Here is a 72,089-nt window from a genome sequence, read left to right as displayed (position 1 = left end):
CTAAACATAATTGAGGTGGGAGACAAAAATACCTACAAGCCGGACATAAGCAGAATTCTTTCATAGAAAGAATTCATAGAAAGAATTACTTGGAGCACTTGTAATAATAATAGGCACATGGATTTTATTGATGTTGTGTTTTTTTTCAAACCAATCAAAAAGTTTGTTCCCACTGCACTAATACGCATGCATCATACCCTTTTGTCGGAAAAGAACCCAGTTATTCCATCCAATAGCTACTAATAATGGTGACAATATCAGTATGTTCTAATATCAGAAAGGACAATTAACCTTTCTCCATTGTACTGTTATGACAATCAGACTTGATAGCTTTGAAAATCAACAAAACACAATTTTTAAAAAACCTATCCAGCTTGATTTATTCAGAAATGTGGTGTTAACGCTGAGGTTCATTTGCACAAAATAGCCCTCATCGAGCAATCCAATCTCCATCCCCAATCCACCATATCAGAGGTGCTTTGAATATGGTGGGGTCTCTGCCACTCTATTCAGCCCTGCCACTCCCAGACTGGAGTTAGGATTGCTCCCGTATTTATTCACCGGTTGTCAAGCCTACCACATATCTGCCTCGTCCTTTGAAGAGGCAATTCAGAATGTAAATGCACCTGCAATTCCCTGTGCCAGCTTTGTTGCATCTGCACTTGACAAGAGATGTAAAGCTGCAGACAGGGAAGTGGAAGCAGATTTGTGGTTGTTTATGTAAGCAGTTTGACCCATTCATATTATATTATATGTAATATGAAAAGCCTCAATAAATGTTTTGACAGATATGATATAGTGGCAGAGAGCAATGATTGTAGGGTTTTAAGCCAGCCATTCTCTCAGTTCACACTGGCAGGCAATCAACTCTTGTCCACCCCCTTCCTGTCTGGCACAGCTTATTAAACAAGATGGCTTGGTGGAACAGATCCCAAACAATAAGAATCCTGGGCACATTTCAGAGAAATCTAGATAGGATGCATCCTTTTTGTACAAAATTCAGTGCTTCTGATACCTGGTTACGTTCCCAGTAATTTTTGCACAGTAGTTCCCTTTTAAGTGCTGTTCTCTAACTTTTGAGTTGAAATAAATAGCTGTAAAATAGTATTAATCTTCATGTTCCCTTTTCAAGTACTGTTAAAAACTGGACACATGCTGACGGGCTGTTGGAAGTTGTAGTCCAAAACATCTGGATTTATGGAAGGCTGAAGCATTTGATACATTGTTGATGTTTGTACTGTGGAATTGCTTCAATGTATTTTATGGGAAGCAATTCATAACTGGAATCAAATAAATGAATACAGATTCTATTTTTTGCCGGATTTCATTTTGCACATCCTCCATGCTTTACTTTATGTTTCCCATTCATTTGAGTTCAGAGAGAGAGAGAGAGAGAGAGAGAGAGAGTTCACTGGAAGCTTTTAGGAACTGGCTTGGACTGACTAATTCTGCATCTGCCTAAATATTCGGCTGTGAAATGCCCAAGACTGATTTCTTTCTAGCCCTTCTGCAACTTGATTTCACAAGCTGTGTGGTGTAGCAAATCACTTTAAGAGCCGGACAAACAATATGAAGCCAGTAAATGTCAGAAAAACCAGTTTGCAACAGAGGGGCTGGATCAAGTTGGAAATTGCCTAGGAAGAAGATTTTACTATTTTGTCAAATTAAAACTGAAGGAGAATTCAAAACTCTCACACACACACACAACCAAAAGCAAACCAGTTTAAAGCACCGCCTCTCCCCCTCAATTAAACAGTTCTTTGGAAGGCATACTGTATATGTTTTTGCAGATTTAGTACAGCTGTAGAATCAAAATGATGATACTGTAATTGGAGAACCATAGCACTGGAAATGATCATTCCCCAAAAAGATCAACTGAAAATCAAAGCACAAAAACACCAGCTTATTTTTTTTAACAGCTGTTTACCTTTTTAATTGATGTCCTTTTGATTTCAGCTCCTAGCTACCCACTTACTGAAACCTTTTTCAATTATGGATCATCTGTCACACACTGGCTCACCAAAAGGCTGGACAAAAGAACTTGCCAGATTTGTCGCAGAAACATGCATAGGAGAACACAGAAGACAGTGGAAAGGATCTGAAGAAATGGCATGCACAGGCTTGGGTTGGAGAAAACTTCATGCAGAGCTGAAGCTTTGCTTCCTATCTCCCTCAGAGCTGCTTCCACTGGCAAGGAAACTGCCCCATGTGTGCATCTCTTTCTTTGGAACCCTGCCAACAACAATAAGCCCAACAGAGAACAATGGTGGGGATGATGACATCTTTATACCAAGGATAGGGAACCTGTGGCCCTCCAAATACCAATGGACTACAACCCCTATCATCCCTGACCATTGACCATGCTTGCCAGAGCTGATGGAAGCTGGAATCCAACAACATACGGAGGACAACACGTTCCTCATCCTTGCCAGGGAATAAGCTCCACTGGACTCAACTGGACTTTCTTCTGAGTAGTCATGCATAAAAAGGTAAAGGGACCCTGACCATTAGGTCCAGTCATGGCCGACTCTGGGGTTGTGGTGCTCATCTCGCTTTATTGACCAAGGGAGCCAGCATACAGCATGACTAAGCCACTTCTGGCGAACCAGAGCAGGGCACGGAAACGCCATTTACCTTCCCACCAGAGCGGTACCTATTTATCTACTTGCACTTTGAAGTGCTTTCAAACTGCTAGGTTGGCAGGAGCAGGGACTGAGCAATGGGAGCTTACCCCATTGCGGGGATTTGAACCGCCGACCTTCCGATCGGCAAGTCCTAGGCTCTGTGGTTTAACCCACAGAGCCACCTGCGTCCCTAGTCATGCATAGAACTGTGCTATTTGAGTTTATGGGGGGAAAGATGTGGCGTAACTAACAATTCAAAGCATCAAGTTAGCCTGGAGAGTATCTATGCTGAGTGAGTGTCATTAAGTACCCTATGCAACTCAAATAATATCTTGGAGGCCTTGTTAACCCTTCATTTTCAGCAGGTGATAATGAAAGCTGATTTGAACTGGGCACAGAGAGGAAGTACTCACAAACCAACTTCACACACATGCCAGTCTCATCACTCAATTCACATGCTCTACATACTGATCTGGCACTGTGAGTTTTTCACCTCAACGAAGGACAATATGTCACTGAGTGTCAGGGACTGGGCAGAGACCACCTCCACATCCTGACCCTTCCAGGGAGGAGGGGGAGGAAGACAGTATAGATTTACAACAAGGTTTGAAGGAGGTTGTAGTTCAGAGGCAGATGAAGGGAAAAGTTGGAAAATCATGGGAGAGCCAAAATACACCCAGCTGACATGTTGCCATTAGAAAGCATTCCAGACCCTCCATCTCCCAGAACCTGGCAAGCCTTAAAAGTAGGAGAGCAGAGAGCTCAAAGACAGAAGGCACATAGCAGCACCCGTAGAGGAGATGATGATGATGACGAATGAGGAAGAGGGAAAGAAGGGAGAGGGGTGGAGATTCACTCAGGACAACACCATTATTCAAGGGTGGGTTCTATAGCCTCTCTCTGTAAAGATTGGGGGGGGGGAGGACTGTAAGAAACTTTCCCTTGTCTTTATATTTTCCTGGGCAACCAGCCGCTGACAGCATCCTGACAGCATCCTGAGGTTGTAGTCCTGCTCATACCAGACTAGGAGAAAGCATGTGTGCTGCAGGGACTGCTGCAACTTCAAGGTTCATAGATCTCCTCTCTGTACTTTTTCCTGCATGGAAATTAAAGGTGATATCCAATGTCCGTCATCCTATGAGAGTTACTTTGTTGGCTATCACTCCAATTTCTGTGTAGGAAATGTAATGTATGAAGTGACTCTTGGGAACATTTTGGATTCTAGCACCTGATGCTTTCTCTCAAGAAAGATACGTGAGTATGAATAAGTTCAGAGTAACTAAATTGTGGGGGAAGGAAGGGTAACTATGCAGCTTTGTATGTGTATATGTGACTGCAGATTTATGCTAGCTGTCATTCCCGGAATGTTAAAGAATGACAACCAACATTATTGTGTGCTACAAGGCTATGTAGCTTCCATAGTAAACAACAATAATAATTAGTGTAAAATGTTCAGTCAAAAGAGCTGTGTAGCTTCCATAGTAAACAACAATAATAGCTTATTGATTAGTGTAAAATGTTCAGTCAAAAGAGCATTTTTTCACAGTAAAATCAGCCAGTGGCACACTTACAAGCAAAGCTAGCAATGCTACAACAAACAACGTCCACTATTTTAAAAAGAGATTTAGGAAAACAATGTATTCATGAGCCAAATTAGATCTGTCTATATGCTGGTCAGTCATTGAGTGTTCCCTTTTTAAAAGTTTTAGCTCGAGAATGAGTTTTGTGTGTAAAGCCAAAATTCACACAGCTGGAATGACATACTGATAACTAACCAAGACAAGATTCTTGATTTGATGGCCTTTGGCCTGTGACAGCATGGTGGCTCTTTTTATCTTCCACTTTCCCTGGGGTGCAGTAAAAGAAAGAGAAGGACTCGTAGAGAGGACCTCTCTACACAATCAGTCAAAGTATGCCTGGCCACATTTTAACCTTTGCGCAAGATGCCCATAAATTCCTTTTCAGTGACAATGGCATGAGATCCCAGACATAAATAACCAGCAAGAGGAATAGCCTTACTGGGGAAGATAAAACCTCACAATATAGACAAGCTGCCCTTCCTCCATTCTAAAAGGAAAAACAAGTATCTAGCAAAACTAGTACCTGAGCTTGTTATTTTCTTTCTCCCTCCACTTTCCTTTTTCTTTTCATGCTTTTTAGCTTGCAAGTCTTTGGGCAGAGGCCATCTTGTTGAACACAGGAAGCCTCTGAAGAAGCCTTTTTTATGGAAGGATAGAGTAAAGACACTTTAAGAAAAATATAAGTGAATGTGTATTTAGCAGCATCATTTGCCACAGCACCGCCAGACTCCTGACATCCGCTTGCAGAGAGATGCAAGGGGACAAACCACATATTGGCAGCACAGGTAGAGCAGCCAAAATCACGTATTATGGGTGATGATGGGTAAGGTTCTTTTTGTATGACTTTTAAAACTATTCTTACTTGTTTTTATGATAGGTTTGCAAATCACCATGACAAACAGGGAAAAGGCAATTCATAAATCCCAAAATCACCACCATCCTTGCCATCATATGCTGTTCCTCCTTGTCACCACCACTGTTGTCGAGGGCAGAGCAAGAAGCAAGTGAGCCAGCCAAGCAGGAGGTGATGGTGAAGAGGAGGACTGGTTCTCCTTGATGACTCCCCTGTGGTGGTGGGGCCCCTGAGAAGAGGACCAACCGTGCTGGCCCAGGATGCTAACCCACTGCCAGTCGATTGTTTGAAAAAGGGACAGTACTTCAGAGGGCTGAGCATTCCCTAGCTGGACTTAGCCAGAAACTAGGGTGCAACTGTTGGGAGAACTGTCCCGCTCACATCCATTTTAAACACATGGTTTCCCCCAAAGAATCCTGGGAGCTGCAGTTCACCCCTCACACAACTACAGTTCCCAACACCTTTAACAAACTACCATTCCTAGGATTCTTTTGGGGAAGCCATGCGTGTTAAATGTGCTTTAAATATGTAGTGCAAATGTGAGGTTCTGGGGATCTGCCACCTGCTCAAGGATTGAATTCTTGTAAACACATCAAATATTGCAAGGATGCTCTATGTCCACAATATTCACTCATCCAAAGGAAACTAATCTTGCTGGTGCTGCCCCTGGATTTTCAAGAGGGTTGTCCCAGCTCTTCACAGCTCTTCTCTGTACCATCTGTCTGCATTTTGCAAACATTCTAAACGTTATTATTGCAACCCCTCTTCTCCTGGGCTCAGTCTTATCCGTGTTATCCCTGATTATATTCCTGATGTTCCATCGCCTGCCCACCGTCTGCTGAGCAATCTGATTGCCAGTATTACTGTCTCAGTGAACACTGAGAAAATTGGCCCTGGAAAGTCTAATTAAAGGATCCTAAGAGTTTCTGGTGACAATCTGTCAAGTGACATAAATCTGGCCAAAAGTTCTCAAGTCACTGATGAAGGTCTGACTTTCTGAACTACTGTGGAGCAACCCGCAAAAGCTAAAATACAAAACCAATTAAAGGTTGCATTCTATAATAAACTGTTATCCTTCTATTTTTAAAGGAACTGGATCCCCATTCATTTTTCATAACGATTGCACCACTGATCTTATCTGTGAGGATAATCCCTCTCTCACCCAGACACATGCTAACCAAACAATGAATTAAAACAGGTGTCACCAACTCAGCCCCAAGAAGCACCTTTTCCAAATGATTTTTGCTGGTTTAATATGTGTTCATATATCAACCTTTGATGTGTGTCGATAGTGATATATCGTGCTTCCAATGTTTATTTTTGTAAGGCGCCTGGGGGATGGTTGTTATGGCTGGGGACGATGGAAGTTGTAGTCTAAAACACCAGGTTGGTGAAGGCTGCTTTAGGATAACAGTTGCAGCTTAATGCATGTACCTTTAGATGATTTATTGGGCTGGATCCAGATTAAGGGCTCTTCCACACTTCTACTTGTGCTGTGCCTAAGAAAGCATGGGTCAGGGGGGAGTTCCATTTTACCTGTACTTTCTTCAAGCAGTTTTCTCCTGAGCCTGCTCCTTCCCAAGGGACAGTCTGCTCTTTAGCCAGTGGTGGACTTTGGGCTTTCACATTTCAGCGGCGCCCTAAGTGGTGCCAAAATTTGGTGCCTCCTACCTCTCACCCTCCATGTTATATCTTTGTTGTGGTGCCCCCTGCAGCACCCTCTAGGTTTGGCACCCAGTGTGGGTGAACTGGTCACACTCTCCTAAATCCGCCTCTGCTTTAGCAACAGATCAGAACAAATGACAATCCAGGGAAAACCCAAATTGCCGGTTGCTCCAGTTGAGCGCTAAAGAGTGGCATTTCCTGGGGGAAAGCAGCAGGACAAGAGGCAGTGTGGATAAGCCCTTAGGCATGCATCAATTTGTTCAACCACTATGTATTACATTTATATGCCATCCTTCTTCCTTTGCATTTCCACTGAAACAAATGGCTGAGTGCTATGAAAACTAATGCTGTGAAAAATCTGTGCCTATGATCCTAGATCGCTGCTGCCAGTCAGAGTAGACAATATTGAAACAAGTGGGTAGATAGTTTGAGTTCATCTAAGGCAGCTTCTGATATGTGTCCACTCTGGCTCTTCAATGAATGCACAGAGCGGAACATGGGACCTTCATGGGACCGGTCAAGGCAAACTTCACAAAACCACCATAAATGATCCAGTGAGCCAGATGCTTCCTAATAAACAAGCTCACAAATTTTTGAAAACTGACCATGTCCAAGCGTTTGATAGGCTTGTCCACTGCGGTGTCATGGAGGGTTGTCTATTTTTGGGAAATGGAGCAACTCAGATGAAAAGCCATGAAATGAATTGTGGGCTTTCTGTAATTCTACAGCCACATAAAAAGGTACATCTATGGCTGTGAAGCATGGAATCTGAGCAATCTAAATTTAGTTTATTTGGGCCTCCCAAAAAAACAATTGGGGAATTGATAGGGGTGTTTGTCCATTAAAACTAGATTGGCACAATACAGCATCACAGCACAAAGAATCCCAATATAGAGCTGTCCTGAGATGCTTTTGCATTCCTCTAACAAAAATATTATATATGGCAGGCCGGCACAATTATGCATAACTTCAGAGTGACATCAAAGAAGGATGCACTATTAAGTTTTTATAAGTGATGATCTATAAAAATGTCCTGCTGACCAAGGATGACATTGAATAAGTGTGCTTATCAAACTTTGTATGACTTCAACATTTAAATAAACACACCAGCAGGACAGTATGCATACTTACCAGATGTGATAAATACTTGAACTAATATAAACGATGCACATCGGTGCATATAATCTTTTTTTCTGAACTCAGTCTGTCCGTGTGTGAAAAAGCAAGGGTGTTAAGTGGCAGCAAGGGCAGAGGGCATTGGAAAGGGCAAGATTTCATTTTGACAACTAGAAGAGCCCCTGTGACTTTTGTGAAAAATGGAGGGTGGTCAAACCGAGCCCCATTCATTCACGAATTCATCCTGAAATTCTTTGCTTCTGGGAAATTTGTGGACACTTCCTACAGACTGGGATAGCTGAGGTGGAAGTCAGCACTTAAGTCATGCTTAGGTTGCTTCAAGGAAAGGTTGGGTTTGTTTTAGGAGAACCTTGCAGGTTGCTGTGCAGTTCCCCTGAAGTTGCAAACCCTTCACCCCCGTTGCTTTGGGTCTTCTGTCTCTGTCCACTCTCATCTAGCTGTGTGTGCAATCACATTGACATTGTGCATCAATGGAGGGTGGAAGACCTTGAATCACCCTGACTTGCCTCATGGTGATCATCATAAAGCTGATGCACATTCCTAGAATTTACCGCAAGGGCTGCTACAGGAACAGAGGAAGCTGTGTTATACTAAGCCAGGCTATTTGCCCATCTAGCCTAGAGATGCCGACTCTGACTGGCAACAGCTCTCCTTGGTTTCCGGCAGAGGTCTGTCTTTCAAGTGACGTCGTCCCTTGTGCATCAAGAGAATGAAGGTTTTCTAAATATTTAATCTCATGATGGGGTCTGAATCATCAGATATCCTTCTGATTTCTATTGGTGAAATAACTGGAAATATAGATGTGCTATTCTTGAAAGAATGAATAGAAATGTCCCTATTGGGGGGAGGGGAACAAAATTGCATGAGCCATGATCCTCTGAGGCCTTGGTGCCTACCTGTAGAGGGATTCCTAAACCCAGAGCTTTCCCTCCAGTTAGAATGCACATATGGATGCAAGCAGCACGATGGGCTATTAGAACACACATTCACACACAATACAGTATATACCGAACATTTAAAACTCTTTAATGTGACAAAAAATGATATGCTAACAAAAAGAAAAGTATTTTACCAAATCACATCTCTCAATTGCTTACATTTGCAGCTCTAAACTGAGTGTATCCAAGAAGCACAACAACTAGTTGCAAAGCTTATTAAATGCCCCAAAATGAATAAGTGTCTAGATCCTAGGTCTCTTTTTAGCTCAACCAAAGCCAAATGGCCCTTCCTGACCCACCAGGTTTGCTCTGCTCCTAAGTTCCTATCCTGGTCCCTCTGGTCAAGTAAGTTATAAGCTTCAAAGTTTGTTGAGCCTGAAGGGAAAGCTTAGATGTGGAAGGGAATTTCACATAAGCCTTGCACTTTCTGTGTGAGTGCCCCAAGAGCTGGGGAGGAGACAAACAGGGATTTGCAATGATCTTCAGAGGCCACTGTATTCGTAGGTGCTGAACCCAAAAGGCGAAGCTTGAGATCCCTTGTTATTGAGCTGACATCTCATTTCAGTCTTTTATTCCTCCCTCTCAGTGGTGAAGCCGTCAGGAGTTGCAGGGGGTTGAAGACTGACTACTATTTCTGCAGCAGGGTCCTTGTATCTAGTGTCCTAGAGCTGCCCAATCAGCATTAAATGAGATCTTTCAGCCAGTGTATGCAACAAAGCTAAGCATTTAGGAACACTGGAAACACGGGGCGCTTTGGTTTCAAGAGAATGATGAGCAAGTTCTGTTACCTACAATGGCACTTCAAGGAAAACACAACTTCAGTCACTCCAAAAGAAGCTCTTGGGGCCCTGCAAATCATTTACCGGTGTATGTGCACAAAATATGGTAGATCTAGCTGATCGCTACATTATTACAATGCATTCCTAATCATTATTATTGTATAATGATAAGATTATTGTATAACCATAGAAAGTTGTATCATCTCAAAATGGGTGTGGCTGTGAGGGTGTATCATGAAGGATCCTGCCTTTCTGAATCTTCCACTTTCCCCCTCAGGAAAGCACTAGGTATCTCCACATGAGACAAATAATTACCAACGAATTCAATACCCGATAACTTAATATGAGATAAATATTTAGTTTGAAAAATCCAATCTGACTGGCTTCAACCATTCAGTTTCTTCCTAGCATTCTTCGACAAGACATTTATTTTATCACAGTCCTCCAGTCTTAAATCCTGAGCTGATTGTACTTTTTTTGGTGGGGGATATATACTCAGTACCAATCAGCTGTAGTTTCCATGGTTTCCCTCTATTGTACAAATTGCTGTATGAGTTCCTGACCCATTGTGTTGACCTTGATCCAAGGGTAAACACAGCTGGCAAAAAAGTAACATTTATTCATTTGATTTAAAACAGAAACAGCTTGAAACAGGTACTTCTTAGGTGAAGAGAAATAGAATATGTTAAACTAATATTTGCACACTTGTAGGAAGTAGGAGATCAACGCAATAACCACTTGTTCCTGTTACTATTTATAATGTAAATAGTCAATGACTTGTCCTCTCTGACTCCTGGGCTTTTGTTTTTTTTACAGAGAGAGTATTTTGACTGAAATATTCAAGGATCCTTAAGGCAGGGCAATGAAGTCCACATTCCCAAAAAGTAGAAATGCATTACCTAAAAAAAAAAGGAAGGACACATGAGAGCACACGTTTGCCTAGAAAATTAGTATGCTAATTTATAAAGCAAGATGCACATGAGGAATAATTAGTCTAAATAGAAATGCAATACATCTCATATTCCCCATAGTAGGGAACACTGATCAGGTGTGGCGGGTGCCTGCTCATTCTGCTGCTCAGGTGGTAATTGTTGATGGGCAACATCATGGCCTTTCTTCTCCTTTCTTGTGGTTCCTTATTGTTGAACCAGACTTGGACCAAACAGTTTTTCAAAGAGAGGACTCCTTGAAATAGTGAATCATCCTTTGTAAAGTAATACATAGCCAAAGTGTTACTATGTGGCTGGTCACCATTACCTGCAAAGTCTCCTGGTGCCACCTGGTGGTACACAGATTATCTCACTGACTATTTTAGCCTCTTCTAAGTTATCTTACACAATCTGTTGACCAGACCTGTCCCAGTACCCACCCCTCCTGCTGCATGAGACAAATAAGTCTGAGAATCACTGCTTTAGAGAAAAACTCAATTTTTTTATGTTGCTAGGTAAACCTTTCTGATAGGGTCTGTGTCATTCTACTCAGGTGTTCTCAAAGACTCATAAGAGGCTCGGGCAAGTGTTAGCTCTTGGATCCACTTCAGTGAGTGGTATTCCATATGTCGTGGAGCACTTTGGATCACTTCACATTTGAGAGTGTTCAAAGAAGCATAGAATCTTAGAGTTGAGAGGGTACCTTTCTTATTATTTTTAACCTCTCTTGCAAGCCTGAGTTCATTCTGAGCTTTAGCTAGCCCAATTTTCCCCCTACAACTGTTGGCTACTTGTGTATACTCCTCCTTTGTGATTTCCCCTTTCTTCCATTTCTTATACATGTCCTTCTTAACTCTCAGCTCATCTGTAAGCTTCTTATGCAGCCACGGCAGTTTCCTTAGATGCCTCCCACTTTTCATTCTTGTTGGTATTGTCTACATTTGGTTCTTCAATATTTCTCCTTCTAGAAACTCCCATGCTTCTTGGACTCCCTTCTCATCGGGTATTTCTGACCATGAGATCACACCCAGTAGCTTTTTCAGCTTTTCAAAATTGGCCTTCTTAAAGTCCAGAGTTCGTGTCTGACTTCACTCAGTTTTCCCTCGCCTTTGTATCCTGAAACCTAGAAGAACACGATCAATTCCTCCCAAGTTTCCAAGCACTTAAATCAGTTCTTCCCTATTGATGAGGACCAGGTCGAAGATAGATGATCCCTTTGTTGGTTCTTCCACCTTCTGGGAAATTAAGTCATCAGCAAGGCAATGGAGGAATTTGTCAGACCTTGTACTCTTGGCAGAGTGTGAGTCCCAACAGATATCGGGGAAGTTGAAGTCCCCCATGATTACTACTGTAATTTCTCTCCTTTTTAAATGTTTGGTAATCTGCCCATAGCAATTGTCACAACTTTGGCAGTTTTAGGTCTTGGGTGGAATCCTTTAGTCTATCAAAAGAAGGGTGAGGTGGTGACGATACCAGGGTTCCCCGTTAAAGGGTGGGAAAGTAAAAGGTGTTTCCATGGGCTCTGGTTTCCATTAAAAATTTACATGGTTTTTATTGTACTGTACATTGATACTTTTCTTGTAAACTTGCTTGATAGTTTTGGGGCTATAGTGGTATATAAATGTTTTTTTTAATATAAATAAATAGAAAATATAAACTGTTCAAAGATCTTTATATATTATTATTATTAAATTTGTTATTCACTTTATCTTGCCCAAGGCAACCCAAAGTGACTTCCAGTCAACCATATATACAATATATATATTTCAGCTAGATGTATACAAATACTAAGTGTATAACACTGTGGAAATATAATGATGCTGTTTATTCAGAATAAATCACATGGCTTTCAAAGTTAGACCCATATTTATATTTGTGTTCCTATACATCAGGGATCCATTTCGTTTGCTTCCATCTCTGAGGGCTCTGCATCTTTCGCACAGGCGGCCTTTGTACCAAATTATGGTACAAAAATAATCTAAAATGTATTTTAGTGCAATGTAATGATTCATTGCTACTTCTGTTTATTTTGCAATCATGTCACAATTAATATATTAGCAGAAGCGGAAACACATGTGTAGTTTAATAGAAATAATATGACATGCAAAGTTTTAAGAATAAAGTCAGTTTAAGTGCAAGATCCAGTTAAAGATGCGGTTAATAATCCTTAGTTCTCACTTCAGGTATGACTACGTGTCAATTCTCCTTCTCTCTCTCTCTCTCTCTCTCTCTCTCCCTCTCTCTCTCTCTCACACACACACACACACTTTCTCTCTCTACTTGAGTTTGGCATTACGTGAGACCCTGCAATCCTAGATCTAAAAGCCTATTCAGATATTGCAATTGTGTATGTTAATTGGAAGAATGAGGATGTGAAATGCCACCACAGCTCACCAAAAAATCATGTATACTTTTGAGATCACTAAGAGAAGTTTGATACAGAAACCGGGTTCTCAGAGTGATTTTAGGAGAGCAATTCAACTTCACTTCTACAGCTCATAGAATTTCTGGGTCCAGGTATAAAACTTTTTGAGGAAGTATTGCTGGACAGTCATGCCATCAGCTTTGGGACTACATTGAGATGTAAAGGTATTGGATTGTTAGCTGACCTATTTGTAAGCCTTGCTCACTTTTTGGTGTATTTTAAATGAACTGGTAATTGTTGGATTCTTATTGTCTCAGTTTACAGTGATAACCTTTATTATGATTATTTAATATTATAATAGGGCCATTTTATATTATAATATAAATTATAATAGGGCCATCGTTCTGCCCGGACACTGCGGTCCAGCACCAAGGGCCTTCTGGCGGTTCTTTCGCTACGAGAAGCTAAATTACAGGGAACCAGGCCCGCCCTGTGGAACACCCTCCCACCAGATGTCAAAGAGAAAAATAATGACCAAACTTTTATAAGACATCTGAAAGCAGCCCTGTTTAGGCAAGCTTTTAATGTTCAATAGGTTATTGTATTTTAGTGTTTTGTTGGAAGCCGCCCAGAGTGGCTGGAGAAACCCAGCCAGATGGGTGGGGTATAAATAAATTATTATTATTATTATTATTATTATTATTATTATTATTAGTGTGCCATTTTCAGCACAAACACGGTTGTGAATAGTTTGGTATATAAATAAATTGACTATGCCTAAAATTAACAAGCATGTCTACAGAATTAGCACTGCCTGTGCAAATATGCACAGTTGACTTCAGTTTCACACAATATACCCTTGTTTTTATACTTAATTTTAGAAGTAAAGCACTTAATCAAGAACAGAGGAGGCTGCTTTGTAGATTTGCTTGAAGAATTGACTTTCTACAGTTTGCATCTGACACCCTGTCATCTGCACACTACAGATACTTTTCTTGTAGTCTTATCCTCATTTGCCTGTAGACCAAAGACACAGATAGAATAAGACGGAACTTAGACGTGTGGCTTTAACAGAGCAAATCAAATGGGGTGCAGGAAATGCCTTTCCTAATGCCCAGCTGAGCTTGCATAGGGGATAACTTTTTTCTATTCCGAGAGCTTCCTTTTTTAAAAAGGGGGGAGAAAAGCTTACCTCCTATTGATTTCAGTAGGAAGGAGATAAACTGTACCAGCTGCAAGACTGGCATAGTCTATTCGCTGTTCTGTGGGGAGGGGGAATCAGAAGAATAAGAGGGCTTTGGATCCTGCACATCCATGAATAACCTGGTATGTTCCTTTTTTTGTCCTATCTAACATTAGAGGAGTCATGGCAGAGGACTTTTCCACAGCCTCACAGGGAAGGCTTGAAAGGTCGGGTCTCCTCTCAAAGGGTGAACATCTGTTTCTCGCTTTTTTTCCAGAAAGTAAAAGCTAAAATGCCCTATGGCTCCTGGGATGCCCTCCTAGAGATCATAGGACTGCAGCATTAGAAAGTATGTAGAAAGCATATACCTTCAAGTATGGAATAATTACTTTAATAGTATCCAGCTGCAATATAGAATATATTTAACAGGTGTTAGATATAGTAATTAAAAGTCCCAAAATCACCCAAAGGGTCAAGAAAAAACATGAAAATACGAGATCTATATTCTTTATTCCACCCAAACTGCATTGCAGTCTTCCAGTCTTTATATTTACATTATTTGCGACTCTTTCTATAAGTGCCAGTACAAACGTAACTGATGATAATCCAAAACAGCTTTACAAATGTTTCCCAAAGCAGTGTGCATTTTTTGAGCAGTTTGTTCTGATGTGCAATAATATATATACTATGTAGGCATATATATATTTTACCAAAAGCTTCATAATATGAAATATTTTCCACAGAAAGTAAAACATCCCACTTGCAGCTTATTCAGATTTCAGTTACAGAGACTTCTGCTTTTCAAGTTAGTGCAAATAATGAAAGTAAGAGCCTGAGCAAAATGATGTACAAACAATGAAACAAGAAAACAGCAAACACACCAGCCAACTCCCTGCATATAACATTTAATTAGTATATTATTAGTAGTCTTTATATACAACATATTTAAATAAATTGGCTTATTTGAGCTATAGGCAACATATTTACAAATACAAATAAAATACGTTCCTTTCACACGAATATGGAATGTCCAACATATATGAAAATAAAATGCATCTAGTAACAAAACAATGCTGTAAATAAAAAAAAAGAGCAAGATGTCTTCTCTTTGTCTTGGGACAGATTTCAAGGCACTTTCTCGGCAAACCAGAGTTCAGGCTTAGCAGAAAAGTCTGAAACAAAAAACAGTTCACTTAGATTCCCAGCTATTGAATAATAATAGTTTCAGTAGAAACCAACGCATTTATAGGTTCTTGCTTACTAAAAAATGAAGAAAAAACAAACTTTAATGACTACAGGCTTTCCCAGTGCAAACATGAAATGCTCAGTGGGCAACATAACTGCTGGTACCACCCCACCATTGGCACATTCAACTGAAGATACATTTTGAGAGCCCTGACAAATCGGGGTTTCAGTTGTACAGAAAGTCTTTTGCACACAGAGTGGATATGCACACAGATTCTGTTCCAAATAAATGCAGATTAGCAGCCAAGTGGTGATCCTGTTCCATTTTTGAAACAAGAAATGCTGCATTTTTAATGTTGGCTTATTAGTATACCTCAGAAATTAACAAATATTTCCTGCCATCTACAAAAAAAAAAGAAAGTTGCAACTATCTCCACCGTGGAGTCATGGTCTGATATTGTTGATAACCTGTAGCGCAGCTTAAAAAGCTAGTTGTTTAGAAAACTGAAGCCATGCTTTACCTATTATATCAGTAGACTTCTCCATGGTCCTGAAATGGTGCAGAAGTAGCCCACCAGGGCCACATCAACAAGCATTTGACAAAACTGGAAAACGGCAGGTAAGTCATCTCTTTAAGTTACATAAATCTTTTTATAAATTCAAGTAGCCACAGGAGAGACTGATCAGGCTTAAAATGGTGGGAGTAGAAAGGGAGCTAGACTTTTTCTACTCTTGTCATGGCACTGATGAAAACCACATTTCCAAAGCAGGGAGTTCCAGTTCTAGTGCCAACAGAGGCTTCCTCTTGATGAAAAAAGTTGTATGTCTGATTTTCTGTGATTTTCATTGAAACCACAGTGGGGAGAAGGCAAAACTCTTGTTACTATTTGGCTTTTGAGAAAAGAAACTAATAGGAACAAACTGGTCATTAGATTATAAAGGTGTTTTAATTAAAAAAAAATACTTACATAACAGGCCTCCTATGGCTGTGTACACAGTGGACTCATTGCTAATCTTGTCAGCAATCTTGCACACCTTTTATAATCTATTTAAAACCACAAAAATGAAGTTAACATTAATCATCATGTGTTTAATTTCCTAGAGTGTAAGTCCAGTTTCATTTGCCATCAGCTGCAAAATGTAGGTGTTTTAGGGAGTTTTTTATATGTCTCCCTAGAAGGGTTGCAATAAAACAATCATTTAACAAGTAACATTCCTTGTAGGGCAGCCCAATACAAGTGGAAACAAAGGATTCATATATGTCCCCTAATGAACAGAACGTTGATGTGAACTATTGGTACTATTGTAAAGTTGAAAAGGAAGGAAGTAGTTTTCAACATACATTACATTCAGCGTGGCACTACATTCAGCTCTGGCACCAGGTGAAATATGCCACTCAAAGTTGACAGCGCTCAAGGTTGATTTAGCATAGCTCTGAACACCAGTTCCTGGGAATCTCAAGTGGAAGAGTGCCACCACACTCACTACCCTACTTGTGGTCTTCCCAAAGGACTCAAGTTTGCCAATGGAGAACAGAATGCTGGACTAGTCTAATCTAGCAAGGCTCTTCTTATGTTCTTAGTGGCAGTGGACACATGTGTATTCCATTCTCAAGAAAGACTGGGGGAAATGACTTGGTGTTAAGAACCTGCTCAACCCTGGCCTAAGACCAGACAGACAGGACAATGAAACATGGAAGTAGTTTTTAGCTGGAACTTACAGGCTGGTGTTGAACAATCCCGTGTGTTGTGATAGAGCCGGTGGAAATGCTTACTACATTCAGCTGAAAATGTAACTGGACCTGTTTGAGGATTAATCAAACACAACATTTTGATTGCATTTCTAATTCTATGGCAAACTAAATTGCACAAATAATTAATAAATAGTTAGTTCATATTTGCTTCGTCTAATATGTTTCAAACCTTTCACCAGGTACTCTCCTTGTCAAATAAGGCAAGGTAGTGGTTAATAGAAAAGGGACCTTTTCAGTGATAGAACTAGGGGTGTAGAATGTCCTGCTCAGAGAAGCTAACTTGGCACCTACACTGTGGTCCTTTTGGCATCAAGTGAAGGTATTTCTCTTCCCCACTCCTGCCCCAGCCTTTCAATCTTTAAAAATGTTTAGTGTTTTTTAGATATTTTGGGCTCCAGTTTTTCCTTAGCTTATTTTGTCTTTATTCTCCTACTATATTCAGCACTGTGGGTTAAACCACAGAGCCTAGGACTTGCCAATCAGAAGGTCGGTGGTTCAAATCCCTGCGACAGGGTGAGCTCTCGTTGCTCGGTTCCTGCTCCTGCCAACCTAGCAGTTTGAAAGCACGTCAAAGTGCAAGCAGATAAATAGGTACCACTCCAGTAGGAAGGTAAAGGGCGTTTCCATGTGCTGCTCTGGTTCACCAGAAGCGGCTTAGTCATGCTGGCCACATGACCCGGAAGCTGTACGCTGGCTCCCTCGGCCAATAAAGCGAGATGAGCACCGCAACCCCAGATTTGGCCACAACTGGACCTAATGGTCAGGGGTCCCTTTACCTTTACCTTTATATTCAGCTTTTAGGTTTATTCATATGGTTTTAATTTCTATACTATAAACCACCCAGAGAACTTCATTTCATGGGTGTGGGGTGTGTGATAAAGAGATATTGTGATAGATAAATAAATGTTCACAGTACAATTTTACTGGAGTTTCTGACAAAAATTACATATAACCATATTAATGTAATTAAAGCTGCTGGAATAATGAAAAAGAAGGCCAGTGATGGGTGATGGGTTACAACTATAAAGGCTACAAAATTTTATCACCAAGACTTTTCACACTGGCTCCTCAACTCTATTGAGCCTTTTCCAATCTATTGGGGAAAAGGCATCTGAAGATATTTAGGGAAGTTCAAAAGTTGAGAGTCACTTGCCAATGGAACAGCTAGCCTTTTAATGGGCCTTAAGATTCCATGCCCTAACCTGTGGGTCCCACTACAACCAGTTGGGAAGCAAATAGAAAAACAGCAGCCCTAAAGGTTGGACCTAGTAATTTACAATATAGGCTTCCTTCATTGGGAGAGGAGATAAGACACTCCTTTATGTAGGCAACACCTGGCAAGAGATTAAACACAGAATTGCCATCACACAAAAAGTGTTCTTACCTGTGAAATGTTTGATGAACTTGTCCTTTAAGTTGGAATCTCTTGGAAATACTTCTGGGGAGGAAAAGATATTTCATTATCAATAATGTGTTAAAGAAAAGTCTACATCAAAATATGTGCATGCACACACACACACACACACAGAGAGAGAGAGAGAGAGAGAGAGAGAGAGAGAGAGAGAGAGAGAGAGATACAGTAACTGTTTTTCAAAAGCTGTGTTGTTTTCCACCCTGAACTCCTCCTTTAGGAGGTTGGATGAGATTAAAAAACAACAACTAATCATCATCTGAGTATGACTTAGATATCACCATATGGGTTTATTAAATATAAACTGTATTTGTCCATAAGCTGTTTCAAAACTAAAACTGATACAAAATAAAACCAAACAGCAGTATTTACATAGGCATGCCATACAGAGAATATATATATATTAGTTACCATTTAAATACCAGTCTCAATACAAAAACCTTTCTGCAGATGCAGGAGCGCTTCTGTATATACAGAGATCCACATATGTAAGGCATATTCTTTATGCCAGTGGAAGCATATATTTATTTGTGGGCATAAAGCTGAGCCCTCCAATGAGTTTTTGCTGTAAACTGTCCATGAATCAGAAGACCTAAAGAGTCTGAAACAATGTGAGATGTGGGAAGTCCCCCTTTACTGTGAAGGTCTGTGAATGTTACAATACACTCACAGCAATGGTACCCCCACATGGGGAGAAAACTGGCGAGGAGCAGGCATTACCTATGTGCTATGCAGCACCCCAACACTGCAGGGGGAGCAGTATACAGCAAGAGTGGGGAGGCACCTGGTTGGGGGGGGGAGAGCACTCTTCCTTCAAGATTACTTCATTGCCTCGCTCCCTTCCAAGAAGCTGCCAGCTGCCCAATACACAATTATTTTAGCATTACATTTCTGATAAATGATAAAAATAAAAAGTACCACTAAAAAAGAGAAGTAGATATGAAATGTGTTCTCATCAGTTCTGGTAAGTTATGTTCAATCAAACAATTAAGACATAATTTGGTATTTATGGCGAATTTTTTTTTTGGGGGGGGGGGGCACAATATCCACACAGTGTGCCGTCAAAGTTGTTAGCATGGATCTTTGCTGTGCATAAATACCAACAAACTGAAACAACATTTAAGGAAACATTTTGAAGAGTGACTAACCATTATATTTTTATTATCAGCCCTACCCTCTCATACAGAAGAAAAGCAGCATGTCATTTTTATACAAAACAGAGTAGTTCTAAAACTTGGTGTTCCGCAAATAAAAGCATCTACTCTTATTTGCGCAGGCTTTATGGACTTGCATCCTCACAGTTATAGGCAAAGTTGCATTATATAAGCAAGAGTTTCATCCCTTGCATAATCCCAGTTAATAATAATAAGTAATCTTCTTTATCGGGGATTTCTTTTTTATTTCCAATGGGATCTTTCAACTTGTATGCCTAGTCTTCTTTAGATAATTAAGCATTATAGAATAAATCCTGCCCCTTAGTCCACGGCAGCAGTAGCTATGAAAAGCTGGAGGAGTGGCCATACCACTGATCTAATTCTCTGACGCTTTGGATATTGTTTTTCTTGTAGGCACCAGATGGGGCCCCAAGATTAGCTAGGTTCAGCGGCACAATGCCACACAAGACCTCCGAGTGACCTTGCAGAAATGCAATTTGTTTTTCTGCTTTAATCCCAAAGCCACTGCCTTTGGAGTAAAACTTCCTGAGGAGAGATTATTTCATGGGAAATAGCTTGAGGATGGTCCCCTTTATAGTTTAATTTGTATCTTCAAAGGAAAGCTTCTTCTTTCTCTTAGTGCATGGTGAATACTTCTCTGAGAAGCAGTGGATCATCAAAGCAGACACATATCAGGTGATAAAGCCTAACTAGCTCTTTAAAATCTGCCCCCGTGGCCTGTTCACAAAGCGATGCTTACCACATAACTGAAGCTAATAAATCTAAGCATAATTATGACAAGATGCTACCACAATTAAATAATCATGGATTTAGCGGAAGCAGACTTATGAAATGGTCACACTTGTCACCACAGTTCTCATGATCAACTGAGAATCTTGCCAAGGTGAAACCAATAAATATGTTCATAAGATAAGACCTTAGGGAAACGAAACCCATTTTAAATCACGATCTCTGATATACATGTTAAAGACTGATCTAATAGTGTTGAGTAAAGAAAACATTGCTATGGCACCTTAGAGAGACTAAGGATGCAATCCTCTACAGTCTTACTTTTGAGTAAACTGGAAGCTAACTGACTTACTGTTGAATTACATTGCAAAGGTTTTAGGGTATAACTGATTTATTGAGCCATGAGCTCTTATGAGCAAATTCAAATCTCTCTCTCTCTCTCTCTCTCTCTCTCTCTCTGTGTGTGTGTGTGTGTGTGTGTAACAAAGTGTAACAAGGTTGAGGTGATTTAATGGATATGGACAATATAAGAAAAAATATCAAGAAAACAGGATTGCAAACAATAACTCCAGTGCTAACATATTAAACATCAATACAATATATAAACTAAGTATTTGCGGAACATTAAGTAACGCAGGTGGCGCTGTGGGTTAAACCACAGAGCCTAGGACTTGCCGATCAGAAGGTCGGTGGTTCGAAGCCCCGCAACGGGGTGAGCTCCCATTGCTCAGTCCCTGCTCATGCCAACCTAGCAGTTCGAAAGCACGTCAAGTGCAAGTAGATAAATAGGTACTGCTCCGGTGGGAAGGTAAATGGCGTTTCCGTGTGCTGCTCTAGTTCGCCAGAAGCGGCTTAGTCATGCTGGCCACATGACCTGGAAGCTGTACGCTGGCTCCCTCGGCCAATAAAGCGAGATGAGCACCGCAACCCCAGAGTTGGCCACGACTGGACCTAATGGTCAGGGGTCCCTTTACCTTTACCTTTACCTTTAAGTAACCATTGGAGCACTGGCAAGTTGGGACAGCCATCCCTTCCCACCTTGCAAAGCCTCATCATTTCCACTGGAAATTTCAGAGGACTGAAGAATGGGGTGAGCGGCTTGTTGCATCTCTGATGTTGCGTGAAGCAGCAGCAATGCTTGTTCCATAACTCTGCTGTTCTGCCTCATCTCAGTGGTAGCCCCCATCCATCCACCCTCACCCATTACTAGGATTCACCCTCACTCTGCAATCAGGGCAAGCCTTAGCTTACCGTTTTCGCTTCCCAACCTCCAGGACAAGCCCTACCATTAGGCAGAGCGGGGTTACCACCTCAGGTAGCTGATTTCAGGTTGTAAATAACAATAACTATATTACTAAAGCTAGGAAGTAGAAAAGCTTGTGGATTTTTCTGCCATAGGTGGCAAAATAACTTAGCTGGTCTTGGCTAGCTAAGTTACACCTTGACCAAGATGGAGAGGGCAGAGTTCCATCTGCTTCTACACCTCAAACAGAACAATGTCTCTGATCAGTCCTGCCAACTTCACTGAAAGTGCTAAAAAAGAAGAGGCTAGATAACTCAGCCTCTGATTCCTTCTGTAGAAGGAGATAATGATCTACATATGGCTTGAATTCCAGCAGCAGATTTTGACGCACAAATTATGCTAGGCTTGAAAGCCATGACTAACGTAACAAAATATTTCCCCCCCATAAAAATCCAGAATGGCTGCAGGATCTGGTTGCTCTAACAGCTGCCTTAGATCCCCATAGTGAGTGTTAGGAGGCTTGCATTAGTGGAAAGACAGGAGATGAGTAAGGAATAGCCAGAAAGTTGACATGAGACCTTGAACCCCACTCCACCCTCCTTTGGCTTGTCCTGTTAATACATTGAGAGGGCAATCCTATGCACAATAAGCTAGTGTAAAGTCACACCAGATCCAAACCCCATTTATCAATAGGGCTGCTGCTGCTGTTCTGGCTAAACCTGGCAGAGGAAAAACAAGTCTTTTAAATAATGTTCTATGCTAGGATGCCAGGTCACATACAGTAAATGACCTGAATAGGCTCCCTCAGTGGCCCATTTTTGGAGGCCTACACTGGCCAAGGCGAGTGGGTTTTTGCCCTCCTGATCTTCTCTGAGCCAAAGAAGAATTCAGTAACATCATCTCTCATTGAGGCAAGTGTTGTTTCTGAGCCTGAGGATGACAAACTTTACCATCATCATTGCTACTAACACTACCCAGATATCATTAGTGGAACATAAGCAAATATCTACTGAGCCTTGTCTATGTTACATCCAGGGTATACATTATGGCACGGGGGAGCAAAGGGCTTCTGAGAGACCTGCTGCAAATTAGTGTTCTGAAAATCCTAAAAATAAATACGACTTTGCATATATGGTCATTCAAAAGAGTGAAATTCCATAAAACATTTGACTTTACTGGAATTATGGTGAAGGAATTTGGTAAACCTGGTGGACTCATTTTTAGTCAATTTTAACTATTTCTTCCCTCAGGTCTTATGGCACTATAATTTTGTCACTTTAAGAAAGAATCAGATTGTGTTGTTCGGTCTTCACTTTTAGTGCACATGCATAGATAATCAGTTTGTTGAGCACTGATTTCACACAAATGATTCTTCTACACAACTGAGTTGTCTGTAAATTGATCTATGGAAATTAGTACATGCTTATGATAGGACAATTGCTGCCCACACATACAAAACCTGAATAAGCTAATGTCATGCAGTGCACATGATGTAAAATCAACCCATATCATTTTAGCCTACACGTTAGATTTTACATGCGTAGATGACATTCAAATGTTCCATCCTCGCATTGGTATGTGTGGCTGGTGTACACTAACTCCTTTCCATGCAACAAGCTAAATCAGAAGAGCAATACTGTGTGATCCAGAACCTTAATAGAAGAAAGAACTTGCTGAATTAAAAGAGAATGGCTATTTTCTTCTGCATCATTGTTCAAAATATGTGGAAGTATGTTTGCTTGAGATCATCACAGGTCAATCAATAATCTATATGTTCAAGGCATGACATTTCAGAAGAGAATATGTTCCTCTATTTTGCTCATGAGGCTCTTTAGGCTCATGTTTTTTGACATTTCAAGGGGGCAAAAATGTAAATAAAAGTTCATTTTTTATTCAAATAAACAAAATAACTAGCTAAAAGTAATAATAAAAACAGCTATAAAAGCAGGAAGAATAAAATTAAGAGATAATAAAATAATAATCATAGAAGCTTTAAAAAAGAAAAGAATTTGTGGTGTAAAATACATTCCATAGTGGAATACAAGGTTCACATTTGTACCAAACATAACCAAATAACCATGAATGTTGCCAAATAATGTGCTAACCATGAGATTTGGTTATATAAATCACAAACGGTCCCTATACAAGCAAAGTTGGAGGGGTCCACATTACCCCTGGTGACACATATTTTATGAATCAGTTTTTTAGAAATTTCAATGAACATGCCTTTTTTAAACCACAGATCCTTAGAATAACAAGATGCATCCTTGAGAGATCACCAGATGAGCAACAACATTGCAATGGAGACTTGTCGGAAGCCATAAGGCCACACCTTCGTTGGTCTATACAGCTTGCTTGCTTGCTTACTTATTTATTTGCATACTACTTAACCACAGTCATCTCTAACTGGTGTGCAGAAGACTCAAATCAATGAAACTAAAAGTGAGTTAAAACAGCAAAATCAGAATTCAATTTTAAAAACCTTCTGGAATAAACAGGTCCTCAGCGCCTATGATCCCTCAGCAGGAGTTCCGTAAGACTGGGCCTACAATACTGAATACACAGGTACCGGTAGATACAAGCCATACATCTGAGCTGAGAGGGATCACTAACCGTGATACCCTCAAAGACCTCAGTGATCAAGCAGAGAAATAAGGGATCAAGGATCCCCTTTTCTCTCTTGAAAGATAGGAGAAATATTATGGAAAATTGACACCTATCTATTAGGGTCTTCCAGTTTCCACAAAGTTACGCTAACATCCACAACTAAGGTACTCTGGAAGGCCTGTACCTCCCTTGCGGCACTCAGTTTTTATCATCAGTGACACAGATAACAGGGGAACTGAGCTCACAATGGAAGTGTTGGTGTATGTGGGTGTCAGCATGGGACCAGGGAGAAGAAATTACATTTTGTAAGTAACAACATACTGCTAATTCTATGGAAATGTAATTTCTCTCCCTCAATGAACCTTGAAAACATAACTGGACCACTGAAAGCAACAGAGCAACAAGTAGGGAGCCTTTAAGGTAGATATCAGACATTAGAAATGGCAGTATCTATAAACCAGTGGGAGAACATTTCAACCTCCCAGGATATTCTGAAACTGACCATAAAGTGGTCATTCTAGAAAGAGAAAATTCAAAAGAAGAAAAGAACATGAAACAGCTGAATTATGGTTTATCAAGAAGTTCAATGCCATCTCTTGTGGGTTAAACAAAAACTAATAAGTTTTGTTACATCATGTGTCAATTAGCTTATCAGTGCCAGAATAGTAATTTTGCTAGCAGACTGGATTCAAGATGCTTCTGAAGGGTATAGGTATAATCCAAACCATCAATCAAACAAATTTAATACCAGTATGCAGACTCACAAGGGCTTAAGGAGGGTTGAGGAATATCAAGCAGAGGGCAATCCTCATGTTACAATCTTAATTTCAAAATACAGTGATCCTTATTATTTTCTGATACACCCAATAGTCAATACAAAAAACTTTGGAATTTCTACATATGCGACACACCGCCACATTTTCAACGCCTCAAATTTCATACCACTTGAACTAAAAGTTCCAAAGTTCATGCTTATTTCATAAGTAAAACTTCAAAACTCATCTGTTCTCCATGAAAAACAGCCATCCCATTATTTAACACACTATGTGGTTAGTGTTCTATGACATGCACCATGGTTAAATTTCACAAACACTGAGGACTGGCAACCACACAGTAAGTTGAATTTCTCACCAATACAGACGCACACCTGCTGTTCTTAAATTTAAGAAACCTGGAATGAACAGCACAAAGCTAATGAGCTGCATGTGCCCCCCCCCCAAGGCAGTTGTATGTCTTGCACTATCCTTGAGTTTCAGATCTTTCCCCTTAAAGTCACTGTATAACATTTGAAGCTGTATTTAAAAAAGAAAGGCCGGGAGGAGAAAAAGTGATGCCTGACTGTCTGGAAAGCCTGAAACCAGAAGCCATATAAGTCAGACTCAATGTTTATTTTCAAAGCTCAAAACTTCTCTAAACTATCATAACAATTTTGAATACCTCTCAAATGAGTTTGCACATCCTGAAAAAAGTAAAAGAGGAAACCCATAGATGGGGAAATGATAGAAAATGGGGGAAAACGTAGCTGGGGTAAAACATTTCACAGGATTTACAGAGAGGAGTTAAGGAAAGAGCTAATATATGGGAATAGTAAGGATGGTTGAAAGCAGTGAGCTGTGCTTTTTCAGAACACAAAAATCTGACAAACAGGTTTTGAAGGATGGGATGCCAAAATAATGATGGGAACTAGACAGTATTTATATATTGATATAAACTAAGGTGACAAATCTTTGCTAGTCCTAGTAGAAATATTTCCCACTATTCTTAAGCACAGTAAAACAGTAATGGAGTACACATTTTTCAGCCTGCAAAAGTAAAAAAATGATTAAAATGCAATATCCGTTTTCTTTGACACTTACTTTCAAAAATATTTCAATTACCATAATAAATCTTGTTCTGAAATGTTAGCCTTTTGTTGCTAAGCTTGAACAGCAGATGTGAATAAGACAGGGCTGGACCAAAATATTTGATTTCCTGAGAAAGAGCGGGAAATAGTGCCTCCCATTCTAGTCAAGGTGAGGTGGAAGCCAGAGCCAGCCAAGTTATTTTGGTGCTGGATAAAGAAAGTCCCTACCCTCCAATCCCTGGCTCAGCAGTAAAAATGCAGTAACTGATGGTTTGCTGCCCTTTCATGACACCCTAAGTCAGCTGCTTGCTCCAGGGTCCCCAAGTGACAATGCCAGAGAGGGTATTTATCTTGAACCCATTTAACCCATTTAACAGAAACAAATCTGAAAAGCAATACAGTCATACCTCTTCTTGCAAATGCTTCATGTTGTGTTTTTTCGGGTTAAGAACGCGGCAAACCCGGAAGTGTTTACTTCCGGGTTTTACCGCATGCATACACACAGAAGCGTTCTGCGCGCTTCGCACATGCGCAGAAGCACCACTCTGGTTACAGACTTTTTGGGGTGCGCATGGCACCTCGGAATGAGTTGTGTCCGCAACCAGAGGTACCACTGTAGTTACTGGTCACAAGTTAATATCCAGAAAATTTAATGCTATGTTTACAAGCAGAAATCCATTATTACGAAAAGCTCACTATTTCTCAGGAGAAATATGATCCATCAATATAGGCAGCTGCCAGTTTAGTCCTTCAAGTACTTCTCTGTCATGAGTTCTTGTAATATGACTTACACTGGCAGGGTGTATTGTGGCCCAGATCCAACTAAGATTTACAAAGATCCCACAAAAAGAGTCTGAGATCATTGCATTTCATAACAGTAAAATGTCATACAAGAGAAGACCACCACTAAAGCAATTTATAGGGGGGAAAAGATAATTAAAAAATTGTGGCAATAAAAGAGTTAGTGGTTTAATTGTGGAACAAAAAATATAGTTATTTTTTATTCATTGTAAAATTAAAAATGTTATTGTGCTTTGGCAGCAGCGCTGCACATGACACTTTCCACAAGGGCCAACATTGATGCCGAAATCCAGCATCGCCTGAGCTCTGCGAGTGCAGTTTTCTCCCGACTGAAGTGCAGAGTATTTGAGGACCAGGACATTGGCAGGGAAACCAAAATCCTTGTTTACAAAGCTGTTGTACTACCAACCTTACTGAATGCTTGTGAAACGTGGACCACTTATAAATGCCATCTCCAACTCCTCGAAAGATTCCATCAACGGTGTCTCCGAAAAAATTTACACATCACTTGGGAAGACAGACAAACTGATGCCAGTGTAGTGGAAGAAGCACAGATCACCAGTGTTGAAGCAATCATTCTTCAACACCAACTCTGTTGAACTGGTCATGTTGTGTGGGTACCTGATTTTCAGCTTCCAAAGCAACTACTCTATTACAAATTTTAAAATGGAAAGCGTAATGCTGGTGGTCAACAAAAGAGGTTCAAAGACTCTGTCAAGGCAAGTCTTTAAAAATGTAGTATAAACACCGACAACTGGGAAACACTGGCCTGCAAGCGCTCCAGTTGGAGAACAGCCCTTACCAAAAGTATACTGGGCTTTGAAACGCTTAAACTCAGGACGAAAGGGAGAAACACGCTAAGAGGAAAGTACGCTTGGCAAACCCTCACCATGATCAACTCCCACCCGGAAACCAATGTCCCCACTGTGGAAGGACATGCAGATCCAGAATTGGCCTCCACAGTCACTTACGGACTCAATTTAAAACCATGCTTATGGAAAACAATCTTACTCGGCTATGAGTGATCGCCAAGGAAGAAAGCACACTACACACAAAACACACTCAGTCTGCTATAATCCTGACTGAATGATTTCAAACAAACATGTGTAGGATTGCTAGAATCATGGAATTGTAGAGTTGGAAGTGACCCTGAGGATCATCTAGCCCAACCCCCTGCAGTGCAGGAATATGCAGCTATCCCACAAAGGGATCAAACCTGCAACCTTGGTATTATCAGCATCACACTCTAACCAACTGAGCTATCCAGGTTAGGAGATGGTACTGTATCTTTCTACTGTATCTTGTAGAAATATTAGACAGAGATGAAGCCATAAAGATCGCAAACACTTTACTATCCGAACTGTACAATGTTCATGCAGAACCACCTACGAACATTTGTAAACTGTTTGAATTCTTTAAGCCAAACATTTCAGAGAATGTCCTTACAATAGGAAGGATCTACTTGAAAGCTCCCTTAAACGAAATTTAATGAAAGGATAGTGAGACATACTGTACTAAAACATGCCTGTTCCTTGATTGTGTTAATTATTTTGGGGGCCGGACCAGGTGGTGAAGGAAGCAGCTGGTGCCAGAATGTTTCAAGGATAAAAACAAAGAGAGAGGTTTGCTGCCTGTTTCTGTCTACAGCAGAATCAGGTCCTCAAACTTTCATTTCAGGCTTTTGCCATATTTTTCAGGAGCATTTGGGGGCAAATACCAAACCTCAAGGGAGAAGAGACGCCATGAAGAAAGAAAAATAAAGAAAAAAGGGGGGGTGAATTCACGCTTTCACTGCTACGGTAAGCCCTTCCTCCAAAAAACTATTTTGGGTGTAAAACCACAGCTTCTGAAACGTCTACCTGGAATTCACTGCCTTCAGAATGGGGTGACAAATTTGGAATAAACACTTCAGTCCATTCCTAGACAGGAGGCAAATATGTAGCAGTGCGGAGGCAGAACAGAATTGGCTTCTGTTTGTAGTGTTATACTGCCTCTAATAAGTTAAAAAGCAAAACAAGAGAACAAATGAACACCCATATCCAGCAGAATAAATTCTACCAGGTCATTTGACCCAGGTTTCAAAAACATTCAACAAAATAACCATTAGAGGTTATAGGATGGGTCAAATCATTCTGGTCCACCTACAGGTTTCTGCAAGTCAGGGCCAGCAGCTTCCATTCACCAAGCAGCAGAAGCTAGCAGCAGTTCATTGTGTATAGATCACTTCCACAGCATAAGAGACCCTGGGTATTTATCCAATCTTTCCTCATTTTTCTTGGAACTTGTGCGAGTGCAGAACTTGGAAGACTAAGCCTGAAATCTTTGCAGTACTCCTATTACAGCGGTACCTCGGGTTACAGACGCTTCAGGTTACGGGCTCCGCTAACCCAGAAATAGTACCATTGCTTCAGGATGAGAACAGAAATTGTGCAGTGGCAGCGCAGCGGCAGCAGGAGGCCCCATTAGCTAAAGTGGTACCTCAGGTTAAGAACAGTTTCAGGTTAAGAACGGACCTCCAGAATGAATTAAGTTCTTAACCTGAGGTACCACTGTAATTTCATTTGGACTTTCTCAGCAGCATTTCTCGGTCAATTGTACACCATGAGTTTTACCATATTCTACAAATGTGCTACTTAATATTAAATATATATTTTGAAGATGTTATATTCTGAAGCACATTGCTTGATTAAAAGAATGGAAAAAGCCATTTGTTTGATGGCTACAAACATTTGTTTAATGGCTATTTGGTCTTTTGAACAACATTATTCTGAAATAAATGCAACTGTTAGAGAAATATTTTATTCTTTTGTAAAACATTTGGGAATATAGAGACACCACTTAAGATGAGAACAAGATTGTGTAGGATTGCACAATGCTTTATATAGGTTCTCAGCAACTTAGTAGGATCAGCATAGTAAGGTATATTGGATTTGTAATGATTTAATTTGCTTGATTGTGGGACAAGCAGCTGGAGGCTCAAGCAGATAATTACAGCCCTAAGCCATGAAGTAATCCATATGTGGGGGGGTTGTAGAACAGTCACACATGATAGGAAGCTTAAGTTAGAAATCAAGTTAAGCTGACATTCACAACACTTTTTAGTAGTACAAACTTCAGTGAATGATTAGCATTTAGGTATTCAGGGAGTTTGAAAATGCATAATACTATTGTTTCCTGAAAGGCGGAATAAAAGACCTTGCAGTAGGAGGGGAGGCACATGACTGATATTTCTTTGGCAGGAGGGATGAATGGTCACAGGGTCAAGTTTCTAAATGCTTTCCCCAATAGGCACATAAAAATAAAAAGTGCCTGCTATTTAAACAACCCCTCCCTCCAAAAAAGATCCCAGGATGCACTTATGGCAACCTAAGACAATTTCCCCTCACATTGTCTTTATTCTGAATGCCTGTCTCTCTAGGGTTGTTGCCTTGAAACCCTAAAAATAAGAAGTGTTTGCAAAAAGTACCACATATGCTTTCAGTTCAAGCCTAATGAACATATTTAGCATCCTACATATAATTATCCTGAAGCCTCTTGACTGAGTCCGTGTTGGATTGTGCCTACGTGAAAATATTTGACAGGCAGCAGTGGAAACTTTAGCCCTAAATATTATTAACAACACAGCAGAGATACTTTTCCTTTGGCAAGCAATTGTTACTCAAATTAGTAATGAATATTTCTAAGAATAAATGGTCCACATCAATCAGTGTACATTCATTCATTTGCCTGGCTACGTATCAAAAACATGCCTTTCAGCCAGACATTGTGCAGTCCAGTTCAACCAAATTCCTTTTCTGCCTCTGTAGGCTTCCTCCCTTGTCCCTATAGGTTAACATCTTGTTGTTTTGATGATCATGTTCTGTGCTGCCATTTATAAAAATTCTGTCTTTGCTTCCTCTTTTCCTTACTGCACCAATCCAGGACGAAAACATCCACACACATTTCTTGCAGCTGACTAGCTGAGTGCAAGTTTTCCATTCATAAAGTCCAAGCTTCTAGAGTTATTTCAGACAGCAGGGCTGAGAAAGAGCTTTCAAAGCTCTCACCAGTCAATATAGTTAGCACTTTGGGTACATCAGCCAATGATCCAAGTTTATACAGTATATGTTAACCTTAAGCTAATATCTCCAGCTTTCCATTCCCCTCTATATTATCCTACTACGGTGGTGAAACAGCCCACACCCATCACAATCCTATGCATGTTTACTGAGAAGTCATCTGAATTCTATGCAAGTGTGTATATGATTGCACCTTTGCTCTATCCAATGTTTAAGGTAAAGGTAAATGGACCCCTGACCAACAGGTCCAGTCGTGGCCGACTCTGGAGTTGCGGCGCTCATCTAGCTTTTATTGGTCGAGGGAGCCCACGTACAGCTTCCGGGTCATGTGGCCAGCATGACTAAGCTGCTTCTGGCGAACCAGAGCAGTGCACGGAAACGGCGTTTACCTTCCCGCCAGAGCGGTTCCTATTTATCTACTTGCACTTTGTCGTGCTTTCGAACTGCTAGGTTGGCAGGAGCAGGGACCAAGCAATGGGAGCTCACCCCGTCACAGGGATTCGAACCGCCAACCTTCTGATTGGAAAGTCCTAGGCTCTGTGGTTTAACCCACAGCGCCACCCGCGTCCCTTAATCCAATATTTAGCTGTTAATTTTAATGGACTATTCAAACTGATTTAAATGTTTCTTTTATCCCTCCATTACTTTATTTCCCCTGGTACAACAGACACGTTGTCTGCTGTTTAGTCTTCTTACTTTCTTTCTTTCCATCTTGCTGCTCTCTATGTGTAGAACACCCTCTGTGTTGTTTTCATACAGGTAAACAAGATAGAGAACTGTGTTCTCACTCTAGGCATACTTGTTAGTTTCTAAAGTTATATTTTGAGGACTCTTCAGAGTAGCCCATGCTGAGCTGTGCATGTCTTGAGGATGACCTACAAAGGCTTGCCATTTGGTACCTCCTTTCCCACCCCCCAATCATAGCTATAAGAACCTAAGAAATTCTGATTGACACACAGTTTGCAAGCACAGAAAGGTATGCCGTGTCCTACATTCAGGGATTCGTGATTCACTGTTCCAGACATACAGAACTGACTCCAGACTCTTGGGCACTGTGAAATGGAGGAAACTTATACTTCTCTCTTTTGAAGAGTGTTTCAACCTTTGAATCCAAAGGTAATAAAATTATAGCTCTGCTTCCCTGTGACATGCTCTAGTTAGCAGCCTAAAACCTTGAAATATCAACTCCACAGTGATATATGTGTACATGTATGATCCGGAGGTCATGCAGGCTTGGTTGGTAACAGTGAATATGCTCAAACTATGAGCATATATTATAATACCCACTGATATTATTATTAAAGCTGATTACTACTACTAATAATAACAATAATAATTGTTTGTAGCACTATAGAATGAATTAGGAGGGATTACAGCTGCACTTCTGTGGTTAAAAATATCAAAGAGTTCCTTGAAGCCTATCTGCATTAGAAAGCATTGATTTGCACTTATGAACCAGTTTGTGATACAATAGAGATGAAGGTGAGGGACTGAATGTCTGAACTCCCTGTATATACTATCATTTAGAAAGATAGGCTATGATAGAGCCTTTCCCCCCAGCATGCTATTTTGCATCTACCAGAAATTCTCCATGTGGACGTACATTTAAATTTATTTTTCCTTCCCTGTGGTTAGTGGTTTAGGAATAGATGTAAAACTTAAGCTGACTGGGCAGGAATATGAAGGGAAGCAGCCAGAAAATGTATGCATCAGGTGACACCAATCCAGTGACATTCACTGCACTCATGAAAACCATCATTGGCATCCCAGAAAGGACTCCAAACTCTGAACTTTCATTTAAAAGAGAAAGCAAGTCTCTAGCCCTCCTTGAAGGAAAGTCATGGAGAACAATTTACAGGTACCCTTCTAAGCAATTTCTGTGAAATGAACTAGACTTGCTGCTTCTGCTTGTTAGTGTTCTTAGCCAGTAAGTGAAGTCAGAGCCGTAAATGAAGTTAGTTGTTTGGACACCAGGCAATAGTAATCCCTAGGGTCCTATGCTTTCCCCTCCCTTTTAGTGCACTTTTCCTGAATCTGTCTTATTTTCTAGTGCTTAGAATCTCCACTTTGCCCTTCCTTTCCCCCTAGCAACTAGGATGCATCTTTCCTGTGATGGTTTTGTCTACGATTAGGTAGTCCCTTATAGATGATTTTCTGCAAATACTACTACACAATAGGTGTAGGTGGGTGTTAAAGACCTGCTCTCCCAATCCCCAAGAAGGCAAATGTAAAAACATTGTTAAGAGGTTCACGTATGTCTTCTATTATGACAGAGCTAAAGACCAAGCATTCACTGGTCCAAAAATGTTGGTGACCCCTGGTCTACAAATAAATGCTTCCAATTCAGAAATCTGATTTAGTAAAGTGATAAAAACCTTTTTCAAAGTTCGCAGAACGACATCCACAGTTTACATATCCGTATTATAGTTGTTGCTTTTTTATTGTTATTTTTCCTTTTACTTTTTTGCTATGACATGACAAAAGTATGCATTTTTTCACATTTCCAAACCACTAACTTTTACTCAGAATAGACCCACTGAAATTAATGGGCTTAGACATTTTCATTCATTCCAATGGGTCAACTCTGAGTTAAACTTAGTTGACTACTGCCCAAATTTATTAATTCAATTTACATCCCACCCTTCCTTCCAAAGGAGGGGGGAAACAGCTTTTTCATAGAAGGCCTTTGTTTTAGGAGCATCTTGATTAATAACCATCTAGTATGAACACTAAACAGTTTTTATTTGTTTTGCTTTTGCTCTAAATGCTTAGGACTCACCCGCTATTTGGGACTCCCCCTACTGGTGGTTAACCCTCACCAGTCTTCAAGCAAGCGGGCTGAAGCCGGTTAGTTGTTAGGACCAATGCCTAAGCCAATACCGCTCAATTCCTGTAATCAATAAAGTTGTGGCCTAATTTGACCCATTAACTCGAATTCTTGTGTCTCGTGTCTTTATTTATGAGAGGGGAGGGGGGAACTCGCCATGCAACCATGGTTGCCAGGTTTAGATCAAACCAGTCTTTGAAAACATAGAATCATAGAGTTGGAAGAGACCACAAGGGCCATCGAGTCCAACCCCCTGCCAAGCAGGAAACACCATCAGAGCACTCCTGACATATGGTTGTCAAGCCTCTGCTTAAAGACCTCCAAAGAAGGAGACCCCACCACACTCCTTGGCAGCAAATTCCACTGTCGAACAGCTCTTACTGTTAGGAAGTTCTTCCTAATGTTTAGGTGGAATCTTCTTTCTTGTAGTTTGGATCCATTGCTCCGTGTCCGCTTCTCTGGAGCAGCAGAAAACAACCTTTCTCCCTCCTCTATGTGACATCCTTTTATATATTTGAACATGGCTATCATATCACCCCTTAACCTCCTCTTCTCCAGGCTAAACAGGCCCAGCTCCCTTAGCCGTTCCTCATAAGGCATCATTTCCAGGCCTTTGACCATTTTGGTTGCCCTCCTCTGGACACGTTCTGGTTTGTCAGTGTCCTTCTTGAACTGTGGTGCCCAGAACTGGACACAGTACTCCAGGTGAGGTCTGACCAGAGCAGAATACAGTGGCACTATTACTTCCCTTGATCTAGATGCTATACTCCTATTGATGCAGCCCAGAGTTGCATTGGCTTTTTTAGCTGCCGCGTCACACTGTTGGCTCATGTCAAGTTTGTGGTCAACCAAGACTCCTAGATCCTCAACATGAGCTGGTGTCAGTTTCTAGTTGGCCCAGTTTGATCATAACAGAAGGCCATTACTTATTATCTGAACAAGCCTTAAATCATGGCATGGAGAGAAGGGTACAGGCAGTGCGGGAATGGATTGCACAGGCACATGTCTCATGTGTAGCTCAGTTTAATAACATGTTACTGTACATTTAAACCAGGTGTTTATCATCCTCTCAAAATAATTTAGTCCCTTAAATCCATCCCTATATTATTCCTTTTCTAGAAAGCTTTCTAACACAATCATCTACATTGCTGCTTATTTCATTCCAAACTTAATTGAATGTGTTGCAAGAATGCCATCACTGATAAACATACATCAGTAGATACAGTCACCAAAAACATAAGGGTGGCCTCGTGCTGATACAACCCTTATTCTGTTTGATCATTTTCTATTCTTTGTTTATTGCCATTCTCTTAATCAGATTAAAATGCCTTAAGGCAGAGAGGCCTGTCACTCTTACATGTTTGTTCATATCTAAAGCACTGAGTAAAATCAATGTTTTGATTTTGCTCATTCAACAGTTTGTTCATAGGCCGTCTTCTAAGATAGATTTATTCAAACTGATGACCTGAAAGTAAATGTTCAATAGCAAGGGCCTCTGTTCAACCGCAAATCTGGTATGAAATTGTTCATCAGTCCATCACTTATTTCCCTACATATTGATTGGGTCTAATTAATTTCCATGTATTGTAAAAAGCATGCCTTGCCCTTCAAAATTATTTGTCCATGGGCTACACACTGATCACAAAATTCAGATCTCACATTGGTGTGTTGGGAAACAGTCCACCTTGGCCTGTGGTGTTTTGTTAGCCACTTGATTTTGACTCAAGTTCAGTCTATGTCTACTTCATTTCTCTCCACACCCACCTCCATTCACTACTGGCAAATCCAAGAATATCTGTAACTTTTCCAGAATTCAATAGCAATGTCAAGCTCTTATATTTTCACCCACCCAGATAAAGCTTACCAAATTACAGACAAATGAGTATAGGGATATCTGTGCTAGGCACATTTAATTTTTTATTTTTTTAAAAAAAGAAAATTCCCATATGATAATTTTATTTTAGGATAGAATTGGATGAAATTTGCAGGCAAAGTCACATCTTCTGAGCACATGAATCCTGACAAATTTTAGATGGATAACTGTAGTAATTTTCCTGAAATTGCAGCCATTATAGTTTCTGGATTTATAAAGAGGAATATCTTAAACTCCCATAGTATTTTGTGGGCAATTGGTCTGAAAATTGAAGAGATAGGGAGAGATACCCTAGAGTAAGACACTTGCCAAACTGCAGACAGATAAGACCCAGGGCATTTGTGCTAGGCAGGCTGTATAGGTGATTCTGGAGTGGGCAAAATCATTCCCTCTGATTACAAGCTAATTCCACCTTCTTGAGCCTGTAATTTTTCTTAAGCTAGAGACAAGTCTTTTAATTTTGCAAAGCTGCTCCCTTTCCCTCCTCCCTCCATAGCTTGGTCTTTCCCTTATATGGTAAGCTTGGAGACATTTACTAATTGCTTTTTATGTATGGCTTGCTGAGGCACAACAGGGCATTTCAAGGGTCCCTGCTTTGACTTATGCAGCTTTGCACACATCCTGCTTCATCTCAGACAAACTCAAAATCTCTCAGAAGCACCCTGCCTTGGCTTGGAATTCATCCATATCCAAAGCACATCTCTATTTCCTGCCAGGTTTTATTGTACTTTTTCCCAGGTTACTTACTCCCTGTATTAGGTAAAGGGACCCCTGACCATTAGGTCCAGTCATGACCGACTCTGGGGTTGCGGCACTCATCTAACTTTATTGGCCGAGGGAGCCGGCATATAGCTTCTGGGTCATGTGGCCAATATGACTAAGCCGCTTCTTACGAACCAGAGCAGGGCACGGAAACGCTGTTTACCTTCCTGCCCGAGCGGTACCTATTTATCTACTTGTACTTTGATGTGCTTTCGAACTGCTAGGTTGACAGGACCTGGGACCAAGCAACGGGAGCTCACCCCGTCGCAGGGATTCGAACCGCCGACCTTCTGATCGGCAAGTCCTAGGCTCTGTGGTTTAACCCACAGCGCCACCCGCGTCCCTTACTCCCTGTATTAGAAAGTTTGTAATGTTTGATGTCTCACTGTGCTTATGTTATGTTGGAAGCTGCCCAGAGCAGCTGGGGCATCCCAGTTGGGTGGGAGGGGTATAAGCAATTAATAGTAGTAGTAGTAGCAGTGGTGGTGGTGGTGGTAATAATCAATTTTTTCATCCTTTCCATGAGAGTAGACTTTTTAGCTTCAATTTTGTCCCCCATGCCTTTTAACATGTACACTGAGGTTGAGAACCTCTAGCCCATGGGCCACTGTTGGCTCACCAGGGGATCCAATTGGGCTTGTGAGACCTTTTTTCTGAACCCATGCTCAGATGTTTGGCAGAAGGACAGGATTTAATCCTGCACAGGCTGTCATCCACTGAGCGAGGATAAAAGCCCTGTGCAAACACACCCTTTGAAGCACCTTGCATGTGACAGATGCTTTAAAGAGGCTTCCACAAAGTAATGTAGCCCCTATACTCCTGTTTGAGCCTCTGGAGGCTCAAATGAGACCATAGGGGCTATTTTTAAGTCTTCTACAAGTTTCTCCACTCCCTATGAGTTCCTGATTCTGGAGGCTTGAAATGGAAGCACGGGGAGACTTTGGTTCCCTCCACTTCCTTTCTAAGCCTTTGCAACTGAAAAATTTAAATGGCAGTGCAGGGAGGCTTGAAAACCACAGTGTATGACCACTGGGAAGAGTGCAGAGTGAAGAAATACCATGAGGCATCTGTAGCAGCACAACCGGACGCCATCATCTGCCCCACCAGCAACAAAACATGTCTTTTCCGTATCAGCCTCTACAGCCACAGCAGGGACTTCAACCTTCCAACAGTTTGTCTTCACCCCCAAAGGTACACGCCTCCCTTGTCCCCTGATACAGATGCCAGAAAGACACTAAACACTTATCAAATTTGACCTAGGAGGCAGATCTTGATAAGGATGTTGCTCATGTACCCAAATGATTACCCATCTCTCATCTGCATGAAATCAGTGGGGCAGAGGGAGAGTGAAGTATGGGATGATCACAATTCTATGACTCCAATACTTGTCTTTCCTTTGCATCAAATCCAAGTGAGGGAGTGCAATCCATGAATGCATATCTGGCTACTGCTCTGATTATATCTCCTGTTTCAAAGGCAAATATTACTGTCTGAATCTATCCTCCCCCCCTCCCCCCCGTTATCACTGTATCTTTTGATGTAGTCACTGGCACCCAGTGTCCAAAATTGTATGTGACATTTAATAACACTTTGTTCTGCATCTGTTTCATTTTCTCTGCCTTGAGACTCTAGTATCCAGTGCAGGTGCATTTGCACTCAGTGGTTATTGCTTATTCCAATGTTAATCAAATCATCAACCACCCACCCCATAAATAGTGAATGGTAACTAAAGAAGTCTCCACAAAAGTTAAGTGACCCAAGCTCCTTCTGGTTCCCTTGTAATTTGAGCAACGGACCTTATGGTCCAAATGTTTCATATTATTGTTAAGACTACTATTATTGGGTTGTATCCAGTGGTGGCTTTGAGTAAGCACTAAGCATTTCTGCTTGTGCAAGGTGGGGCTCCTAGTTTTTTGCTGTTTCCCCAACTCATTGCAGCTTCCCATGCCCCCCAAGCTACCCCTGAGGATATGAGACACAGAGGAGGCAAAAATAACAACAAACGAAGTTAGAGCAGAGTCAGAAAGGCAAGAGAAATAAAGGATGATTGATGCATTTATTTATGCAAACCACTGTCCAGCATATCAGATGATGAAAAATGTTATGTTTTCTCTCAATTTAAAACCTTCTATCAGCAAGAAACCTACACATATTGGGTCAGTTGCTTATTTAGGAACTGAACTGTGAGAGATTTAGTTTGAAGCCATTAGTCCAATTAGTATCTGCTATGCTTGCTTGTAGTATATTTTGCTGGACTGGGATGTTTGCCAGTGAAATGAGGGATAGCATGTCAGCCCCACAGTTCGAAACTGACATTATAAAAGTAGGGCAAATAAATTAGGTCTCAGTCATAGTAAGGGAAATCAAAGCAAGAAGCAACTCAATAACTATTTAATAAGACTCATACTATGGGAATTCAAGAAAAACAACAGGTGCTGTGATTCAAGCATCAAAAGAATATACATTTGTGCTCCTTTTTCTAAAGCATGTGATTACCTTCTCACAGTTTCTATCAAGTAGAAACCACCTCTGTGGTTTTAGGGCTATTAATTTAAGAGAGTCATCAGGGAAAATAAAGAGTAACTAAGGAACCTAAGAAGTATAACTATACACTACCAATTGTATGTTTCACAGAATAGCAAACTTCAGAATACACCCTGCTTTACAATTCTTAATCATTGGTGGGGCGTCTGCATGCAATTAATCATTTCAATTCAGAATTGGTTTGGGTTTTCCCCAAGCCTTGAGAATGCTTAGAAAAGTATTCAGCTTATGATAAAAATTCTCCAATGCATGACAAGACCCACCAGCTCTTTCATCTGCCAGTTTCTATCATCATCTCCTTTACTATATTTTCCCCAAACTTATGAGGGGCGATGGGATGGGAAGGATATGGCAGCCGAGCATTTCTGCAAAAGCAGAGGGCTTTCCCCAACTTTTCAGCTCTGTGCAGTCGAGACCTCTGGTCATGCCTGGGCCCACCATTTTTACAGGAAATGTGGCAAAAGAGATAGCTTATCAGAGTGAACTGAAGGCAGTTCCATCCAGAGTCAGAAATATCAACCAAGCACACCAAGAAGGCTTTTTTGCTTTGGAATGGAAATGTCTTCAACTTACTGTGAGAAGAACTTTTTGTTTTTGTTTTTAAAAAACCTTCTGGTCAATGAATAAAGAGGATGAAAAATACTACGCTTGCTAGAATTCATGTTGGCAGGAATGGGCAATGAAGTATGGCATAGTAAATCCACAAACTATATACAGTTAAAGACTAACAGATTTGTTGTAGCACTAGATTTCATAAATGAGAGTCCACTTCATCAGATATGTGATGAAGTGTTGCATATGATGAATTGCACTCCCATCCATACCAGGTTATCTCATACCAGATGTGCTAGTCTTTAAAGTACCACAAGATTCTTTATTGTTTTTGAAAACAAAGGATTTTCTTGCATATTGTCGATAAGGTATGTCATACAATTGGGTGGGGCAGATGGGCAAGGAATCATGCAAGCAAGATAAACTGCAGGAGAGGAAGCCCCCGATGAGAAAATGCCTCAAACCCACTGAGAAAAAGTATCAAAGAAAAACAAACAAGCAAATTGGGCACCTGTGTGAGTTTAGCAACAGGGTGAGGAGACTGGTACGGACACTCCACTCTTTCCCATTTTAATATTACAATTAAAAATGTAATATTACAAATTACAAATTACAAAGTGAACAACAAAAAGCCATTGTATCACGTGTGTTGCACAGAATGGCACATGTACCTGCTGGACAGAAGCCTTGAGAGTGTAATTAGTGCAATGAATTCTTGCCTCTCAGGGAACAAGTTTGATCCCTTAAGGCCAAAGTAGTCAACCTGGAGAAACAGAGAGGCAGAGAAGTTTGTGGATGAGGTCTTTAAAGACATGCCAAAAGCATTTCATTACCATGGACTCTATTGTCACAGAGAATGAGAATCAGAGAGGAACTATCCATGAGGGAACAAACAACTATCCTCTTGTGCCAGGAATCCGCCACCAGGGACCCAGGTTCTACTGATAGTGAGTGATCTGATTATAATGGAAACAGACAGCTGGATTTGTCATGGCCATGGAGATGGCACAATGATGTTCCTGCATGCCTGGCATGAAGGTAACAGATATCATAATTCATCTAGATAGGTTGGCAGATAAAGCTAGGGAGGCATCAGCAGTCATTCCACATGTCAACATCAATGACAGGAACAAATAAAATGTGGTTCTAGAACCAAAATTTAGGTTGATATGTAGAAAACTGAAATCCAGGGCCTCTGCTGTAGCTTCCTCAGGTATGCTACCTATTTCATGCATAGGACCAATTAGAAAGGTGGAGCTGAGAGGTCAATGAGCAAACAAAATTGTGGCTTTTTATTTTATTTATATTGCTCCTTTGAATTCTGTGGAATTCAAACTGCAATAAAAGAAAAGAAATAAAAGAAGCAATAAAAATACAATTAAAAATCAATACTGGACAGATATTTAATGCAATGGATGCACCACTTGTGGTCTTCAGCCATAAATCCAAAGACATGCCATGGACCACCTGAATGGGAGCCCCTGATGTACATGAAAAGGTCACATTACAGGAGTTCATTTAGCTGCTCCAATATAAACTTTGATTAAAGAATAAAATAGTGGTTTCAGATTTATGCCACTCACAATCTTTGACTGAAGACTTTTCTAGTACACACTATATATCCAAGTAGTCCTTTCTTTAAAACAAAAGAAAAAAAGGTTGAACGTGTGCTATTTGAAGATAAAAGCATGAGATTGGTAAACATTCCAGAACAATTCTAAAGTTAAATGGAATGAAATTAGAAACCCAGTGTAATACTGTACATATAGGTGGTGTCCAATGTTGTCTGTCTGCAAATGGAAGTTATTTGTCAGCAGAAAAAGCCAGAGTGGCAATTCTCAGCAGTTTCCCCTCCACTCTGCAGCCTCCTATGCCCCCTCTAAATTTGCTCCGGAGGATCCTCAAACAATCTAGTTTGCACCAGGGTGCAACAGGCTGCAAGACTGGATACTACTCTGTGAAAATATGATCACTTTAAGATATGTTAACCAGTGGCAGACCTTGGGACCTCAAATTTGAGCAATGCCCTGTGAAAAGCCAAAATCCCCCCACCTCCCGCTTTCCATTCTACAAAATAGTTGTGGTGCCCCCTAAGCTCCGCACCCAGTGCAAGAAAACCAGTCATGCGCCCCTAAATCCACCTCTGTGTTATTTTATGGAATTTGACATCTTGTGGGGGAGGGGCGTTGTGCCCTTCCACCAACCATGTTAGGATAAAATATTAATAGCTGAATTTGCTTTCTTGAAATGTGGTACCAATGGACTGAAAACTACTTTTATGCCATTCAGACTGCCATGATAATTGTCCATAAGGTTCTCGCTTTGGTTATCAGATCCACTGAGAACATAGACTGCACTGACTGTATTCCTGGCATTTTGGGAGACATGGGGATAAAGGAAAATGGTGGTTGAACTGACTGCTCCAGCAAGAATTCAAAATGCATTCTAAAGGGCTCCAAACTCAATCAGCAGCAGAAGCCGAGTGCAGAGGAATAAGGGTGAGCTATTTCCACAGCAAATAACTATTTTTTAAAGTCTTTTTGTTGGTTCATAAAAGGACAGATTACCATAATGTATTGTGTTTTCCATGGAAAAAAGTTCCTAGAAAGCCCAACGATCTAATGAATTGTTCTTCATCAATGGCCAATTGTTGTAATTTCTCATTGTAGCCTGAAATTTTCACATATAAAATAATGGAAGTTGTTTAAAAACAATGGCTTCTAATCTCAATTGTAATAACTCACAAATAATTGTCAAAATCCATAGTTTCTTCATGCCATGTTTATGCTAATTTAGCTCGATGAGCTGATTATGTCTCTTATTATCTTCCTGATATTATATCAGAAAATGGACAAACTAAAAGGCATACAGAGTAGATAATATGTAATCAACTAAAAATGTGGAATAAGTAAAAAGAAAAAGCAATTTATTGGCAATTGAAACTGAGCATTCCTTCAATGATAGGTTGTTATATAAAATTTCATATTTGGACGTAACTATTTCTGTGATATTGATTGTGTGTGTGTTTGCAGAAAATATTCTACCAGATGATAGTGGTAATTTATGACTAAACTTACTTAACATTTGTCAAATTTTACTTGAATGCTGTGGCTCTTGAGTAGCAGCTTCATGTCAAGCATAATGGTAAAAGCAGTGTCAGAAGGCCTTGGACTTACTGGGAAAGGAAATGTGCTTTTGTGAGCATGGTATCTTAGAATATCATGAGATTTTAAATATTTTGCTGTATTAGCAAAATATACAAATTCAGCCATCTTTGTGTAAACTGCAAAAGGCCATGAAAGTGTAAGTTGTATTAGCTTCTCTATAGTTTATCTCCAGAAAAGAAAAACTTTAATGAGTTTTATATCACTTAAGAAAAACCTCTTCTGTACCTGTTGAACATATCTGGGAATTTAACAATAATTAAATTACTTTAGCAATGAAAAAAAAAAGTGGAATAAGTATATGTAATTAAAATGTGCATCCATTTTTTAATTTACATCAGTGGCTGCACCTCTACTATCAGTGCGACCTCGGGTTAAGAACTTGATTCGTTCTGGAGATCCATTCTAACCTGAAACTGTTCTTAACCTGAAGCACCACTTTAGCTAATGGGGCCTCCCGCTGCTGCTGTGCCGCCGGAGCATGATTTCTGTTCTCATCCTGAAGCAAAGTTCTTAATCCGAGGTACTATTCTGGGTTAGCGGAGTCTGTAACCTGAAGCATCTGTAACCCAAGGTACCACTATACAGCCAAAGCACCTTGCCTACAGTGCAGATGGCTCACTTGCTTGCATCTGACAGAAAACTTCCCAAAGGCATTGTACAGACCAGATATATCAGTTATGCATTAACGACTATACAATGTACAACTGAACTCACACAGATTTGTCCTCATGTAGATGCAGCTCTTGGGAAAGAAAATGACTATTGTCTTCGGGTACAATCCAAAGACAGACTCATGTATGTTCCTATGAGTCAGAACTGAAGCAAAAAATCACATAAATCATTCTATGCTGGGTCCTATGAACTCCAGATGGAGTTTGTTGCCTCCATCTCATTGCAGCCTCCCGATCCTGACATCCAAAGACCCTTAGGAATGGTGTGATATGAGACATGGGGTGGTCACAGTTGGAGGAGGACCAGCCAAAATAAGGACAGCCTTGTCTGGTGAGCAGGAGCTCCTTCAGTTTACACAAGCCGTCCGTTGGATCAAATCCACTGCCTTCATTTGATGTATTTTAGTGGGACTTGGGTACACCTAGCATTCTGTGCATTGTGCCTCTTATTTGCAAACCATCACTCTCCACTTCCAGCCACTTAGGCACTAAAAGAGAAAAGAAATTATCAAGATGGAAAAGTTTGACAAAAGTCACCACTAAAACTAAGTACTTACTTAATCACTTCCTCTGTCTAAAAATCCAGGGATGTGGTGGGTTGGTGTCAACTGTGTTTTGCCCCTAAAAAATGTTAACTATACGTAGTTGTTTAGGAAGGCTTTGCCTCTTTCTCAGTGTTAAAAAGAGTAACCAGAATAGTTGGGTGGAAACACACACTTTCTAAACAACAGATACATTTTTTAACTTGATCAATGTGGAGCCAGAAGCAAAATGGGAGTAATAAATGCCAGGGGCCAGGTTATGATCTGAGAACACATGAAAGAAACCTCCACCTTTTAAAAACTAAGCCAGTGCAGGAGATGGGTGCCTTCTGCCAGGGAACACAGAGAACAGAAATGCCAAGAGCCAGTGTTGCTTCTCCCTTTATGATTGCAAAAAGGATTTCTTTGGGGTCTATTTGCCTCCACAACGAAAGACAACAGCAGACTCTCCTGGAACTCCGGCTGCTATGTACATAAAGCTGGAAGGCTGGTGCCTTGAGGTTTTAGCCTCAGAAGACCTGTACCAATTAACAGATCAATAGGCACTTGGAGAGCCTGAAAGTGAATGAGCCTGGAACTTTTCAGGACAAGGCAGGGAAAGTTAGAGAGATCTGCTGGGGATCAAACACCACGCTCTGTACTAGACACAACAAAACCAGGGCTGTGGAGAGCCAGACAGAGAAATAAGGCTTGTCAGAACAGCCGGAGCAGCAAGGGAACACACCGAAACCATGAGCGACGGTAAGCAAAGCAACAGGTTAATTTGCATTTTAAAATGGCCTAAAACCCAGCTACCACTTGCAATATGTTTGGGAAGCACCAAGTCAGCCTGGCTGTTTACCAACCAGATCCTATTTCTAACAGTCATCTGGAAGTAAAGTTAAAAGCAGCACTGATTTCAAAGTCATTTTGAAGTCATTAGGTCAAAGTAAACCAGAGGGTAAACCTTCTGTCCTGAGTTCAAACGATGACCGCTGCATCAATGTAAGAGCGGTGAGCAGGGATGGTCCTATTTTAAAGCCTTCTCCTTTACTATGCGAAACTACTAGGGATGAGGAAAGCAGAAGGTAGCACCATCGCGTTGAGGAGGCGCGCATCATCAAGGGAAGGCGGAGGCTCATTCAAGCTTACCTGGAATCCAAGCCTTGAGATCTCAGTCCCAAGTAGCAACTGGGTGGGTGGGGGTGGCGCTTTGCACATGGACAGCGGCAGTCGTGTTCTTTCCCCTGCCCCCTGCAAAGGAGCTCTGACTCAAGCTGCGATGGGGCGGGAAGGGCGAGACCCGTTAGGGGTTAGGCTGTTCTCCGCTTACCTGAATGCCTGGAAGAAGTGAAGAAGCGGGGTGCCTGCGCGCCCGCTCGCTCCCTGGAGGAGGACGACGACGAGATCACTCTGGCTTCTCGATCCACCGAGGCGGAGGAGTAAAGGGCGCCGCCGGTCGTGTAGCGCCGAGCGATGACCCGTTCCGCCCCCAAGGGGTGAAAAGGCGCCTGGTGCTGAGGGCGGCTGTGGCCGCTGCCCCTCTCGCGAAGGGCTTTGAGCAAGAGTTCCAGCAGCGCCTTCCTGTCCGCCGCCGCCGGGCTCTGGAGGTCCCGGGTCTTGTTCTTGGCGGCGGCGCCCTCGGCTCTGGGCGCCCGTCCTGAGGTGAAGAGCAGGAAGAAGAAGAGGGCAGGCAGCGCGTGGTAGCGGCGGCGGCATGGCTTGGCCCCTTGCATCTCTCGGCCTCCTGAGGGGAAAGAGAGCGAGGCGGCGGAGGCAGCGCTCGGCGGTTAGCTCCTGCTGCTGCTGCTGCTGCCCCTTCCCGCCCTCAGCTCCCGCCTCATCGTGGGGCTGGCACTGGCCGCGCAGCCTGGGGCTCGAGCGGAGGGACAACACGCCGAGCCCCGCTCTGGTCGGCGGGTTGGTCGCCGCTGCTTGCGGGCGCGCCAAAGGCACGTGTCGCGGTTGCCGCGCCGGGGAGAGAAAGTAGGGCGTCCGCGCGGCGGCTGCTTCCCAGAGGCTGGAGCCCTCGCTCCTCTCGGCTTGGCCGCTGCGAGGGGTGTCAGGCCAGCTCCCCAGGCGCGCGCTCCCAGCGGGGGCCTCGCCAGTTGCCAGCCCGGACGCTCGCTTCGCGCTCGGGTCTGTGCCGGGGCGTGTGAAGGGAGGAGGAGAAGGAACACCAGGCAGAGCGGGAGGAGGAGGGAGGGGCTCTTGGGGCTGGTCCCGCCGCCGCCGCGACCCCGCCCACCATCAGGCCGCCGCCGCCGCCGCGGCTTCCCTTTTAGACCCCGGAGCCCTTTAGGGCACATTTATAGACACGGATTATGAGGAGGGCATTAAGCAGGCCACGCATTTCGCGATCCGCGGGGCTTTAGGCGGGATTTGCCTGGCTTTCTTTCCCAAGCGCTCCTGGGGCTTTAAAGCGCTCGACGGACGGGTTTTAACTCTGAGCAGGGGGGGTGCCAAGTAGGGTGCGGGGGGCTCCCCCCGACTCCCCCCTCTCGAAGGAGAATTTGTGAATGAATTTGTAGGAGTGGCTGCTTATCTCTTACCCGGATCTTTAGGTCTGTGATCAAATAGGGGACTCCACACACACATTGCTCGGGTTAGCTATCTCCGAGGCGCGCCGTTGCACCAACGTTGCGCGCACCTCGAAAGTGATTCTATGGGGCGGGGTAGTTATTTGTTTTTTTCAACACTGCACAACGCCTGGATTTTCTACCCCAGTTTATTGGGTTTTTTTGATTTCCCCCACCCTGGAATATGGCAATTTTAAAGTATTTGTAATTTGACATCTTTTCTAGAATGGGCACCCAGGACATGGAGGATTCGTCCGAGGTGCGGTTCAAAATCGAACTCCAGGACTTGGAAGCAGCAACCTGATTTCGATTTTTAAGCATCTCTGTTCAAACCTATTAAGAAATTACACCCTTAACCCAAAATTATATTCAGAAGCCAAAGTCTCTCTTTGTCTGTCCCTCAAACACAGTTAAAATCTTTTGCATCGCGAAATACTATATTCTCATTTATTTATTTTAACCCTTCTGGAAAATTCCTCCTTCGTTCCTTTTTTTTTTTTTAAGCGCAATCCTATGCTTGTTTACTCGGAAATAAACCCTAGGGAATAAAATGGGGCTTGGTCGAAGTGTTCGCAAAATTGCAGGTTTAATATCCCTCCGCCTCTATCATCGACGGCAACTACAGTATTTGGATTCGTAACCTGTCTTTATAGGGTGGGGTTTTTCTTCAGGCTCTGATTTGGGTGGTCATACGCCTACACCCACCCATACCTCTACCGCTTTAAATCCAGCCCTGCCCATTCTGCTGAGTGGGGCCCTGGGCTACCTTCCCGAGGACACCCATGTTTTAGACCCCCTCGGAAAAAGAGAGAAGCGATTGGAAACCCGACCACGAAGGGACTCGGGCTCCCAAGCTCGGTACTTTATCCCCCTAAGTAAGCTCTCCAAATATAGCGAACAATGAGGATTAAGGGAGGGAGAATATTAATTCAGTTATTCACAAACCTACTTCTTTGGGTTCTGTCTCTTCCAACTCCCTTTCGTTCAGTGTTGTCTTTGAAAAAAAATATCTAACGGAGGGAAAAACACAGAAACACCCACCCACCCGGTGGTCGTAGCGTCTGCACAAATGCAAACTTCTTCCATTCACCTTCCTCCTTGGCAGGTGCATCGCCTGGAAAGCGATTTCAGGGCACCCTGATTCATTTCAAGCAGAAATATACTAGTAGACAAAAACCCTCAGTAGTACCCAAGGGGCCCCCGTCCATTCACAACAACGTTGAGAGACCTGCCTAAAGCCTGTCATGAGTCTATTCAGGGGCGAGGAAAGGACTTTACCGTGCCAAAGTTGCCTCTTCGGTCCTGCGGCTTCCCCGCTTGGAGGCTGGTCTGAGATCCGTAAAAACTGCGTCCTGGGCGTCGCGTCGCAGCCGTCGGAATTGGCTGCCATACACCTGGCTTATATAGTTCCGCCTCAGCCAGTCCGCTGGAGTGCTATCGACTTTAGGTGGGTGGAAGGCAACGAAGTCTTCTCTTAATCATTCTTCTTCGGCTCAACTAGGGTCTCCCCCCCTCCTTTTCCTGATAAACTTCCTCCTCCCCACTTTTTTCCTTTCCCTGAGGACGCAGGTTCAAACTCATGGAGATGACTCCCCTCCGCTACTTGTGAAATGAGATTGTCGCCCAGATTAGAGGATGCTCAGAGCTCATATATCCGAGCGCTTTGCTTTCTTGGGTTAGTGGGATTCCCTAGCATTGACGTATGGGGGGGGGGGGATGACCGGAGTGGGTGGGTGAGACACGCAGCAGGAAAAGTATTTTTTTCTCCTAGAAATTGAATTGAGGGTGAAAGACCTTCATTTCAAAGGACAGGTTGTGTATAAATTGCTCAAAACTAACGGTGAGTTGATCTTGGAAGAAAGGGGGGGCGTAAAGTTAGCATCAAAAGGGAGAACAAAAAAAATCGAGCCCATTCAAAGTTTTATCTATGGCTGCAGAATGCAAACACACCATTTATTCAAAGTACACTCCCCACCACCATCCTGCACCCCCCCAAAAAAAGAATAGTGGGAGATGTAGTTTATCCTTCACAGGACTACAACTTCCAGCACCCAAAACTACAGTTCCCATGATTCTTTGTAGGACAGGGATTTATTTGGAATGCACTTTAAATGTATAGTGTGAAGTGACAATAAAATATCTTATGACACCCACAACTATAATTCATTAAATCAACCATGCTGGTGTAGGGGAAACAGAACAGCCTCAGTCCAAGGAGAGCATTTTAAACCCACCAAAGTCAATGGGCTTTGAATATAATTTAAAATGTCTGCAAAATAAAAACAAAAAAACAAAAAAAAAGTTTTTTTATGCACAGAATCAAATGTTTTGACACGGCCCTGCTTTGAAAATAAGAGAAAGAGTCACTTTCCCACCATAGTGTTTACTGCTGCAAGAGAGCACTGGGACAAAGATGTTAATGAGATCCAAAAACAAATGGGGTTGTGGTCCAAAAAGATCCAAGCATATGTGAGCCTACTCAGAAATAAGTCTCATTAAATGCAATGGGACCTATTCTTAGGGAGTGAGCTTTAAGATGTGCTCCTTTGTCCTCCCCTTCCCCCACTTTCCCCATCCCTCTTCCTCCTCGTTTTGGCTCTTGCAGGTTCTGCCACATTTTCCCAGCAGCTTATTGGGTGTGTGGGAGAATGTTTTTTTTAAAAAAAATGGAGCTACGGAAACATTGATCTGTATCCCTCTGAGACATGACATCTATCCGAGCAAACTCATTCGCTACTAGAGGTATCAACAATGTCACGATACTTTCTGACATTTTGTTAGAAGTGTTAGAAAGCTGGCATTTAGTAGATACATGCACCTCCATCTCACTTTGCTCCAACAGGAATTTAATGTGAATGATCCTGCATTTTAGAGGAAGGCCTCATCCAGACTGGAGTTTGATGTGACGTTGAAGCTGCTTAGGTCACTATTCTCTTTTGCGGCTTACGCATGGTGTCCTCTTCCTCAGTGGCACCTCCCACTTACCTCACAGATAATCCAATAAGGGGAGAAAGTCTGATATAAAATTGCACATTACATGACAGTGGATGTACTGAAGCACATTGTGTGGTCCCCCCCCCCCAAAAAAAGCGTAGTGCTGCTTTACTGACTGCACCACCTGCTAGATACGGCATTTCCGTGCACTGCATCCTTTCCCACCAGTTGCTGTATCTTTATAATTAAAACCACTTTTTGTGCAGAATGGCGGTTCCACAAAGCAACTGTATTAAAAGCAAAAAATAAAATTTGCCCATGCAAGTACAGGAGGCAGGAAAAGGAAAGCAGAAAGGAAATGAAGCAGCAGCCTCTCATGCCAATAATTTCAAATGATTGCCTGGATTTTTAACATTATTGCTCATTGGTGCGAATTTGCTATATTGAAAAACTTGTAGAGGAATGGTTGTTAAAATTATTGGACTTAGCTGAGATGGAAACGTTGATGTGTTTAATCAGTGATAAATTATTGTTAATATTTAGTAAAGATTGGAAACTCCTTATATACTTTTTGCAAGAAAAAGCAAATGAACCTATGATATCTGGGTTTGAGGATTGAATAAAATATTGGTTTATAGTAAGTGGAATAGTGGGGTGTTATCTTGGAGTGGATCTTTTGAATACTTTTCTATATGTAACTGACAGATGAAGAATCAGAAGTTCTCATTTTCTTCTTTTCTTCCTTTCCTTTTTCCCTCTTCATTTTTCTCGCCTTTTCTTTTCTTTTCCTCCTTTTGGTTTGTGCTTTTATTTAGATCAGTTTCTTTTATCTTTGATAAAAAAGATATTGGATAGTAACCTTTATATATTTTCTTTCAAACTTTAATAAAAAAATATTGGGGGGAAACCTTCACATATGAAAGGTGCATACTCACAAGTAAACAAATACCTGCATGCACACCCACAATTGACTTATAGGTGTCCTTGCTTGGAATAGCACCCACACATATATTTTTTTTACTGCTCTTTTGTGCAAATCTGAAAAATGTATCAGCTTGTACTACCAGCAGCTCCCAAAAGATTGCTTACAAGGGAACACAGCTGAGAAAGGTTCCCAACCCCTGCCTTAAAAACCTGAAGGACAAAAAGACAAGCCATGGAGTGAGGCTGAGTGAGGCCACCTTTTAGGATCAGACTCACTCAGTTTCACAACATACAGGGAGAGCTGTAGCTCTGTGGTAGAGCATCTACTTTGCATGCAGTATGTCTGCAGTTCAATCCCCAGCACCTCCAAGTAGGAGTGGGAGAGAGGGCTATCTGAAGTCCCGGGGAGCTGTTTCCACTCAGTGTAGACAATACTGAGCCAGCCACTATACTGAACCACCACTTGTCTTATGCGGTATAAGGCAGCATCCTGTGTTCCTAGGACAACCATCCCTGCTGCAGACCAATTTACATCAACCAGTGAAAGCTTCAGAAAGAAAGAAATGTGCATGTGTGTATCCTGTGTATTAGAATCATAGAATTGTAAGGGAACATGAGGGTCCAAACCCCTGTAATTCAGGATTTTTTTCTCCAATGTGGGGCTCAATGTGGGACCCTAAGATTAAGAGCCTCATGCTTTCAGCAACTGAGCTATCCCGCTGTCCTAAAGTATATTATGTATTTCTGCTGGCTACACCATTGTATATAATTATAAGAAAGAAAGAAAGAAAGAAAGAGTATCAAGTGTCAATTAAAAGTATCAAGAAATCAAGCTAGCCCACTTTCCCGTTGAATTGAATTCTATAAATTCCACAAGAGTGCATAAATGTGATCTTTTAAATGCTGTCAGTCATGCAGTGTTATGCTCGTACCAAAGAAAATTGTGACACAGGCAAGAATGTTTCTGACCACATGTACAGGATGTCACTGAAGGGTTGGCTAACTCAATCTACTTCTAGCTCCAATGAAACAACAGGAACACAGACTGTCTTGACTAAGCATATCGAGCAACTGAAAACCCATCTATCAGTCTTGGAAATGGAAGACTCAGTTTCAAATCCTGAGTCATCATGGTGATTTGCTGGATAACTATTGGCAAATGTCTGCCTCCAACCTCAATTTCTTGTGTATAAAAAAGGGACAATGGTGCCTGCCTCAGTTGGCTATAGTGAAGATAAAATATAAAGCTGTTTCTGTGTTAATAGAAAATGTGATTTTGAAAATGAGAAATTAAATTGAGAAGACTGGTAATGCGGGATAATCTTCCAGTGGCAAAGTTCTGATATCTAATTAATTTTCAAAACGGCAGTGTGATAATCTAGATAGAGCTCATCTTTAATGTTACCAGGATCACATAAAAGGTGTTTCACTTGCAAATTCCTCTCTCTCTCTCTCTCTCTCTGTGTGTGTGTGTGTGTGTGTGTGTGTGAGAGAGAGAGAGAGAGAGAGAGAGAGAGAGAGAGAAATTCAAGATCTAGAAGCTGTAACTCACACTACAATAAGTGGAATATCATAGGACTGTTGATCGAATCTGGATTATTGCTTTTAAATGCATACCTTATCATATTGATTTAAAAGGTGGGGTATATATTTTAAAATCATTGAAGTATGGGACTTCTTCAGCAAGTGACAAAAACTGCAAACAATAAACTAAGATGCAGAAAGAAAGAAAGAGGGTGGTGGAGGCCAAACCTAATAGAACCATCAAAAGTCATAGATGTGGCTGAACAGATAAAGCCTAATAAAGCTGCCAGAAAGGATTTAATAATTACAGGAATACTAAAGGCACTGAGCGATGCCTGGAAGGTATGGAAAGTGAAGGTATGAACTCATTCCTAATCAAAAGCAGATGCAACCTGGGTTAGGGAAATATGTCCCCATTGAAAAAATATCAAAGATAAATGCCCCAGACAATAATAATTTAGAGCTGAGTTTCCTGACCCACTTTTCAGTGTGCAAAACTATTTGCTGTGGCATATGGCCTGTGCAATCTAGAGGGATAAAAAAGCTAATTTGAAACTCGTCAAAGCACTGTGCAGCTTAATCCAATACATGTTTCTTCAAAACTCTCCACACAGCCCAATAGGAGCTTCTTCCATTTAAGTACATTGGTTTCGCAGTCTTTGAAGATTGCAAATTGAAGGCATATGCATCCATTTTATTATTAGGGATGTTAAAAAGGCATTGCAACATTCTGCAGATTCAACATTTGCATACTGTAGACATCACTTCCTCCTCAGTGCTGCTGTGTCATGATCTGTCAAGATTTTCCAAAAATGTCTTCTTACACAGTCCATCCATGTCCTGTATCTGGACCGACTTCACACAGGCTAAAGAATAATGCAAGGGGGTGTTGCGGATAATCTCTGTAGCCTCCAATATTGTAATTATTATTGTTCACCCAGGGCAAGTTACAACAATTAAAACATTAATATTAGAACACAATATTACAAAATATTAAAAAACAGTTTGAAACAACCTAAAATTACAAAGGTAAGGTAGGTACTAAAAATAGACATCTCAAGTGTCAAAAGCCAGGGTGAAAGATCCACACTGAAAGCCTGTGGAAGTCACCCAAACATTTAAGAACCCTGGAAAAGAAGGGGGTCTAAAACAAGCAGGGAACCTCGTGGATACACAAAACAAGGCCAGCCTAACATTAGGCAAAATATGAGGCAGCAGACAATTGCCTTCCGCAAATTCAATGGCAATGGGGTAGAGGAGAGAGCTTTCACTTGCACCCACTGCCCCTTCTCTCGTGATTTAACTTAAATCTGATGTGTGCATGAGGATTTTATTTTGTCATAATAAGAGGGCCAGACTCTGCCATGCTAAAGGGAGCTTCTTATCTGACCCTTCCCAGCAGAGGTAAAGGGGAGAGGGTGCATTTCTACTGCAGCTGGGGAATAGGCTGTGGGTCTTCAGTCAGGAAACACACCTGGTTTCCATCAAAAGTGCTGGATGCTGGAGAAGAGGCTTTAAAACTTCGGTTAGAAAGATAAACACTGCTGTTTAAGAACACTGTTACCTATCATAGTTATGCACTGTTTCTAGAAGGTTGTTTTTCACTGCTTTGAGAAGTTTTAACTGTATCATTTTAGTATTGACAAGTTTGCTGCCCTTTGGTGAAAGATCACACTATAAATTTAATCATTAACAACAGCAGGCATTAGAAAGGCAGAATATATATTGCTTGTCCATCTAAATAATTGGAGGTTGAACCTGTTTTCATACAGTATATTCAGGCAATGTACACATGAAACTCAGGGAAATCATTTCTCCCTGTTGTGTTTCAAGTGGTATTCTTATGTTGCTGTGCAAACATCAGGAATGTCTTCACCTGATTTGTTTCTCCACACCAAACCCCAGTTCACTGAAGCTGTCATCTGAGCCTGTGCAATGGCTGTCTGAAATGTACACACCTCAGCTTAACCATGGCTTATGTGTTCAAGTTGGATGAAGCTGTTTGAGGGAAAGCACATCAGAAAGGAATATTTCTCAAGACGCCACAGAATTGTGGCTAATGTCATGCATACTTGGCTTCAAACACCAGCTGTGGAAATGTACTGGTGCTGGAGTAAACAGTTTATCCAGAGGGAGTAGATACTTCCCTGACTCCCCTCCGGAAATTTTATATCGGCATGGTCGGCTATTATTCATGATACTGCTCAACTGGGAAAATGACACAATGTAAATATAATCACTCCCAGATTTTTTGCCACCACAAACTAGGGACTGTTTTTCTCCAAGAGAGTTTAGGGGCTACAAAGCTGTAGGTTTGCCATACAAGATGTTATTGAAGGAAGACTCAGTCTGAAGACTCGGTCTGACTCCAACTGCACACAGGTTAGATCACACTTGAAGGCATACTTTCTCACTGTCACAGCCACACCATACCTTTTAAGTCCATGACTTCCCTCAACGAATCCTCACAGAACTACAATTCCCTGCACCCTTAACAAACCATGGTTTCCCGGGATTCTTTGGAGAAAACCATGAGCTTGAACTGTGGTTGGTATGTATGGTGTGCATGGTGACAAAGACATCTATAGCTCTGTTCTTGTGATCAAAGAGCAAGTGTGATCATACCGTGTGGAGGAGGTATGAGAATGTGCTCACCAGCTGTGCCCCCAACATCACCATTCCCATCACTCCAACCCGACTGCCTCATGGGAAGGTCAAACGTGTGGTTCTTCATGTATGAACTTACCTTCCTGCAGCCGAGAACCTTCCCAGTTGCATAGAGGAGTCTAAGCACGTTATGCTGAAAGCGCTTAGACTCCCCTTTAAGAACTTCCCACTAAACACGAGAAATTGAGGGGCTCACAGGGACAGTGGAGGTGGTGCGTGCCCCCCCCCATATGCACTTTCTGCCCACATGTCTTATTTGAGCACAACGCTATTGTGTCTGCTCAGTCTTTGCCTGCAGAGATTTCCTGGGTGATAAAGAGCTTATTATATGCTAAGCCCTGGGATGGTTTGCTGGAACATTCAGAGGCTTGCTGTGGCTTATTTGCAAGGCACTTTGTGGATAAAATAACTCACATCTGTTTCAATGGATTCCGCTTTAGATGGAGTGGTCCATGCACATACACAGAAAGAGAGACAGACAGAGACACATCACTGTTCCTTGAATAAGGCTTTAAAGTTCAGCACCAGTACTTTGAATTGAACTTGAAAGCAAATATGTGTCTGTGAATATGGCTTCATACATGGATAATATTATCTAATCTGCAGGTGCCAAGCAGCAGCGAAATTATGAACCAGATGAAGTTTCTGAATTGTCTTCAAACGCAGTTGCAAAAGGAGTTCATTACAGAGATCAAATTTCAGTGCAACTAGGGCATGAATGACGGGTGTCATTTATGGATCACATGCATTCAGGTACACCGGGGATGTTACAGTATACAGAATCCAAAAAAGAGATGTTTCCTGTATGTACCTCTCTGTTCCTTACCATTTGAAAGGATCCCCAACCCCATTTTGGGTTGTGGGGAGGACACTTTTACCAAATAGTAAAATCAATGGAGTAAATGGCTTTCACCCCAGCCCACTACGAACTAAATCAACAGCTTATAAATTATGCTTCCTAATTTTTACTACCATGCACTTTAGTTAATGGATGTTTATTTTTTTGTGATAAGAAGCACATAATTATGTGTTCCAAAATATCACCCCCCTCCCATGTCAAATTTAATACAATGACCTTTTTCTTATCAATTAGGCAGCAATTACATCTCTTATCTTGTTCCCATAATACTTCCATGCCAAGCCAATGTGATGAGGACAGTACACTAAGTGCTGGGTGCAGAAACAATTCTAGATGAGTCCAGAAACAACAAGCAAGGTTGCAGTTGCAGCCCTTCATATAATGCTAAGAACTGGCTAAGAACAGCATAAAATGTAAGCCTCCACTTTAAATACCTTTTCCTATTTTCTTAAAAAAAAAAAAAAAACAGGACCAAGGGCCTAAGAGGTTTTAGAGATTTATTTTCTGTTATTGTGCAAAGCCTTATCTCTGCTTAGAGTGTTTGGGCATGTGTTTTCGGCCAGTATTTCAAAAAATGACACACAGACAGCACCTGGGAGAAGGAGGCTGTTTTCCTAATCCCAGACAGTTTTGATGAGTTGAAATCCTATTCTCAGCCCCAGTCTGCAGGCCCTATCTGGCAGTAGCCACAAAGGGCTCCTCCATTAATCTGCTCAAAAAGAATCCCAGGGTGAGCTTCACAGCAAAAGCCTCTGAAAGAGCAGAGAAGACACAGATGCCTAATCCCACCAATTGACACTGCAATTTAGTTAGGAAATAAGTAAAGCACATAGCCACAGTCATCGTAAATCACTTGCTGTAAATCAGACACTGTGGCAGAACTGGAGGGGGAAGACCAGAGAGAGAAGGAGAGCTCTCTTTTCTATTTGTCCATTAAAATTGCAAGTGCAGTCAATACAAATTCCTTCCAAGTTATTACTCTCCCCCTCCAAAGTACAGAATCGTAGAATTTGAGTTGGGAGGAACCCAAAGGGTCATCTTGACTAACATCTTGCAATTCAGAGATGCGATCCTGGGAACCGCTAAGCTACTTTAAAGAAAAGCATTTCCAGTTTGAGCAGGGACCCTGGCATCCAAGGCCTTGGGGTCATTTGGGGCAGGGATAGGCCTTGCCCCCATCTTAGGGATGCCTTATTGCAGCTCCCTTGACTTCCATGGGAGAATATCATAAAACCCGGCATTCACTTTAATAGGGGGAAATGAGGGAGCTGAGTTTAGGAACCCCAGAGACTCTGTTGTCAAGAGCAAGGTGAATTTTATACCCATCCCACCAGTTTGCATGCATTCGGGAAGTAATTGCACAAGGCATTTCGCTGCCTGATGTGGAACAAATGCCCAGTGTGGCCATTGGCCAACTATTAACTTTCCCCTCCCCAACGGTAGCACCCTTAATCAGGTTGCTTCATTCTACTACTTAAAGACTGTCCTGACATTAAGCGAAATATAAATAGATGATGATTGTTTTAAAAATCCTGCTGCACGGTAGGGCCAACCCTCTTCTTCAGATAAGTCATTTTCAATGCCATCTTTTCAGTCAAATCCCATTCAACGCAGCTCCCATTGCGTAGTAGTTGTATGTCTACAGCTTTCTGTTTGTAGTTCTGACCACACTCCCTGATAATTCTCTTTTCCCACTGTTTTTTGAGCAAAGCAAATATTCTCAAATCATATGTATTTAGTGTTTTATCAGGTGCAACACCATGATAGAATACAGGCTTTTCTAGATTAGAATATGGATAATTGCTTTGGATTTGGTCAGAATTTACCCTCAAAGCTTATCTCATAACAATATCCTTCAGGTGAGCCAGTGATGGCTTCAGAGCAAGAAATAAATGAAGGGTTGAAATTGGGAGAATAGAGTATAACCCCTCAGGCAAGTTATGTACCAAGAGTGGGGCACTTGCTAAAATCTTTGCTTTCAGTAAACAGAATGCTGTTTGGATAAGTTCAGGGTGGTAAGCCTTTCTAAATTGCTGGAGATTTGCAATAATTGCAAATAGGTTTACAGGCAATTACAGAAAATTGGATGCATTGAGTTAAGTAAGAGGACAATTTCTCTTGAAGTTGCAATATGATCTGGGTTGGGGGGGTAAAGGGAAATAGGAGGGGGGATCGTTCATCCAATTCACCACCGGCTTACAAAATTATAATGGTCACCTTTCCATCCATATGACTGACAGAGCAAACAGAAGCACCACTGTGAACTGTTCAGCTTATACAACTAGCAGCCTGTCTTGGCACAGGGATACCCCACCACTGATCTTTCTAGGGAAGCTTTCCATAGGTCCTTGTTGTGCATTAACATCACCAAACTGAGGACCTGAGAAGCTATACGAAATGCATGATTAATTTGGTGGTGACAGTGCACTGGATGCAGAGTAAATAGGAGTGTATACACATCCCAAATCATCAAAACATGCCCTTCTGACTGTGCTGCAACCTGTAGAAATCCATTTGGCAGCAGCCAGGGGGAGAGCCTTTTGGGTAATGACCCTTTTCCTTGGAATCACCTCCCCTCTAAACTAAGACAGGCACTGATATGGTTGCCATTTTGACACCTGCTAAAAACTTATTTATTCTCCCAAGCCTTTGCTGGACGTCAATCCCAGTTGATTGTAAGAACTTGTTATGCCTATTCAGCCTGCTACACTATCGTCTGTTTTATTTATTCTGCAATAAAATGTAAATGCATCACACTGCCTTGTGGTGCTTAAGTGGAAAGTGGTATAGAAATCATGTTAATTGATAAAGAATAGTAAATATATTTGGTTCACTAAAAAGTAAAAACTGTGTTTAGTAAATAAAATATTTAACTAGACTTTTTAAAGTTGGGTGCAATTAAGCTTAACAGTTCAATTGCATCCCATATGTTTTTCGTTTTGTACATTGTACATCCTGTACTGTTTTGGACAATGTTACAGTTCTGTTTCATATGAAATGTTTTTGTTCCTATGGAGGAAAAGAAAACCTCAGTTATATCTAATTGGCATTTTCAAAATTCTTTACATATTTTATTTTTACTGGATAGGAAGCAAAGTTTCCAGAAAATCCCTCCTGACACACGAGTCTCCTGGTTTCATGATGCCCTGTGTTCCTTAGCCTTCCACTGCCAACTGAAATAACTTTATAAGGCACTTTGGAAACTACTAGAGTTTAACACTCAGATCTACTGCTGCTGCTATGTCACATATACCCAAATCACATTTAAATTCTACTACTGCTTACCAAAGCCTTATAGAGAAGGAATGTGGAGGGGAGATTACCTTAGTATTATTATTTTAGTGTTTTATTTATTTATCACATTTGTATATCACTGTTTCCCACCCAAAATGGGAATACAAGTTTCTTCCCTTCCTCATTTCATCCCTACAAGAACCCTGTGAGGCAGGTCAGGCTCAGAGCAAGTGACTGGTCCAAGACCACCCAGTGAGCTTCATGGCCAAATGGGGATTTGAACCAAGGTATCCCAGGTCGTAGTCTGACACTCTAACCACTACACCAGAGTGGCTCTTTAATGTTCTACCTCACTGTCGGGTAGTGTATGCTTCTGAATGCTGGGAGTTGTTAGTGGGGAGAGTTGCTGCTGCACTCAGGTCCTGCTTGTGGCTTCCCAGAGGCAACTAGTTGGCCACTATGTGTCCAAGGGACTAGATGGGTCTTTGGTGTGCTCTAGGAGGGCTCTCCTTATGTTTTGTTGTCTCCTCCTGCTAGTGTAGGCAGGAAACAAACAATAGTTCCTTGCTTAGCATTCCATCTGAATCAGGGATGAACCATGATCAGTAAACCAAGAACAACCATGGCAAAAGATTGTGGCTTGTTAGGGAGTGAAACAAGCATAATATCTGATTGAGATGTGATGCTAAGCAAGAGCAGACTTTGGTTTTTCAAATTCAAGTGTGTAAAGCCAAAATTCCCCCTGCCCATCTGCCACCTTCCATTCGGCTCAGTTCAATATGTCATAGTTGCAATGCCCTGCTGCGCAGTGCCTCGGTTTGGTGCCCAGTGTGGGGAAGCCAGTCATGCTGCCTTAAATCTGCCTCTGAGCTAATCCAGAGACTGTGGTTTGTTTCCTCCTAATGCAAAGGAGGAACAGGCAAGTGGTCAATATTGGCATGTTCAAAATGAAGCATTAACTATAGTTACCTGCGATGTGTGAACAAGCCCATTGTCTATCACGTATGTGTGATATACGATTGCCATCTTTGTTACATGTCATGATGCTTTGCCCTCTTACAAGTAAGGTGCTACAGCCCAGATCCACTAATTGCTTGTGGGTGCTTCCTCTCACAGTTTAGTGGAAGAGAGTGGATCTATATAGTCAAGGACACTTTCAACCTGATCAGAACCAGGTTCATTTAGAAACATTTCAGTGGGACTTCCAAGAAACAAGAGCTGAATTCTTGTTACTCACCACTTTTTTCAGAAATTGTTCACTCACAATCAACGCATTTGCATAAAACATTGGTAGCATATCAAGACATTCCTAGATAGGAACAAGGAAAGTGGAGAAACATTCTTGTAAATTAGTCAGTGTCTGGATATAATTTCCGATAACCAAAGGTTATTTTAGCACGTTTCGGGTATGAAAACAGGAACCTGTAGACATGCGGGAGTAAGTATCTGTCTGTGCAAATGTCAGTTTGGCCCAAAGGATTCTAAATTCTGACTGGTGACTAGACTACAGAAAATTCATGACCTTGACATGGCCCATAAAAGTGTACAAGAAGCGCACTTCTCATCTTAGTGTGATTTACAGTTGCTACGAATTATCTGGAATTCCTAAGCTAGTGCAATGTGTCAGTGAAAGGATTTGCCTTATCTGCCAGAACACTGGAAGATAAATGGAGATAATTATGAGGTTACTTTGCATTGTTACAAGTCTACTGGTAATTTTCCACTGTAACATCTTACTGCAACTTCTTATCGGACTGTCTGTTTGTGCCACAAGTCCAGCTGCAGCTGCAGTCTGACCGTGGGAAAGCTTGGCTTATGGCTGAGAAAGAGAGTTATCAGGAAAAGACAACAAGATCAGGCAAATCCTTTCTTCCAGGAAGAAGAGGTTCTCTAGACCCTACAGGAGGTATTGCCTCACAACAGAAGGGGAAAGGAATGTCTAGTACAGATGAACTGATAAGTTCTGGCTTTTCAAAGCTACAAGGGGCCATTGATAAACTTACAGCGGAGGTGTCAGGGACGAAGAAGGAGATTGCAGAAATTAAAAATCAGGTGGTAGAAACGAACAAAGGGATTGCAGATGCATCTTCAAAAATAGATCAAAATACGCTGAGCATCCGGCAAAATACAGCTGCAATAGAGAAATTATTGGGCGACTCCGATAAAACGCGAAAGATTGCAGAAGAAGCTCGACAGGTCGCAGTTGCTACGGAGGAGAAATTACCATCGATGACCAGACAGTTGGAGGACTATAAGGTTAAGTTTTCTCTAATTGACTTGAAAGAACGAGAGGCAAATCTTAGAATCAGAGGTTTGCCTGAAATTGAGAAGGAGAGCCTGCGGGACTACCTGTCACAAGAATTTGTGAAATTTTGGGAATTAGATCCGGAAAAGGAAGAAATAAAAATTTTGAGTGCCTTCCGACTGGGAAGAGGAAGTAAAAAGATCAAAACCAGAGATTGTCTGATCACATTAAGATCCAAGGAGGAGAGGGATAAGATCCTAGGATTGCATTTTCACAAACCTTTGGAAATTTCTCAATCGAGAGCTGAAATTTTTAAAGACGTCCCCAAACTTTTGCTCGATCTCAGAGCCAGATATAAAGACTTGGTGACCTTGCTGAGAAGAAATAGTATCATCTTCAGGTGGGAATTCCCAGAAGGACTCTCCTTTAGTTTCAAAGGACGAAAGATTAAAATAAAGTCAGTGGAAGACAGAGACAGTTTTTTGGAGGCCTACGGGGAGGACCTACAGAAAGGGACAGTAGACCTACTAGAGGAAAGAAGAAAGAAGACAGCAGAGGCAATATTGAATCTAAATTTGGATGGAAAGACTCCACCAGGAGCAGAAGAAGACAAGTTACCAGAAGCAACGGGAGGAACAGAATAACAATAATACAACATGTCTCTGCAGCTTTTGAGTTGGAATTGTAATGGTTTGAACATTTCTCGGAAGAGGAAATCCATTTTTCACATATTAAAAAAAGAACATGTGGACTTGATTTGCTTGCAAGAAACACATGTGACCAGGCTTCATAGAAAAATTTTAATTAACAAAAAGTTGGGACAAGAATTTATCTCATCGGACAAAGTTAAAAAAAGAGGAGTTGTAATTTATGCTAAAGAAGGCCTGGCACCAAAATTTGTTTTTAAAGATGAGCAAGGAAGATATTTGGCTATTGAAATACAGTACCATGGACAGAAATATTTGATGGTGGGCGTATATGCGCCCAATGAAGGAAAATCAGAATTCTTTAAAAGATTGCATGAGACATTGTTGGATTATATGGAGTACAATGTGATTCTAATGGGAGATTTGAACGGAGTAGTCTCAACGAATATGGATAAGGCACAAAGACAGGTAGTTACCAAAGATGGGAGACTACCGAAAACCTTTTTTGAAATGACTGATAACCTGGACTTGATTGACATTTGGAGAACGAAACATCCCCTGGAAAGAGAGGGAACCTTCTTTTCTGAAGCCCAAAAGACTTGGACTAGAATTGACCAAATTTGGACCACTAGAGAACTGGCCCCAAAGATAAATAAGGTGGAAATCTGCCCAAAGACTTGCTCCGACCATAACGCTGTTAAGATGGTAATGAACTTACAACCAACTGGATCCTTCAGATGGAGGATGAATGACTCTCTTTTTAGAGATGCGGAATTTGTAAAGAAAGCCCAGAAAACTCTGAAAGATTATTTTGAAATAAATTTGAACACTACGGTGGAGAAAAGAATTATTTGGGACGCAAGTAAGGCGGTTATGAGAGGCTTTTTGATCCAACAAAATGCACTCAAGAGAAGATTACAACAGGAAAAAAGAGAAAAGATTTTGGATAAGATCAAGGAAGGTGAAAAGAGACTGAGAACAAACCCAAAATCACAGGAAATATTAAGAGAGATAAAGTTGTATCAAGTACAGTACATGCAATTAATAAACCAAGAGATTGAATGGAAAATCAAACAGATGAGACAAAGAACATTTGATTCGGCAAATAAGTGTGGAAAGTTATTGGCATGGCAAATAAAGAAGAGACAAAAAATGAACACTATTACAAATTTGGAAGTTGAAGGAAGAATGTTGCAATATCCCAACGAGATCAGGAGTGCTTTCCAAAAATATTTTAAAAAGCTCTACTCTCAACAACCACAGAAAGAAACAGAGATAGAAGAATTTTTGAAAGTGAATGGGCTACCAAAAATATCGCAAGAAAACAAACTTAAACTGAGCAGTAGGATAACAGAACAAGAGGTAGAGAGTGCCATCCAAAATATGCAACTAGGCAAAGCTCCGGGACCTGATGGGCTGACTGCAAGATATTATAAATCATTGAAAGACTGGCTAACTCAACCCTTAAAAGAAATATGTAATGAAATACTTCAGGGGAAAAAGGCTCCAGAATCGTGGAAAGAAGCTTTTGTGACTCTTATACCAAAGACAGACGTTGAAAAACATCAACTTAGGAATTACCGGCCTATATCATTGTTAAATGTGGATTACAAAATATTTGCAGATATCTTGGCGAGAAGATTGAAGAAGGTTTTAATAGAGGAGATTCATAAAGATCAAGCAGGCTTTCTCCCAGGAAGACATCTATCAGAGAACGTAAGAAATATAATTGATATTTTGGAACTTTTACAGGAAAATATAAATACAAAAGCGGCGCTGATATTTGTGGATGCGGAGAAAGCCTTTGACAATATCTCTTGGAGTTTTATGAAGAAGAATCTCCAAGGCATGGGGGTAGGCCAAGAATTTGAAAATGGTATAGGGGCAATCTATTCTGAACAAAAAGCTAAATTAATTGTAAATAATGTTTTGACAGAAGAGTTCAGAATAGAAAAAGGAACACGACAAGGGTGCCCAATTTCCCCACTACTCTTTATATCGGTCCTGGAGGTGTTGCTGAATATGATCATTTAGAAACATTTCAGTGGGACTTCCAAGAAACAAGGCTTGGGAACATGATGCAAGTGTGGTAGGAATACCCTGTTATGCAGACACATTATGCCTCTCAGATAAATGCCACAGTTTCTACAACTCTGCATTGATGAGAAGGTAATGCAATATTCCATTCATTATCTACCAACAGATGGCAGTGATCCCCTAGTTTGCTGCAAGCTTAATAAAACTCAGGTGTGTTCAAGTGGTCCACTGCATATGGGTCAACATTCTACCCAAATGATGTTTTCTTACCTGTGATTTAATGTATTTGTGTAATTGTGCAAACATTGATATATTTTTCTCATTTTCAGATATGAGAGACCAACTTAATGCTAAGTAGGTTGCCATCACTAGTTTCAAGTTTAGGATCTTTCCTTCTTCAACTTTATATAGCCTGGGCTAGATCCAGTTTTGGTCATATTAATTTAAGTTAGTAGTTCCAGTGACTGTACCCTAAGCATGATTTAGCTTATGTTTGGGACTACAACTCCCCTCACCCATAAGTACTGGTCATGCTAGACTGAATAGAATTGTAGTCCTCATCATCTGGAAAGCCCCACATTGCTCTGGGGTTTATATCCAACTTCCTATGAATTTTTCCATTGTTTTAGTTGGTCTTTAGAATTACTTTTCTTTAATGTACTCAGTAAACCGAACCTGTCAGGAAAACCTCTATTTTCCCCTCATGTTTGTTTTCCTCATCTTTCTATGGAATAAGGCTGCAAAGAACAATTGACCACTAATGACCAGACAATTTGGTTGGGAGGGATCCCGCAGTAGAATGTCTGCATGTTCTTAGTTTTCCAGTGAAATGTTGCTGAGCCATGACTGATTTAATACTTGTTTCATTCTGTCTGCTTCCTTTTTTGTGGAGATGCTTAAACAGTCAAAAAGAAGCAAACAAATGCCAGTTCTGCTATGGAGCAACATCAAAAAGGGAATTTAGAGAGAGAGAGATCCTATTTAAATAATATCCATCAATTTGTCTGATGCTGAGAAAAGACTCAACTTTGTACTTGAAGCACTGATGAACTCATCACCCTGATTAAATAAACATTTCCCCCCATAACATTGGTGAAAGAATGCAGCATAGATTTCTGCTCTCAATTCAAGAAGAAACTTTGGGGACTGTGTACAAGAAAATGTTCAGAAAATGATGCACAATTTGGGAAACTGGACACAGGTAAAAATTTGGGGTTTTCATTAATGCAGCTTACTGATAAATTTGGGAAGGGATCACTGTGTACATGCACACAGAGATGACACACCTATGCTATGACTCCCTTCCTTGACTGAATCTCATGAGCTGAATTCTTGTTACTCACCACTTTTTTCAGAAATTGTTCACTCACAATCAACGCATTTGCATAAAACATTGGTAGCATATCAAGACATTCCTAGATAGGAACAAGGAAAGTGGAGAAACATTCTTGTAAATTAGTCAGTGTCTGGATATAATTTCCGATAACCAAAGGTTATTTTAGCACGTTTCGGGTATGAAAACAGGAACCTGTAGACATGCGGGAGTAAGTATCTGTCTGTGCAAATGTCAGTTTGGCCCAAAGGATTCTAAATTCTGACTGGTGACTAGACTACAGAAAATTCATGACCTTGACATGGCCCATAAAAGTGTACAAGAAGCGCACTTCTCATCTTAGTGTGATTTACAGTTGCTACGAATTATCTGGAATTCCTAAGCTAGTGCAATGTGTCAGTGAAAGGATTTGCCTTATCTGCCAGAACACTGGAAGATAAATGGAGATAATTATGAGGTTACTTTGCAGCAGCTTCAGCTAAAAGAAATTTTGAAGTGAAACACTTCAAACACAGAAGCAAATTGAATGGGACAGTTTCCAAGCAGTTTTGTTTCTTTCATAAGCTGAAACCTAGGGATGTAACAGGAGCGAGGGGTGGGATAGGCTTGTATCAGGTGGGATGCTGATGATTTTTTGTAGAATTTTCAATGGGCCAGATCAGGCAGTACTTCTCCCCTGATCCCCACACAAATTACTTGCTTGGAGTTCTGCAACTCTAGGCTGACCATTGGCAGACTTTGGGCTCTAAACTTTCTGTGGCATCCTGTGTGGCACTAAAATTTGGCGCCCCCTGCCTCTTACTCTCTGTTCTCTGTCATTGTTGCAGTGCCACCTGTAGCGCCAGCACCCAGTGTGGCTGAATTGGTCACGCCACCCTAAAACCTTCTCTTGATGTGCTGTGTGCCTGACTAAAGCATTGTCAGGCATCCATCACAGACCATTGTGAGGAATCTGTCATACTGAATGGATTCCTGTTCATAGTACAGACAGAGCACATGGACCCACCCTAATTCCTTGCACTAGACCAGATCAGAGAGGAAGCATAATCTAAACTAGCCCTAATCTAAACTAGCTCTATGAAACTCAGTAATTAAATGATAAATAGTGATAACTGTTGTTTTAATGCTTATATATTGAAATGGCGTTATCAGTTTTAATGGCTTTAGCCACCACAGGTTCCCTTCAGGTAAAAAACCTGTGATTCCCCCTTATAGGGTCTGATATGACTTCTTGATTGATTTGAAACTATTACCGTATATCTTGTCATTTTACTAGGTCAGTGTTCTCCATCCTAGTGCGCTCCAGATCAGGGATAGCCAGCATGGTGCCTTCAAGAAGTTGCTGGACTGCAACTCAAAACTTCTCTAGCCATTGGCCATGCTGGCTGTGCTGATGGGAGTTGTAGTTCAGCAACATCTAGAGGCAACTAAATGGCTCCCCTTGCTCTGCCAGCAAAAGCTTAGTGACCACAGATAATTCAGGTTGTATAGGAGCACCCTGCATCATCGTATAGACCAGTGGTAGCCAACCTAGTTCTCTTCAGATGTTGTTGAACTGCAACTCATGTCAGTCCTGTGCATTGGTTGTGTTTGCTGGGGCTGATGGGAGTTGTAGTTCAACAATATCCGGAGGGCACCATTGTTGGCTATTTTGATATAAACAAATTCTTGGAAGAAAAAGCTGCAAGGCTACATACTAGAGATGCGAAACTGGTCTGTTCTGGGGCCAAATAACAAAGTGAATCAGGATGATTTGGGGTGAATTTTGTCTCCTTCTGAATCAAACCACAGTGCCAATTATTCCCCTCACAAGTATAATCAGAGGCTCAACAGTGTCTCATGTCCCTCTGTTTTTCTGTACTCTCTAGTTTGCTGTACACATTATTTGTTTTTCTGTGTCTCTGTGTGTCTCTGCCAAAGGTTTTGCAATAAGTGATGTAGCACATGGCCTCTTAAAAAGTTATTTGTAAGCCATAAATACTAATAATAATAATATAAAATGCAACCTCCCCCATCCCCATGACCGATCTCTGAAGCACAATTGCTCTTGCATTTCATGGTTATTTCAGAGTTATCAATTTAAGTTACAGGATTTGCATCACAGTAATTCCTCTCATTTCTCTCCCACCCCCTTTTACTGCAAAACACCACATTCCACATGGGCAGAGCTGGCCCAAGACATCTGAGGCATCTGAGGCAAACCACAAAATGGTGCCCTCACCCCCACCCCACCAGGAAAGAAAGCATGAGTGAATATCTACATCAGGAACAAGCAAGAAATAAGGATCTTCATTGGGAAGAAGGAAGGTGGAATCAAATCAACCTTACCCAACAGCTGAAGTGGGAATCAAAAGCTGCCCCAGGGGGGAAAGGGGCCTGCTCTGAATCATGTCAATCAGATGAAGACCCCAGAGGACAGCCCCTGCCATTTCCTGCCTAGGATGGAAGGAGACCAGTTGTGCCTCCTGTTCACCGAGAGACCACAGTAGAGGCGGGATGGAGGAGGGCTGCCGAGGAGGAAGCAGATCTGGCCTCCAAGGACAGCACTGCAGCCCTTGCTGTCACTACAGTAATGCAGCAGCAGCAGCAGGTGAAGCCTTCCTTGGAGTATGGCTCTGCTGCCCCTGTTAATTCTGCCACTGGAGATGGTTGCCTCACCTCTCCTCATGGGTGGGCCGTCCCTGCATATGTCGAAGCTGGAAAGTGTCTAGGACAATCACAGCCATCATTCTTGACTACCAATTCAAGTTCCTAGCTGATTCAGAGCCAACAGTCTCATATAAAAGTTCCGCAAATAGGATTAATATTGGGAAACAGCCTTTAACTATGGCCAAACCACAGAACCACAGAATAATGGGCAATTTGCAAGCCTATTTTTCTGTTTGGTGCACTAGCATGGGAAAACACGGATAGAGGCCTCAATAATTTTGGTCATGTTCCCAGAAGAGAGCCACTAATCCATAATCTTGGATTCAAAGAATGCCTTGACATGGTCTAGGACGGAGTGACTTTTTCCTTCTCCAAAAGCTATACTCTGGTTTTCATTGCACACAGTTTTGAAGCTGTTGCTGGGGTGGGGTTGAGAGGACAAGAAAGTGTGGCGCCTCTAAGTTGCATGGCTATTGCCAGGGACCGTGCTGAGGAGGGCTGCACTGAGAAGGAATCTTCCCAGGAGCAGGAGGACAGTATAGATTTGGAACAGTGGTTTGCACAGGCACATAGTTCAGAAGGCAGAAGCTAGGAAGTACTGGGTGGGGAACAGCTAGGAGGAGAAGAACTGGGAGAGAGAGAGTTAACAAACTCATTGGCACTGGAAAGCATGCATCTGCTCAGTCCAAGGTCAAGAAGATCAGATAAGGTGGCAGCACAGAAAGCACAGTGGCTGCGAGATCAGGTTGAAAGATGTGAGAGTGACGTGGGTGACTAGGGAGGAAGTGGGTGGAACCCTAAATTGGGAGCACCTTCATTCCTAAGAATGCATTCTTTGTTCTCTCGCTGTGATCATTAAAATTTCTAACTGGTAAGAGACTCCTTTCTCTTTGTTCTGCGTATCTAATGCCAAAGGGGTGGGATGGGGGGTAGAAAGCCAAGTCCCTGAAGCCTGACAGCTACTTACACCATGGTCTGTGTATCAGATCAACATCTTTACCATGTAGGGGGAAGGAAGAAGGATAGAAGCAGGGGATGGATGAAAAGCTCTATGAAAAAATAACCACCATTCTGTTTTCCTGTGGTGTAACTCATCTGCAGTAGTTGAATACATTCCTGTGCACGGTTACTCCCAGGTAAGTATGTACAGGACTGTGTTCTCAACTACTGCAGATGAATTGAACCCAATGGGACTTACTTCTTTTGAGTGGACATGTAAACTGGGATTCATTGCTAGACTCTTGCAGATTGTTCCTCCCTTTTTAACTACAGAACAAACAGGCCCATAGGAACCTCTGAACCACCAGCTTTTGAGGATTAGGTTCCTTGGAGATGTTATTTGAGATATAACATGTTTTTTCGAATTTTGACCGTCTCAATGTCTTCATTGCTGATGAATGTTCCTTCAGTATGTATAAAGTGCATAATAATACGCAACCAACAGTGCTTGAAATGATCATGCATACAACAACACAAGCTGTAATGAAATCCTCAAAAATGGCAGGCAGGAGGGGTTAACTTGGTTATTTTCAATTCAATTGTGTTGCCTAAGGACAGGACTTCACTGCAAGTGACTCATTTTAATTATTCCATCACACAAGAAATCATCTGCTGCTGTCAGAAACATATGTCTTCCATGTCAGAGTTATATATAGATTCAAATAACAAACTTATTAACAGAGAAAACAAGAAAGTAATTGTAATTGATGTCCATATTGCAAATATATCTTCTCGTTTTAATTAATTATTTAATACATGCATCTCTCTGTGTGCGTATTCAAATCTTCATTTTATCCTACTCAGTATCCACTAGTGCTTTTCATAGGTTAATTGCCTTTGAAAATTACTGTCCTTAAAAAAATATTTTATAGCACTTAACTTGGTAATTGAAGGATTGCTTGTTTACTTACTTATATCTCACTTAATGCCAAAATAGGATTCTAAGCAGTTTACCAGTATAAGAACCAATTACATAAACATTAGACAGTAAATATCCAAATTAAAAACCTTAGAAAACTATCCCATGAAAACATCAAAATTTGTATTTAACTCAAGTGAAAAAAAGCTGTATCATTAAAACTTGCAAGTAATGGATAGGGATCATATTTTCCTGTTTCATGAAGCAGCTTCTGCGATGTGTGCTAAACACATTGGGTAGGCAATATGTCTGACTCTGGCTATTCCCAAGTTATAAGATGCCTGATTTCAAGCATTTTATTTTTGCCTTCCTATAGAGGGTCAGAATATTGGCAGGAAGGCAACAGGGATGCAAGGGGGCCTTAAATGCCTTTGTCTGAAACATCTGAAATTGTTTTAAGGCAGAATCTTATTCAAAAGTAAGTCTCATTGAGTTCAACAGAGCTTCCTCCAAGGTAAATGAGTATAGAATTATAGCCTTGGTGTCTTGTTTTTTTCCAAAGTAACAACAACAAACATGAAAGAAAATCTTAAATGGGGCCTTGATGAAATTATTGCTTTGGTCTGACATTTACAATTGCTTTCCTAGAACCTTCTACAGTTCAGCCAAAACAAGTGAAGGGGTTACCACAGTTCTTTCCCTCTTGAGCTAATGTTGGCATCAGGTTCAGCAGAAATACTTGGGCAACGTCATCAAATAGTTCTGGGGGCCTTACAAAAATAAGCAGCTTTCACAGGCATAAGAAGCAGAAGGTGTGGATGATATCCAAGTAAGTCATATTCAGAAGAAGAAAAAACAGACCAATTGAAATCAATGGACTATAGGTTTATTGATTTCAGTGGGTCTACTCTGAGGATGACTTACATGGATACAACCCTATAACAATGGATGGTATCGAAATCAGGCAAGGTACAGTAAACAGTTGTGAAGGTTGGCTGCCGTCATATTAGCCATGGCAGAAAAGACAAAAGAAAAATCTTACCCAGGCTGGTCTTTTGCAGAGTTATGATACTGCGCTTGGCCTCAGCCCAATGCTGCCTTGATGCTGCTTGATTGGTATTAAGATTTAGAGAAAGCATTGCCAATTACTCTGATTACACTCTTCTCTTTCCTAATCTCATCTCTTTAATCCAGCTCCATTCTTAGTGGGCGAGTCTTGCCTCCAAAGCCCAATTACAAATTGTCAGGGGAAAAGAAAGCATCAGCCAGAAGCAAAGGAACTTCAGCATGGCTTTGTTTTATTCATGACATTTATATCCCAACTTTCTTTCATCATTATTTCCAGGAGGTTTCTCATCCAGGTGACCAGACCCAGACACTCTCTGCACCAGCAGGGGTGCTATATCATTTGCTTGGGCAGCTAGGAAAAAGTAGCAAGCCCGTATCTCCTTCCTTCCTTCCTTCCTTCCTTCCTTCCTTCCTTCCTTCCTCCCTCCCTCCCTTCCTTCCTTCCTCTCTTTCTTTCTTTCTTTCTTTCTTTCTTTCTTTCTTTCTTTCTCCAAACCTTTCTTAGGCATTACAGATATAGACCATCTTAAAACATCCATATGCAAAAAATTAAAATATATACAAAGAAACAGCCATATAAGATATATAGTAACAGAAATTTTCATTAGAGTGTCTTCCTGCTAAACCATGCCATTCACCACTCTGAGAGATACTATTGACAGAAAGTCAGCTACCCTTGCAGTTATCTCCAGGTAGTTATCAGACAGGTAGAATCTGAAATTTTCATTGTACCATGATGTGTTACTACCCAAAAAAAAGAGGATAACACATGCTTGAGTAGCTGGTTGCACAGTGGACAGTAGAAAAAGAATATGTTCTACAGTGTCTGGCACATTCAAATAACATCCGGAATGTCTATCATTTAACTTTATCATAGGAAAGTTACCGTAATTCTGCAAATAGGGAATGGAAGCTGAGTTCTAGCAGTTTGCACACTATGACTTGATACAACACAATCATTTATACCTTTCACAGACACAAAGGTGTTTAAAATGGGTGTGAAATAATCAAAGAAAGAAGGCTGCCATTTAACTATCCTTCTAAAGAAAAGAATATTAATATGCAGTCGGTCTTGTTCTAAGTTGTAAATTGCTATAAGAGCTTGATTAAATTAAATGTAAAACTTTCATTTGGAAGAAAAAACTCTGAATGAAGTGGCTATCAGAACACACAGAGAAAATTGTCCTTAGTAATGGGTAACATTTGAAAAACCTGCTGAGCACTTGAACCCCGACAGTCTTTCTGATATACGCTTACATTTATAATTTATTCTAACACTGGGGAGACCAAGGCTCAGATCCCCATTCAATCAGGAATCTCACTGGGTGAATGTGAGCCATTCTCTATTCATCCAAGCTAACCCACCTCACAAGGTTGTTGTGAGGATAAAATGGGTGGATGGAAACCATGTAGACTGCTTTTGTGCAGACTTCTAAGTGCCCTCTGTTAGTATCATGGACACTAGTGGCACTGTTCCAGCTTTGCTTTCCGGTGCTCCTGAATATAATTAAGTGAAAGGGCATTTTTGCAAGCCATATTCTTCTAAGAAGTATTTTTATATGCAACAGATCATTTCTTTATGTTGTTAATGCAATACAGAAAGCCACTTTTAAATCAAATGTACATTGTTCTGATCGATGTAGCCCTTTTATGTGTTTACAACTGTGGGAAATTCAGATACTCCTATTAGCATCACTTGTCCTCAGTGGTTAAGTGCTTTAAGACAGTGGCTTTCAAACTATGTTCCAGGGAACAC

The 72,089-nt window shown here is 41.3% G+C and overlaps 1 protein-coding gene across 1 annotated transcript; it reads right to left on the bottom strand.

Annotated features, from left to right (window-relative positions):
- Positions 1 to 14,547: 14,547 nt before the first annotated feature.
- Positions 14,548 to 47,928, bottom strand: ALKAL1 (ALK and LTK ligand 1). The gene is made up of 6 exons (XM_083451424.1): positions 47,633 to 47,928; positions 45,109 to 45,522; positions 18,376 to 18,429; positions 16,959 to 17,039; positions 16,207 to 16,283; positions 14,548 to 15,225 (listed from the first exon to the last, which is right to left on the bottom strand). Exons 1-5 carry the CDS (start codon positions 47,742 to 47,744, stop codon positions 16,219 to 16,221), a joined length of 726 nt encoding a protein of 241 aa, XP_083307550.1. The 5' UTR covers positions 47,745 to 47,928; the 3' UTR covers positions 14,548 to 15,225; positions 16,207 to 16,218.
- Positions 47,929 to 72,089: the final 24,161 nt, after the last annotated feature.

Source organism: Podarcis tiliguerta (assembly GCF_965153285.1).
Source record: "Podarcis tiliguerta genome assembly, chromosome: 7".
Classification (NCBI taxonomy): Eukaryota; Metazoa; Chordata; class Lepidosauria; order Squamata; family Lacertidae; genus Podarcis; species Podarcis tiliguerta.
This window is presented reverse-complemented; position numbering and strand designations above follow the sequence as displayed.

What these genes read in the sequence shown, in the direction of transcription:
- ALKAL1 (XM_083451424.1), bottom strand. Translation starts at nt 47,744, where the DNA reads ATGGCAGCCAATTCCGACGGCTGCGACGCGACGCCCAGGACGCAGTTT. An exon ending in CACTTCTTCCAGGCATTCAG is followed by an intron (nt 18,430 to 45,108) that starts GTAAGCGGAGAA and finishes TTTCCTCCCCAG; the next exon opens with AAGTATTTCCAAGAGATTCC. An exon ending in GGATTGTTCAACACCAGCCT is followed by an intron (nt 16,284 to 16,958) that starts GTAAGTTCCAGC and finishes GGTTTTAAATAG; the next exon opens with ATTATAAAAGGTGTGCAAGA.